Source organism: Mesoplodon bidens (assembly GCF_964165515.1).
Source record: "Mesoplodon bidens genome assembly, chromosome: 14".
NCBI classification, from domain to species: domain Eukaryota; kingdom Metazoa; phylum Chordata; class Mammalia; order Artiodactyla; family Ziphiidae; genus Mesoplodon; species Mesoplodon bidens.
The window spans coordinates 59,116,317-59,188,405 of record NC_138170.1 but is presented as its reverse complement, the minus strand read 5'-3'; the positions used below and the strand labels follow the sequence as shown (position 1 = coordinate 59,188,405).

At 43.8% G+C, this 72,089-nt stretch overlaps 1 protein-coding gene across 2 annotated transcripts; it reads right to left on the bottom strand.

The window, feature by feature from the left end:
* Positions 1-38,135: 38,135 nt before the first annotated feature.
* CDC42EP3 (CDC42 effector protein 3) lies at positions 38,136-61,374 on the bottom strand. 2 transcript variants are annotated; one of them, XM_081253801.1, is made up of 2 exons: positions 61,040-61,374; positions 38,136-40,137 (listed from the first exon to the last, which is right to left on the bottom strand). In XM_081253801.1, exon 2 carries the CDS (start codon positions 39,896-39,898, stop codon positions 39,134-39,136), a length of 765 nt encoding a protein of 254 aa, XP_081109927.1. In that variant the 5' UTR covers positions 39,899-40,137; positions 61,040-61,374; the 3' UTR covers positions 38,136-39,133. The 2 variants fall into 2 exon arrangements, with proteins under 2 accessions (XP_081109927.1, XP_081109928.1); XM_081253802.1 differs by having other exon boundaries at positions 61,080-61,374.
* Positions 61,375-72,089: the final 10,715 nt, after the last annotated feature.

Sequence of the window (72,089 nt, the reverse complement as noted above, 5' to 3'; positions counted from 1 at the left end):
GCCTCCATTCTTTTTCTGAGGTCCTGGATCATCTTCACTATCATTATTCTGAATTCTTTTTCTGGAAGGTTGCCTATCTCCACTTCAATTAGTTGTTTTTCTGGGGTTTTATCTCGTTCTTCCATCTGGTACATAGCCCTCTGCCCTTTGATCTTGTCTATCTTTCTGTGAATGTGGTTTTTGTTCCACAGGCTGCAGGATTGTAGTTCTTCTTGCTTCTGCTGTCTGCCCAATCACAGTTATTTTAAAGTCTGTGTGTGATAACTCTAATATCCGGATTACTTGTAGATCATTTCTGTTGTTCTTTTTTGTCTGTTTTTTCAGTCATTAATCTGATCTTATGGTTTATCTTCTAAGTTTTGTTTGAATGCTAGATGTTACATATGAAAAATTTATAGTGACAATTTGAAGCTTTACATAATGTTTTCTTCTTTTAGAAAGGGTTTAGAATAGAGGCATGGGACTGTTCTGATTTGGAGGTTTTGGTCTTAGTAAGAATGAGTCTGTTTCCAGTTCACCTTTATTCCTAAGGTAAAGCTCTTCAGAGATCTTATCTGAAAGCCTGAGTTTATTGGTTTATCTGGAATACTCTCTCTTGGTGGGCTCTGCAGTTTATTTTTGTCTCCCTGTCCCCTCGAAATGCTGAAAGTTCTGCTTAACTTCTCAGCTTTTCTGTGAATGCCTATAAATTGGCAGCTGTCTTGGAGGAATAGAATCACTGATTGTCTGGCTCACTTCAGTGTCCTTCTCTTCTCTTTAGAATCTTGGCCTTTCAAGTCCTGGCTGCTGCGACAGAAGCTCTCTGATGCCTTCTGGTTGAGGGAAGGCAGAAAAAGGATAAGCACTCCACACTTAATTCTTCAGAGAGGGTGGTAGACTAGGTTTGCCAGATAAAATACATGCAATATTTGGGATATATTGATGGCAAAATTTTTTGATTGCTTATCTGAAATTCAAGTATAAATGGGTATCCTGTGTTTTATTTGCTACATCTGTCAACTCTATGCTAGGTCAAAAGGGTTAAGGTACTAGAGTGTGGGATTTGTGGAGGGTATCTCTATAGATTTATATATAGATGATATAGATATAGATAGCTGGTGAGGAAAGAGTTTGTTATTTAGGGGCTGCATTAATAGACCAGTTTGGTGTGTAGATTTGGCCCAAACTGGATCTTCAGTTGGTGTATTGTAATTTTGACTTTATTTGGGCATCTTACTATCCCTTTTTCATGAATCTATTAAAATTTCCCCCAAGTAATCTTTTTCAGGTTTATGCTAGGAAAGAACATCAGTGTGAGTTCAAAACATGCAAGTGGATTGGTCTTTGCTAGCATAATCTGAAGAGCAAAATTCATTTAATTGGCTCAAGAACCTTTCGTGAAAGTTAATGAATAAATAACTTGGACCAAATTTTTCCCTAGCAAAATAACTATCAGTTAAGTTGGTCTTGAATTGTGTCCATGTCTGTTTTGGAAATAGAGGGCTGGGCAAATCACTCAGTGATTTCTGAAGGGCTTATCACTCACCACAGCTTTCTGGGCAGCAGAATTAACAAAGAAATTCAGAACGGAAGTGTTGATCAGATATTAGAGTGAAAACAAACTAATGTCTTGAAAGATGCTTCTGCCAGTGTCAGGGGCTCTATAAACTATCATCATCACAAAGGCCCAGAGCTTAATTTATGAGTTAGTGCAAATCAGATTTTATTTTTAAGCACACTTTCAAGAAAACTTGCAGGGATTCCTTTGTGAAACAGAGATGCCTTTTGTAATGCAAACCATTCCAAGTTTGGAGAATGCAATGAGAGAGAATTACAATGGTCTGCCAAAATCATGTTAGAATCTGAATTGGGAATTGTGTAGTTGGCCCTTCAGTGAGGGGGCTGACTTGTTAAAAAAAAAAAAAAAAATCAATGACCTGAGTAGAAACATTTACTACTAGAAGGCAGCTTCTAGTATCAGCAGTTAATCTCTGGCCTGGGCTAACTTAATCACCATGTTTGAGTGAGGACCAGGCAATTGATCATTAGCAAATTGATGGTATCTGTAAGTTAAAAGAATTTAGAGCAGAGATTTTCAAACTGTTACTGCACTTTGGAATCACTCATAGACTTTTTAAAAACCTGATGTCCAGGGACTTTTAAAAGCTGTACTAATTAAATCCGAACATTGGAGGCTGGGACCCCAAGCATCAGTAGTTTTGATTATTCCCCAGGTGTCTCTAACATGCAGCCAACCTTCAGAACCAGTGGTTTCAAGCAGAGCTGAATCCCTGCTCTCTCCTGTGATGTCCTTGTTGGTACCTTGAAATCCACTTAAGCTATTGGATCATCAGCTCACTGGCAGGGGTTTCTACCAGAAAGACCAGCCTCCCTGCAGGCCAATTTCTGGGAGGATGCTCTTTCATGGGGAAAAAGTATTAAATATTAGGTAGGTAATTTCGTAGTCTGTAGGGCTTGTTTCCTATTTGTAAGTGATTTTTTAAATGACAACTCAGGGTGGAGATGGGAAGGTGCTAATTCAAGTCACAGGGAGAAGCAGATCAGCTTTCCCTGGCTTTCAGAGAAGGTGGAGGGAAATGCTCTTCTCGGCAGCAGCTGAATCTCATGGAATGAGTAGATGGAGCCATTTTTCATGAAAGCACATTCCCAAAGATTCCCTTGAAGAATGTAAGAGACCAGATGGACTGAAACTGGATTTTTTAGGATCCTAAGGGAAATGTAAAATCCAGCAGCTATTCTGGAATTGATACTTCTAAGGAAAGACAAAATTTGGCTATGATGCTATCTTTGTACTCTTAAGAAGTACTTGAGAAGACACAAATTGACTGTGAGTATTCGTCTGTCTTCCAGAGGGCTCCTGAGGATAGAGACTCTTCCTGGATGCACTCTATTAATCTGCTGAAAGAACCCATTATGGCACCCCTCCCTTTTACAAACTGGATTTTCCTCAGAGCCTAGTTGTTTTTCATGAATTTCAGAGGCATTCCCTATAAGTAATGCTCTCTCTTTCTCTATCACACAGTACTACTTCACAGAACCTAACCTCTATTTATAGCAGGGATATCACTTCCCTGGTCTCTTCCAGCAGAGAGGCCCAGCTCTAGTCTGTTTCAGGGTAAGACTTCTGTAGGGCAGCAGGTGCACACGGACTGGATGCTCCTTGTTTCCTGTGGGAGGAGCTTGGCTGTTCTACCACTTCTGCCCCCTCATGCTCCTCTCCACAGGAGGCGGGGGGACTTATCTGATTGCAGAACTTGGGAGCAACCTCTGAGAATGAGGGGCTCAGCTGCCTCCAATCCCCTTTAGCTTTGGGACCTGCCAGCCTCAGAGACCATGCTTCTCTGCCCCTCGGCTCCTCTGTGCTGGGGTTTACTAGGGCAGACTCCTTCATGGGACATTTGGGGGCTGTCCAGTGCTGCCATGGGTATGTTTAATTTGGGGGTGCAATGCTGGCATGTTCATTTGGTCCTTGTATCTAAGCCACAGTCTCCAACAGCTTTATCAGTAATAAAAGTGATGTCTCCATCTGCCTGACTGCTGTGTTTATCTCTTTCTATTGGTTCTGAATATGAGCAGGTAAGAGAGGGATGTTTGTATTAATTCTCTAAAATTCCAATAATTACTTTTGAAGGAAGGCTTTAGAAAAGCTTGACGCCTTCTCATCTCAGGCACTAGGGGTGGTTAGCAATGCAAGGGTGTCAACTGTGCTGGCAGACAGTCACTAAGCAGGAGATCCTGGGGCAGTGAGGGAACAGAGGTGAAGCAGGTGAAGAACTGGTCACCCCAGCAACCACAGAAGCCATGGCACCTTGCCAACCTGATCTTCCAGCTTGGGCTGCCTTTCCATTCCTCTCTCCTGCCAGACTGACTGGGAGATGCTAACCAAAGATTGCCTCTACCAATGAATGTCTAACCAGTGTATCGAATTAAGTGACATTTGATCTGGAAGGGGAAGAGGAGTATTGGGAAAGTTCTTGCTTGGTGACCCTCATGTGATCTGGTGCTGTCTCCTCTGATAGTGGCTTCTCAAGAGATTCTGCTGCAGGGCCCCACTAACTACAGCTTCTAATCTTTTGGGTCACCATTCCCCTTCCAGAAAGTACTCCTGGTGAGATCATTTTTAAAAATGATCTAAGTCAACATTTCTACCATAAGTTGCACATCTGGGAGTCATACCTGTAGCCTGGCTTTTAACCCAAAGGAGCTTCAGCTAACATCCTCTTATAACCGGTAGCAGAGTGTTGGTGGCCAGGGTGTGAATGCTGGGAGGACAGCCAGAAGAGACTTTGCCCGGGGAGTTGCTTCCAGGGGCTTGGATGAGGACATGGGTGGAAATGTGGGCCTTACCCTCTTTCAGCCTGCAGTGACCTCTCTTTCCTGCTTCTGTTGCCTTGCCGTTGGCTGCCCAGTCTTTTCCTTCACTTCTCACAGGCCTTTACCCTGTCCTTTGCATGGTGACATCATCTGGCCCCTCTCATAGAGTCTTGGTTTCTTGGTGACATCAGCTTTTTTGTAATTTTTTTTTTCTTTTTGGCCCAGCTACATCTACCCCTTTCACGTGCTGTACTGAGAGTGTTTGGACCACTTTGTGAAATGAATTAAGCAGATGTTCCCTGGGCAATCTCTGCATTCAAGGAAGTTCAATGGGACGTCGGGAAGTTTGAGCTGATCTGCAGACAAAAGAAGGGATCTGCTGGGACCACTGAGCAAGGGCAGGAGCACAGATGTCACCAAGGAGATAGGAGGAGGGAGGAGTTGCCCCAGAGAAACACAGGATGGGCCAAGAGCCCAGCAACCTGCCCAGTTGTCATAAGATCAGAGGGAATTACACAGAGGGAGAACTTGGCCACCAGTACATTCTAAACCATTTAAGGATTCCAAGCAAGACAATAAGTGCAGTGAATGTCAATTCAATAATCCCTTCCAGTCCCAGGATTCTGGGAAAACCCTTCACCAATACCCTCTAAAAAGTTTCCAAATCACTCAGAAAACAGGGTGATTTTGCCTGAAAAACATTCAGTCTTTCCTTATCAGCAAGCTTGTGCTGCCAGCAAAGGTAATTCTCTGCTTTCCTCTGAAGATGTGTGGGGTTATGAGCCTTGGAACAGGTGTTTGAGGTTTATGACTATCCCTACTCAAGCCTGATTTCTTTTCAAATAACATCTTTTAGGTGCCTTCTAATATTCACTGACTGCATTTGCTAGCAGCCTCCTTTAATGCAGAGGCTCAACTCCTTCACTAGGTGGTTCCAGGAATGCTTGGATTTTTGTAAAATTCTGGCCTTTGGTTAAGGCTGAACCCGGGCTGACTGCCCGAGTGATGCGTGGGGAGTTAAATCTCCCCGAACCTGGTCTTGGTATGTTTGCTCTGATGAACTCTTCTCATTTCTGGTAAAAAGGCAGTGTGTGTTCTTTCTCTCCTGGGCTGGATTCCTGGAGCTAAATCAGGTTTGCTGAGGTTAGCATTGCATCTTCTTCCCCGTGTAAAAGAAAAACAAGGACAGGTGGTTGCATAAAAGGGCCCAGTGAGTAAATTTAAAGCATCTGTGAAAACTCAAAGTCAGTATTTTCTTTAAAGGAAAAGAGAGTGTACACAATTGTAGGTCATTTGACTCAGTTGCCATAGCAGAGATGACATAGATATCATCAATGACAGGCTTCTTTAGTGGCTCAGTGTGTCCTTAGGGTGCCCTCTGCCAACTTATTGTTAACAAGATATCCCAGCATTTCAAACAAAATTTCTGTGCTTCTATTTCTGCCTCAAGGAAGACAATGATAATATCACTTACACTTTTTAAAGGCTAGCTGTGCTCTTGGCACTGAACTAAATGTTTTATATGAATCATCTTTTTAATCCTCACAATAATCCTATGAGGTAACTACTGTTATATTCATGCTTAGATGATCAAAATGAGACTTAGAGAGGAGAATTAATTTGCCCACAGTTGTACGGTTAGTAATTGACTCAACCTATGTGTGTTCTGACAGTCTTCATCAGCTGAGTGGAACTCATCTTCTAAATTTGTTTTCTTTTTCCTTCCCAGGTGTTTCAGCTATTTATCAGCCACAACTTATTATTTCTTACACAGCTGTGGGCTGCCCTTCTGCTCTCAGTGGTGTTGGCCCCATTCGATGGGAGCTCAGCTGAGGCACCTCAGTTCTCCTCCACATGGCTTCTCTCTACATGTGGTGTCTCACCCATGGCCTCTTCAGGTGGCCTCTTTCCAGCAGGATAGTCTAGACTTTCTCACAACATGGCAACTGGGATCCAACAGGGAGTGTTTGGACAATAACAAACCTCATAGTGTAGGTGCCCATGAAGCCTCTGTTGTGCCACACTTGCTAAAGCCTCACTGGCCAAGTCAAGTCACATGATCAATATCAGCTTCAGTAGGGGAGAGGAGACTTTACAAGGGGGTGAATACCAGGAGGTAGGTGTCCTTCGATGGGGAGGCCACAATGTAACAGCCTACTACACCAGTAATAATAGTAATAGTAATGATATCTGTCATTTATTGAGCACGTACCATGTCCATGTGATCTCCCTTTCATCGTCATAGTAACATAACTTATCAGCTTGGTATCTTTACCATTTTACAAGAGGGGAAGCTGAGACTCAGAGACTCTAAGAAACCTGGTAAGATGACAAGAGTGAATTCAAACACTGGTCATTCTATTTCCAAGGTCCCAGTATAATAAATAGAAGTGTGGTATGCAGAAAAATAATTTTTTTTAAAAAAAGGAAAGAGTCTATTTTTAATGTAACAATGGATCTTGGAATTTGGAAGGAAAAAAGAAACGTTCTAGTCAGTGGGCTTTCATGCAGGATATTATAGTGTTTGGGGCCTTCCTGTCCCAAGACTGACTTTCTTCATTTGCAGTCTTTCTAATTCTGGCATTTTGAATGGAGAACATAGTAAACAAGATTGGGTATAATTAGGCTAATCAAAATGCAAAAAGAATATAATGCAACTTTTCTTTTAATCAGCTCTTGTTTTAATCCTTGGCAAAAAGAGCCAGTCTCTACCCTGGCTATGTTTTCAAAAGCTCTCCCCCGAACCATTTAGGAGGCAGAGAGCAGGAGAAAGAAGGGGAGTGGAGGGAGCTAGACCCTGTAATAATGCAGATTTCAAAACATAGCTTAGATTTTTGGAAAATCCCTACATGAGCATGAAAAGTGCAACAACTTATGTTCAGATGCTTTTGCCAGCTGAAAACCACCATGACACTTGAGCACGGTTTGCAAATGTTCCCTCCTTCCCCACCAGCACCCAGGTCTGTGTTCCAGGCGATGAACACAGTGTTTGGCCTGTCTCAGGACTGAGAGTGTATGAAGCATGGGCATTGTTGGGTGAGCGTGGTTGGGAGAACAGTTCTTAAAAGCAAGGGAATCGTGGAAAGATTAATGGAAACTTATATTAAAATATGATACGTCCAAAAATAATTTCTTGCAAGCAGTAAGAATTAAAGCATTGTGAAACAAACAGAGCTTTCACTATTAACCTTAGGAAAGAAAAAAAACGGTGGCTGGCTCAGTGGAAAATATCGGCTGTGATTTTTTTTTTTTTCTTTTGGCCTTTTCCATGGTAGATGGCACTAATTAATAGAAGGGCTTGGTTGTTTGAGGGGAGGGGTGCCCAGAGTGGAAGGGATAAAATCAGACCATTTTTGGTATATCATGGAGGGGGGTGGTCCCTATTTTATTTTCAGTGTTCTGTTCCATTACTTCACTATTATTTTGGTCTTAGAGGTAATTTTAATTTTAAGTAGATTGCTTGGTTTTTCTGAATGTAGACACTTGGAGGAAAAGCTGACTAACAGGTCTACAAAATCACTGGGGTGGGTGTTGACAGATCTGACTGACATTTGCTTGGCATTTCCCTGTGTCCTTTTTCCTCACCCTGCACCCTAGTGGCAGTAGTTTAATGGCACAAAGATCCCGGAAAAAAGCAGTTCTTAACCAATTTCTTTCAAAATGAAGTCCATAGAGAAAGGAGTCATTTTATCTGAGCAAATAACAAATTCTTACAGAAGCTTGTAATCACTGTCAACTCTCCCTCCCACCCCCCAAAAATAGACCTTGTGGTGTGAAATGAGGACAGCAAGTGATTCATATGTAAGTGAGTTTATAATTCATTTTAGAAATAAAGCTGAGCCTGTAAAGTACAGTCCAGGAAAAATAAGGAAGAATGAATAGCTTTAAGGGTACATCAGACTACTTGGGCCAAAATAAAAATATTTGGTATAACTTAAAATAAGTCTGTATTTATTTTTTGAAAGGTAATGTGCAATTAAAGTTTCCTCTGTCTGTTGAATAGTCACTTAAAAAGTTTTGTAACATTCATAAAGTGACTAGTTTATGAAGGGATTGTACGCTTTGATCTCATCAACAGTTCTGTGAAGAAAGCTTCTCATGTAAAGTTGACAGATGACAAAACAGAGGCTGAAAGATTTTGTCACTTTCCAAAGGTTGCATGGGTTGTAAGTGATAGAACGAGGACTTGAACTTGGGTGTTACAGCTCTGCAGCTCATTAGCTTTCCGTTAGATGGTACAGCACATCCCTCTATAGGGCTTTATAACAATGGTGGCCATGGTTCTGTTCACCTCTGATCTGGGTGGTGGAAAGAGTTTTTATTTAGAATTAGGAGAGGTAACTTGATTAGAGTCTCACCTGATATTACTTAGCTGAGTGACGTTGCCCATCACTAAAACTGCAGGGCTCAATTTTATCGTGTGTAAATGAGGGGAGATATTTACCCACAGGATTGTGAGAACAAAGACCATGCACAAATGTAAAAGTTCTTTGAAGATGGTAAAATGTTCTACAAAGGTATATTATTATTATTTATTAAGCATAGACTATATACCCAGCAATAGGGCAGGAGCTATGATAAATTCAGAAGACTTTTTAATAGTCTGTCCTAACAACCTCTCTTTACTTCTTTCCCATCCATTCTAGAAGCTCCATGCCCTAATCACATTGAACTTTTAAATTTTTCTATGCATAATTTGCCTTTGCATATGCTAGTCTTCCTGCTGGAATGCACTTTCCCTAAAAATTCTCAAGCATCCTGCAGAGACCTTTTCCAGCTCACCTGGGTAGAGTTAATTTTTCCTCTTCTGGGCTCCTGTACACTGTGTTCACATCTCTATTATATCACTTCCCACAGTGTATTGTAATTCATCTGTTTATATATCTGCTTTTGCCCCTTCCTAAGCCACGAGATTCTCAAGGGCAGGTGCTGCCATCTGTATTAAGTGTACCTGGTACAGGGAGACACCCAAAGTCTTGATTAGAGGTGTAGTGATTAGAGGTGTAAGAATTACTGCCCTGATTCACAAATACATTACAATCTAATTGAGGGGCAAGACAGAGACACATGGAAGCTAGACACATGGAAGCTAGCAAAGTGCACAGGATAATAGGTTATATGGTATGGTACATACAGCCCCTTAGCAGTGTGTAAATTCATATGAACAGGAGATCATTGAAAGCTTAAGTAACCAGGAAAAGATCAGTAAGTTGTGTGGTATTAGTTAATGATAGGAATAAGGCGGGGGCAGGGGGCCTGGGGGCCGGGGGAGGCAAGCAATTAAATTCACTAGAATTCCTTTACGGAGGAAATCCCATTGGTTTGGAAGCCCCACTGTAGTACACAAAGTACTGCTAAGTACTCAAGGGATCTGCTTGAGGGCAGAACTGTTCTCCAAGAGGAAGAGGATTTATCTGAAGTCCCAAGGCAATGAAGGATGAGTAAGGGGAGAATGGAGGTGGATTGAGGAACATACCTGAAAACCACAAGCCCAACAGATCTCAGTGAAAGTTGCCTAAATCCTGAAGAGCTTGAACTGAAGAGATTTTTTTTTTTTTTTAATGGAAGCAATGGATGGACTTGAACCAGAGTCATTTCACATGAATCTTAGAGCAGGGAGGCAAAGAGGAAAGCAAGGTGCACGTGTTCCTAGAAAACCTGAGAAGGTCTTCTGAAGGTCCAGAGACATCAGTTTGGGGTTTGGGCTAGGTTTAACCAAATCTCCAAGAAATGGAGCTGGGGCGCTGAGGGATGGGGAAGCTGACATCTGGATGACAATATCCAAATGGAGTGTTCCTCCAAAGCAAATAATTGGCCACGATTCTTCAGGAATCATTCATGGTAAAGTACAGTGATACTTCAGTACTCTTTATAGACATTCCTTTTGCCATGGACCTTTTGACCCATAGTCCATAAATGTCAGTCTGCTGATCATGCTGAGGCTACAGGAAAAGTGTTCACCTGCTTCTGGCTAATTGAGGAAAAGCAGAAATGGGGTGAGTTGTTTATAACACTAAATTCATTTAATTTAAAGGACTATCTTTATCTTAAAATCATGTTTTTGTATATCTTTTTGTTTAAAATGACCTTTCTTTTATGAATTGATGGTTTCTTTTTGATGTCCTTACATGGCAGAATTAAATTGTCCATCTCCTAAATTTCTTGGAAATTTCATTGGTCTATAAACCCCCAAATTCTAGGAACCACCTCTCTTATGTATAATTAAATATGATTTCAATTACCTAGTTTGTCCTGAATGAAATGGAAGGAGATTTATTTTCAGGGGCTAAATCCACTGTTGCTGGTCTTGGTTGGCGTTGTTTAAGGCAGTGCCTTTTGGGTCACATCATTCACAGCCTCTTCAAATTAAAATTTGTAAGTGGAGGAATTGCCATAGTCTCCCTGCCCCCCAACACTACCCCCTCCCCCGCCTGCATATGAACAGGGTTTGGTTCTATAATCAAAATTGACAAAGTAAATCTTGTGCCTAGTAAAAACAATACCTTGCATTGTATTATCACAAGGCAGTGTTTATGTAATGATTACATATTTTCACATATAATTATGAAATGCACAATTGTTATTATGCTGCACAGTAATTGACCACAAATGGCACATATTTCACATAAATTGCTGCAATTCCTGCGACTTTTCGTATCAGGGCCAGCTTCATGGGCATGCAAACTGTGTAGTCCCGCAGGGCCCTATGCTCCAGAGAGCCTGCGCTTGGTTTAATGCTCTGCTGTCACTGTCCTGAAGTTGTTAATAATTTCTAAGCAAGGGGCCCCACATTTTCCCTTTACGCTCAGCCTGTAAATTATATAGTGAGTCCTTTTTTATATCCTTCCACTCTTGTAAGGAATCAGGTCAGGCTGGGAGATAGGGACTGGGCAGAGAGAAGGAGAGAGACCACACTCTGGATGTCTTTAGCCAACTCAGGAGTCCTTGCCTCCAATCCAGCCTGGAGGGCTTCTCCTATTACTTATAAGATCCTGGCCCTTTTCTTTCCCTGGAGGAAGGAGGAAGAGTTAGCTTTTCAGAAAATAAATGTTTTAAGTTAGCTTATTATAAAGGGAGGAGGCTGGGGATGCGTGTGAAGAGGAGGGACCACTGATAGAGAGGATGGAGAAACAGGAAAGATGCATTTGGAGGTCTTAAAACATGAGGTGATGCCAGAAGTCAGTGGCAGCCCCTGAGCCCTTGGACACAGGGTACAGTGGGCGCCTGGGGAAGGAAGTGCTCCAAAGGAAATCTTCCTCAACACTTACCTCCGTCTGGTACTGGCCTTTGCCTTAACCTAGAGGCCAGGCTCAGCTGGCTTTAAGTTTTATTGAGACTACCTGGTGGAAGGATGGGCAGAAGATTCTGGGCTGTCTGATTTTTTTGCAGAAAGATCCCAAATATCTCCCCATGGCCTAAAATCCCATCTGACAGAGACCATTTAGGTTAATGTGGAGCAGTTACCCTGCAAGGATTAAAGGATGGGCTGGGGGCTTCCTCTTCAGTCCCTCCTTCAGCGTAACCCTTGAGCTGGTGGTGCCTACAGCAGGAGCTGGGCTCTGCTGAGAGAGGAACAGAGAGAATAACTCTCAGTGGTCAAGTAGCCAAGGAGGGGTCTTCAGTAAAACAGAAGTACTTAGTGGGGTAAATTGTTGCTGTGAATATGCGATGCAACCTATCTAGCTCTCTCCGACTCTTCTGTAGCATCTTCAGCAAAGATGATATTGCTCCTTATGGTTTTGTGTGAGGGGATTTCTTTGGGAACTCAAAAAAGATACCCATTTCTGAATCCAAGTTGATTCAACCTGAAAATAAAAATTATTCATATGCACTCAGGAACCAGAGGACAGAGGGACAGTGGGCAGTTGGCCTCTGGGTGGTGTGGCCTCAGTGAGAATTTCAATTCTGCCTTGGTTTTCCTGATGAGGTTGTGAGAATGAGTGTCTGTGGCCCCAGACCATGGTGGGGATGGTGGGCACTCCTGTGAGCAGAGTGAAGCCTGTGTAAGCTGTGAACCTGTCAGCTTTGGGATTTGTCATCCTTGCTTGGGCTCTTTATAAAACGTTTGCCCTTGTTAGGTTGGTGTTTTGCTTAACTCGTATAGTAGACTTCAGACATCATGGGAAATAATGGTACTTTTGTCATTAGCTCTGTTGCTTTTAAAATTCTGTTTCAAGTTTCTTAATCTTTTTCTCCTTTGCTCTCTCTCTCTCTTCCTCTTTTCTTTTTATTCCTCCACATTCTTCGTAAGTACACTTAAAGCTTTACCAGTGCTAGGAGGTTAACTTAAGACAGAGGGTGTATTGCCAGCCACAGGCCAGAACACTGGGCAGCCATGTGGGAAAGAAATATTTTGGCAGCAGTAGAGCTTAGGAAGCCAATATTTTTTACCATAAGTTACAATAAATATTTACAAATTCAGTCTCATGTGGGTGTTCAGACTTTGAGTGAAAAGCAGTCTCATGCACTGATATTTACTTTGAATATATTCCCCTCTTTTCAGTAACCATGACTAATTCCCCTTTTCACAGAGAGTAGAGAGCAAGTTGGCTCTCAGTCTAAACACACACAAACACATACACACACACACACCAGTTTACTAGGCACATTCTGGCAGTAGGCATACAGTTAGAATGAAGGAATTAGAAACGAAAGGCAACTCCTAAAATCATAGTACCAATTAATAAATGAACTAAGCATTGTTGCTAAAGAGGCTCAATCACAAGTCCACTGATTCTTACTCTGGCTTTCCATAGGAAGGCAGAGAATCTGCAAACTCTGAGTGTGATGCAGCAAATGAACTGAATCTAGTAGAGACATTTATTGAGTATTGTTGATGCTGTGAGAGATGTGAGGATAATATGACAAGATCCTTGCCTTCAAGGAACTTACATTTATAAAGAAGATACAAAAACAATGCAAAGTTAAGTGATCATAAAAGATGTGAATGACACTTGAAGATATCAATAGAAGAGAGGCAGAGGTGATGAATATATAAATGGAATGTGTGGAGTTGTCTCAGAGAGGTAAGAGATATTTGGGGCTGGCAGGAAAGGAAAATCTCTCTAGAGGAGGTAGATTTGAGTTGAGTATTGAAAAGGGGCACTCCAGGCAGCAGAAGCCACGAGCAGAATCACAGTGGTAGTGAAAGTTTTGTGTGCACAAGAGTGACATGAGTAAGCCAATTTATTTATTTATTTGAGGTACGCGGGCCTCTCACTGCTGTGGCATCTCCCGTGGCGGAGCACAGGCCCCGCGGCCATGGCTCATGGGCCCAGCTGCTCCGCGGCATGTGGGATCCTCCCAGACCGGGGTACAAACCCGTGTCCCCTGCATTGGCAGGTGGACCCTCAACCACTGCGCCACCAGGGAAGCCCAAAGCCAATTTAGCCATAAAGAAGTTTCGGGATAATAATTGTAGATGGCCAGTGTGTTGGACTACAGAGGGCCTGAGCGTTGGGGATAGGAGAGTCACCACGCACCATGAAAGACTTGCTCTGATGTGGCAACCATCTCTGAATCCACTTTACTCTCCAAACCATCTTGGCCTTCTTTCCCTTTCTGGTTTAACCTTGATGCCAAGGGTCCATTCTTATTGGATAGGCCTGCCCTTTCTGCCTCCAGGGGTCCAAGTCTGACACAAGTATAGACATGGCAGGTGAGTTTCAAGGCCATGTAGGAACTCAAATCTCATTACTATTCCAACTTGTTCAGGGCCAGTTTAGAAAATGGAGTGGTGAAGTCTTCTTGCCTCTGAATGTGTGGAAATTCCTTCTATGTGCACTGTAAAAACAGAGAGGGCTTCTCCTATTTTTTATTCTCCTATTATTATCTCCAATACTACCCCGAGGACCCACTCACTTGGCCCCCAACCCAAGGACTCAAGAAATGGATGTAATATTGAGAATTTCTTCAAACGACAAGTATTGCATCAAAATTCATTCTTTTTTTTTTTTTTTTTTTGTCCATGCCATGCAGCTTGTGGGATCTTAGTTCCCTGTCCAGTGATTGAATCTGGGCCACCAGAGTGAAAGTGCTGAGTCCTAACCACTGGACTGCCGGGAATTCCCTCAAGATTCATTTCAATCCCTGAGCAAGGCTTTATGAATACAGACCTGATAATGCATTATTATAAGAACATGGAAAGCACAGACTTTGTGGTGGTGCTTTCAGAGCTGAGTAATTCTGGAGAGTAATTATGAAGCAGGAGAATGATTATACAAACTGCAGACTAAACATATAAGTCCTGTGTAAGGGCCAGCTGACAAGTGAAGGTAATTAATAGGCAGTTACAATGTGGAGGATTCCAGAAAATAGAGTTTTGTCATCTGCAATTCAGTTTCTGACAGAAGAATAGTAGTAGGATGAATGTAGTTGGATCAAGTAATCTTGAGAGGAAGGGCATTTTCAAATCATTTCTGGAAAGAATCCCTGGTGGTGTTTGGTTCCCTCTGTCCCTTTATGAAAGAGTGTTCTTCTTATGTATTACGGTTGGCAAGCATGTGGGTAAAAGAACTGTCACAAGCAGCTGCTACAGCTGTACAAGCAAGCCGCTGGGAGGATCAGACTCTTGTTAGCTTTTATGAAGTTAGGTGTCTGGTCTCTGTTTCTTTGCCTTCCAAAGGCACTTCCTGGCAGAGAGTTACAAACAGTGCCTCATCGAAAACCCCAGGTTGGCAGCATCTGCTCTAGCGGTTGGCAGACTGCAGCTGGCCCTGAGCGTGGCTTGCTAATTTTCTGGGTCAGGTGTGGCTGTGGTAGTGATGGGCCTCAGCCAAATAGGACCCTCTAATCACTGCTCCCTTCTCCTGCCCCAGATGCAAGGACTTAAGAAGGCTGACAGGGATTATTCTTGCCTTCCTTTGGGTCACAGGGGAAAAGAAGGGGAGCATAATGGGCTTTCTGGAAAGCCAGGAGCCCAGTTTCCAGAGCTAACTTTCAGATAACCATGAGACTGACCTTTGATGACCTCCATCTTCTTCTATGTTTTTCTGGTACACTTTCCTCCACACCACTCTTATCCTCACTGCTGACAGATCCCTTTGTCCTACTCTCTAAATGTCCAATTTAATCTTCCTTTGGAATACCACCAAAGTCTTCTTTCCTTTTACTGTATACCCCACCTTCCAAAATGATCCTTTTCCCCACTTTTTCAGAATGTCCATTCCCTCAGGACTAACCCTAGAAGAAGCAAACTGATTAATTCACACAAGTATGTAACTGTTTTGTGCCCTTGGAGGGTTATAAAATTAAGATGGTTATTCATTATAGAAGGCCTTTAAAAGTCGAGTGATCAAGAATATTTTATATCCTGTTCATCCCTGTGCAGCAGATAATCATACTATCTCAGTTTTACAGATTGGGGCTCAATAAACGTAAGCAACGTACTTAATAAATAGTCGAGGCAGGGCTTGAACCCACATCTCTGGCTCCAAGAGGGCTTGTTCATCCCTCACACTCTGCTGCCTGAACGACAGGTGAAAATATTTTTAGATAGTTGATTCTTCTCAACTTTTAGGATAAGGAATAGGTTAATCTCTAAAAGTTAGCAATCTGGTAAGGGGGTGCAATGAACTGAGCTGTGTCTCTACCAGATAAATTCATATGTTGAAGCTCTAACCCCAGTGGGAAAGTATTTGGAGATGAGGCCTTTTGGGGAGATAATTACATATAAATGAAGTCACGAAGATGGGGTCTTTATGATGGGATTAGTGCCTTTACAGGAAGAGACATCAGACAGCTTGCTTTCTCTCTCGGCCATGTGAGGACACAGCAAGAAGGCAAGCCAGCAAGTGTTCTCACCAAAACCTGACTGTGCTGGCACCCTGATCTCAGACTTCCAACCTCCAGAACTGTGAGAAAATAAATTCCTGTTGTTTAAGCCACCTAGTCTGTGGTATTTTGTTATGGCAGCCCAAGCTGACTAATACAGGAGAATGCAAAGAGGACTAGGTCCATTGTGCCAATGTGTAGCCATATCTTTTTACTTACCAAATGCTCACCTGATGAATTCCAAGCAACCAGGAAAGAACTATGGAAAAAGCAAAAGAAACCAAAAAAACCCCCCAAAACCCCAGGAAATTCTGCTGGTGCATATTCTTACTAGGTTTTCTTAAAATTATGTTTTGCTATGAAACCCTGAGTACAAGCCACTTGCTACAAAATAATCCATAATTTCTCTTAACCTAGTGATATCAGCCTGGAGTTTTCCTTTTTTCCCCCCTTCCTAATTGGGTACAATGTTCCCAATTTTATTAGTTATTAAAAAAAAAAAGAAAAGGAAAAAACCCCACAAAAGCCATGCACAGTCATTTAAAATAATTCTCTTCTTGACCTAGTTGTTTCCATCTGGTGTTCTGGATGAAAGAAGTGCCCTCAAATGAGCTTTATTCTCTGCAAGTTACTTTCTCTGATGCCAAAGCCACACATCTGGTGTGTGGCAGACAGGAAAGTTTGCCCCAGGATAGGTCAAGTGGGGATGATTCATATAGCCCAGGAGTGATGTCATAGTCCAAGGTCAACTGAAACTTGCTTAGGCAAAGGAGGAATTCATTGTATCTCATAATCGAACCATGAGAGGACAGGGATGTGGCTGGACTTTAGGGGTAAAGGGGATGAGGACTCAACCATCATAACCCTCCATCCCTCCATCCCTGGCCTCTTCTGTTCTCTCCTTTTTGCTTCCATTCTGCCTGACAATGTCCTCCTGACAGCTGGAAATAAGACCAGCAGAAGCAACCAACCCACGCAGGTCATAGCTTAGGTCCAGTGTTCACACCCAAAACTGGTTGACATTGATGGTAGCTATTTTAAACCACATGAATAGAATGGAGGAAGGGATTAGCTCCCAAAGATAAGAAATGCTATTCATAAAAGAAGTGAGAAATGAGCTGTGTAGATTCCAAATAAATGATACTATAAATGGTTATGGGAATCACACATAAATGGTGGTAAAGCAGGTTATTTATGCATTACATGTATTCCTGAAATATAATTTTCCAAAAAAATTTGATTTGTAGCATCTAAAATTCCCACTGTTTTATATTACTGAAATAGAAATATGAATGAACAGAAATTTTTTATTTTAAATACATAATAAAGCTACACTTAAAGAATTTTGACTCACACATTTTAAAGACTGACAGTTTTCAGATGGCAAATAACTCTAAAAAATAACTTTTGAAAAATAATAGAATTAAATTAAATTAAATTGTAGTCATTTTGTTGGTATAATAACAACTAATATTTACTGAATGTTTATTAAGTGTTGGTAACTGTTAAAAAACTTTTATTGGCATTATCTGAATTAATGCTCAAAACAAGTAGTTGCTAAACTAATGCCTGTGGCCAAATCCAACCTACCATCTGTTTTCGTAGAGAGTTTTATTGGAACACAGCAGCACCCATTCATTTATGCATTGTCTATGGCTACTTTCACACTACAGAGCTGAGTAGTTGCAGCAGACTGTATGGGCTGCCTGAAGAATCTATCAACTGATCTTTTATAGAAAAAGTTGGTGGATTCTTGAAAAACAATCCTAAAAAATATTCAATACTATTATCCCCACTTGATGCCAAGGTCACATACTGGTATTGTCAGAGTGGTGATTCAGACTCAGTTCTGTCTGAATATAAAGTCTATAATCTTTTTAGATATTTTCACAGCAGAGAACACGGGTCCTAAAGTCAGACCGTTTGGGTTCAAATGATACTCCACCACTTAGTAGCTGCATGTTGGACATTTTGCTTAATGTCCCTGTGTCTCAGATTTCTCCACAGCTCTTCCAGCTGGTAACAGGTGTTGCTGGTCATCCTTGACATCAGCAGAGCCCTTGGACCCCAGTGTCTGTCTGCTTTGAAATAACCTCCTCAACATTTTCAAAGTTCCCCTCAGATACCCAGGAAAAACTTGTGTAGCAGTGTTATCTGGGCAGGGTGCTGGGACCAGTATCCTTCTGGACCCTGCTCCTTATTTCTCCTCTTTGGGGTGTTTTTTGATCTCTACTCCCCATCTACCATGTTGGGTCAACCAGATGCCCCAGAGAACTCCAGGCCTCGTATCTATGGGATCATTTTTGGGCCCCTGTCCTGGCCCTGATTTTAGGAGGGTGACCTGAAAAGCAAGACACACTGATTTTTTTTTTTAAGATTTATTTATTATTTATTTTATTTATTTTTGGCTGCATCGGGTCTTAGTTGGGTCACCCAGGATCTTCGGTGAGGCACGCGGGATCTTCCATTGTAGTGCGCGGGCTCTTTGTTGTGGTGTGGGGGCTTCTCTCTAGTTGTGGCATGCAGGTTTTTTTCTCTTTCCTAGTTGTGTGTGGGCTCTTTAGTTGTGGCGCACGGTTCCAGAGTGCATGGGCTCTGTAGTTTGCAGCTCGTAGCCTCTCTAGTTGAGGCACGTGGGATCTTAGTTCCCTGATCGAACTGATGTACCGTGCATTGTAAAGCAGATTCTTTATCACTGGACCACCAGGAAGTCCTGACACACTGATTTTGATGACTCCCACGTAGGAGACACAAGTTCATGGCTCTGGGGTTTCCATGGCCCACTGCCAACCCTTGGGCTGCCACGTGCTGGGTTCATTTGTCAGCTCTCACCCCTCCATGTTCCGATATATGGCAATCTCTGGTCTATGTTCCCCACCCCCCGCCCCTCACCGTCCCCCCAGGGCAGCAATGGTGGAATCATACTTCCTTTACTTTCTGCACCTCCAATCACTGGCACCAGGATGGCCAAACCCCCTCCCTGCCCAGTCCTCCAGAGGTCTTTGACATTCTCTTCAGAGAGCTTTTGAGCTCTTGGCCTGCAATTCCTGTAGACCCTTCTGACTGATGCCCTCATTAGGCTTCAAGTATTTGTCAACATTTGAACTCCATGTTTAAGCCATGTTGGTGAAAGATGGACATTCCTTGCACAAATAGGACCACTCATCTTTGTCTACTCCCAACATCTTCCCCTCTCTTCCCACTGATGGTGGTCTGTGGAAGGCAGAGGTGCTATCAACATTGGAAGAAATCACATTCTAGGAATTCAGTGATTCCCCAAAGGAGTTCAAGAGAAGATATGGTCCAAAAATGTGCTCTTCTATGTTTATTCTAGAAAATTTCAAACAGTGAATTTAACATGATCAGAAAGCAAATTAACACTCACATTTTCCTTTATATTCTGGGTAAGGCTTGCCTTTTTGTGGTCACCATCCACAAAGCCAGTAACAACACTTGAGAGAGTCATTGGAAGCTGGGATACATGGGTGGCAGGATAGGTGACATAATCAGCATTAAATACGTAAATAGTATCAGGGAAATGCAGAGGCAAGCAGATCTATGTTGTTTGAGTCCAAACATGTTCTGAAGAGCCATGCTGTTGTGAGTAATAACAGCATTGTTAGCCTCTTCTCCCGGGGGAAAGGTGAAATTAGCACATCTAACAATAAAGAACACAAAGAGATAGTTCTGGCACTTGTACAGGAAGCGATGGTGCCTAGACACCATGAATAATCTTCACTCACACTACTTGGACAGTAAGCAAATGTGAAAATACCTCTTCTCTACCCAATGTTCTGTATTTCCATAAATAAATCATTATGCTCATGCAGGACCATGAATTTTGTAAAACACTTAAAAAATCAAATTGCAGGGACCCTGGAAAAAATACTTGCTAGGGGACACACACCCTAGGGACCGTCTGCCTGGGGGGTCACCTTATTTTCATTCCTATTAAGGCACTCTTGCTTTTATTTGTAATTTCTCCTATCTTTTTTTTAAAAACATCTTTATTGGAGTATAATTGCTTTACAATGGTGTGTTAGTTTCTGCTGCATAACAAAGTGAATCAGCTAAACATATACATACATCCCCATATCTCCACCCTGTTGCGTCTCCCTCCCTCCCTCCCTATCCCACCCCTCTAGGTGGATACAAAGCACGGAGCTGATCTCCCTGTGCTATGGGGCTGCTTCCCACTAGCTATCTATTTTACATTTGGTAGTGTATCTATGTCCATGCCACTCTCTCACTTCATCCCAGCTTACCCTTCCCCCTCCCCATGTCCTCAAGTCCATTCTCTATGTCCCATGTCCTCAAGTCCATTCTCTATGTCTGCGTCTTTATTCCTGTTCTGCCCCTAGGTTCTTGAGAACTTTTTCTTTTTTTAGGTTCCATATATATGTTAGCATACAGTATTTGTTTTTCTCTTTCTGACTTACTTCACTCTGTATGATAGTCTCTAGGTCCATCCACCTTGCTACAAATAACTCAATTTCATTTCTTTTTATGGCTGAGTAATATTCCATTGTATATATGTGCCACATCTTCTTTATCCATTCATCTGTCAATGAAACCTAAGTTGCTTCCATGTCCTGGCTATTGTAAGTAGAGCTGCAATGAATATTGTGGTACATGACTCTTTTTGAATTATGGTTTTCTCAGGGTATATGCCCAGTAGTGGGATTGCTGGGTCATATGGTAGTTCTATTTGTAGTTTTCTAAGGAACCTCCTTAGTGGCCGTGTCAATGTACATTCCCACCAACAGTGCAAGAGGGTTCCCTTTTCTCCACACCCTCTCCAGCATTTATTGTTTGTAGATTTTTTTTTGAGTTGTAATTTTGTTTTAAACATCTTTATTGGAGTATAATTGCTTTACAATGGTGTGTTAGTTTCTGCTTTATTATTGTTTGTAGATTTTTTGATGATGGCCAGTCTGACTGGTGTGAGGTAATACCTCACTGTAGTTTTGATTTGCATTTCTCAATGATTAGTGATGTTGCGCATCCTTTCATGCGTTTGTTGGCAATCTGTACATCATCTTTGGAGAAATGTCTATTTAGTTCTTCTGACCATTTTTTGATTGGGTTGTTTGTTTTTTTGATATTGAGCTGCAGGAGCTGCTTGTATATTTTTGAGATTAATCCTTTGTCAGTTGCTTCATTTGCAGAAATTTTCTTGCATTCTGAGGGCTGTCTTTTTGTCTTGTTTATGGTTTCCTCTGCTGTGCAAAAGCTTTTAAGTTTCATTAGGTCCCATCTGTTTATTTTTGTTTTTATTTCCATTTCTCTAAGAGGTGGGTCAAAAGGATCTTGCTGTGATTTATGTCATAAAGTGTTCTGCCTATGTTTCCTCTAAGAATTTTATAGTGTCTGGCCTTACATTTTGGTCTTTAATCCGTTTTGAGTTTATTTTTGTGCATGGTGTTAGGGAGTATCCTAATTTCATTCTTTTACATATGGCTGTCCAGTTTTCCGGCACCACTTATTGAAGAGGCTGTCTTTTCTTCATTGTATATTCTTGCCTCCTTTATCAAAGATCAGGTGACCATGTGTGTGTGGGTTTATCTCTGGGCTTTCTATCCTGTTCCATTGATCTATATTTCTGTTTTTGTGCCAGTACCATACTGTCTTGATTACTGTAGCTTTGTAGTATAATCTGAAGTTGGGGAGCCTGATTCCTCCAGCTCCGTTTTTCTTTCTCAAGATTGCTTTGGCAATTCGGGGTCTTTTGTGTTTCCATACAGATTGTGAAATATTTTGTTCTAGTTCTGTAAAAAAGGCCATTGCTAGTTTGATAGGGATTGCACTGAATCTGTAGATTGCTTTGGGTAGTATAGTCATTTTCACAATGCTGATTCTTCCAATCGAAGAACATGGTATATCTCTCCATCTGTTTGTATCCTCTTTAATTTCTTTCATCACTGTCTTATAGTTTCCTGCATACAGGTCTTTTGATTCCTTAGTTAGGTTTATTCCTAAGTATTTTATTCTTTTTGTTGCAATGGTAAATGGGAGTGTTTCCTTAATTTCTCTTTCAGATTTTTCATCATTAGTGCATAAGAATGCAAGAGATTTCTGTACATTAATTTTGTATCCTGCTACTTTACCAAATTCATTGATTAGCTCTAGTAGTTTTCTGGTAGCATCTTTAGGATTCTCTCTATATAGTATCATGTCATCTTCACACAGTGACAAATTTACTTCTCTTTCCCAATTTGGATTCCTTTTATTTCTTTTTCTTCTCTGATTGCTGTGGCTAAAACTTCCACAACTGTGTTGAATAATAGTGGTGAGAGTGGGCAACCTTGTCTTGCTCCTGATCTTAGTGGAAATGGTTTCAGTTTTTCACCATTGAGGACGACATTGGCTGTTGGTTTGTCATATATGGTCTTTATTATGCTGAGGTAAGTTCCCTCTATGCCTACTTTCTGCAGGGTTTTTATCATAAATGGGTGTTGAATTTTGTCAAAAGCTTTTTCTGCATCTATTGAGATGATCATATGGTTTTTCTCCTTCTATTTGTTAATAACGTTTTATCACATTGATTGATGTGTGTATACTGAAGAATCCTTGCATTCCTGGGATAAACCCCGCTTGATCATGGTGTATGATCCTTTTGATGTGCTATTGAATTCTGTTTGCTAGTATTTTGTTGAGAATTTTTGCATCTGTGTTCATCAGTGATACTGGCCTGTAGTTTTCTTTTTTTGTGGCATTTGTCTGGTTTTGGTATCAGGGTGATGGTGGCCTTGTAGAATGAGTTTGGGAGTGTTCCTCCCTCTGCTATATTTTGGAAGAATTTGAGAAGGATATGTGTTAGCTCTTCTCTAAATGTTTGATAGAATTCGCCTGTGAAGCCATCTGGTTGGTCCTGGGTTTTTGTTTGTTGGAAGGTTTTAAATCACAGTTTCAATTTCAGTGCTTGTGATTGGTCTGTTTATATTTTCTTTTTCTTCCTGGTTCAGTCTCAGAAGATTGTGCTTTTCTAAGAATTTGTCCATTTCTTCCAGGTTGTCCATTTTATTGGCATATAGTTGCTTGTAGTAATCTCTCATGAGCCTTTGTATTTCTGCAGTGGCAGTTGTTACTTCTCCTTTTTCATTTCTAATTCTATTGATTTGAGTCTTCTCCCTTTTTTTCTTGTTGAGTCTGGCTAATGGTTTATCAATTTTGTTTATCTTCTCAAAGAACCACCTTTTAGTTTTATTGATCTTTGCTATTGTTTCCTTCATTTCTTTTTCATTTATTTCTGATCTGATCTTTATGACTTCTTTCCTTCTGCTAACTTTGGGTTTTTTTGTTCTTCTTTCTCTAATTGCTTTAGGTGTAAGGTTAGGTTGTTTATTTGAGATGTTTCTTGTTTCTTGAGGTAGGATTGTATTGCTATGTACTTCCCTCTTAGAACTGCTTTTGCTGCATCCCATAGGTTTGGGTCATCGTGTCTTCATTGTCATTTATTTCTAGGTATTTTTTGATTTCCTCCTTGATTTCTTTTTTTTTTTTTTTTTGCGGTACGCGGGCCTCTCACTGCTGTGGCCTCTCCTGTTGTGGAGTACAGGCTCCGGACGCGCAGGCTCATCGGCCATGGCTCACAGGCCCAGCTGCTCCGCGGCACATGGGATCTTCCCAGACCGGGGCACGAACGCATGTCCCCTGCATCGGCAGGCGGACTCTCAGCCACTGCACCACCAGGGAAGCCCTCCTCCTTGATTTCTTCAATGATCTCTTGGTTATTTAGTAGTGTATTGTTTAGCCTCCATGAGTTTCTATTTTTTACAGGTTTTTTCCTGTAATTGATATCTAGTCTCATAGCATTGTGGTCGGGAAAGATTCTTGATACAATTTCAATTTTCTTAAATTTACCAAGGCTTGATTTGTGGCACAAGATATGATCTATCCTGGCAAATATTCCATGAGCCCTTGAGAAGAAAGTGTGTTCTGTTGTGTTTAGATGCAATGTCCTATAAATATCAGTTAAGTCCATCTTGTTTAATGTATCATTTCTGTATCATTTCCACTATTTTATCTTCCAGGTCACTTATCTGTTCTTCTGCCTTAGTTATTCTGCTATTGATTCTGTCTAGAGAATTTTTATTTTCATTTATTGTGTTGTTCATCATTGCTTTTTGCTCTTTAATTCTTCTAGCTCCTCTTTAAGCATTTCTTGTATTTTCTCCATTCTATTTCCAAGATTTTGGATCATCTTTATTATCATTTCTCTGAATTCTTTTTCAGGTAGACTGCCTATTTCCTCTTCATTTGTTTGGTCTGGTGGGTTTTCACCTTGCTTCTTCATCTGCCATGTATTTCTCTGTCTTCTCATTTTGCTTGACTTACTGTGTTTGGGATCTCTGTTTCACAGGCTGAAAGTTCATAGTTCCTGTTCCTTTTGGTCTCTGCCCCCAGTGGCTAAGGTTGTTTCAGTGGGTTGTGTAGGATTCTTGGTGGAGGGGACTTGTACCTGTGTTCTGGTGGTTGAGGCTGGATCTTGTCTTTCTGGTGGGCAGGACCATGTCCAGTGGTGTGTTTTTGGGTGTCTGTGAACTTTTTATGATTTTAGGCAGCCTCTCTGCTAATGGGTGGGTTTGTGTTCCTCTCTTGCTAGTTGTTTGGCATAGGGTGTCCAGCACTGTAGCTTGCTGGTGGTTGAGTGGAGCTGTGTCTTAGTGTTGAGATGGAGATCTCTGGGAGAGCTTTCACTGTTTGATATTACGTGGGGCCGGGAGCTCTCTGGTGGACCAATGTCCTGAACTCTGGTTTCCCCCCTCAGAGGCTCAGGCCTGACACCGGCCAGAGCACCAAGATCCTGTCAGCCACACGGCTCTGAAGAAAAGGGAGAGTAAGAAAGAGAGAAAGAGAGAGAGAGAGAGAGAGAGAGGAATGAAGGAAGGATAAAATAAAGTTATTAAAATAGAAAAATATTATTAAAAATAAAAAATTAAAAAGTAATTTAAAAAAAGAAAGAGAGAAAGAAAGAAGAGGGCAACCAAACCAAGAAACAAATTCTCCAGTGATAACAAGTGCTAAAAACTGTACTACAAAACCCCCAAAAAACAAAAAAACGGACAGTCAGAACCCTAGGACAAATGGCAAAAGCAAAGCTATACAGACAAACTCACACAAAGAAGCATACATGTACACACTCACAAAAAGAGAAAAAGGGAAAAGATATATATATATATATATATATATATATGAAGACAGCAACCAAATCAATAAATCTACCAATGGTAATAAGCTTTAAATACTAAACTAAGATAAACATAAAACCAGAAACAAATTAGATGAAGAAAGCAAACCCCAAGTCTACAGTTGCTGCCAAAGTCCACTGCCTCAATTTTGGGATGATTCGTTGTCTATTCAGGTCTTCCACCAATGCAGGGTACATCAAGTTGATTGTGGCAATTTAATCCTGCAGCTCTTGAGGCTGCACAGACTTATTTCCCTTTCTCTTTTTTGTTCGTACAGCTCCTGGGGTTCAGCTTTGGATGTGGCCCCGCCTCTGCCTGTAGGTCACCTGAGGGCGTCTGTTCCCCACCCAGACAAGGCAGGGTGAAAGGAGCGGCTGATTAGGGGGCTCTGGCTCACTCAGGCCGGGGGAGGGATGGGTATGGAATGCAGGGCGAGCCTGTGGCAGCAGAGTCCAGCGTGACGTTGCAACAGCCTGAGGTGCGCCGTGTGTTCTCCCGGGGAAGTTGTCCCTGGATCACAGGACCCTGGCAGTGGCGGGCTGCACAGGCTCCCGGGAGGGAAGGTGTGGATAGTGACCTGTGCTTGCACACAGGCTTCTTGGTGGCGGCAGCAGCAGCCTTAGTGTTTCATGCACGTGTCTGGGGTCCGTGTTGATAGCCGTGGCTCACGCCTGTGAGCTCATTTAGGTGGTGCTCTGAATCCCCTCTCCTCGTGCACCCTGAAACAATGGTCTCTTGCCTCTTCGGCAGCTCCAGGCTTTTTCCCGGACTCCCCTCCCGGCTAGCTGTGGTGCACTAACCTCTTCAGGCTGTGTTCACGCCGCCAGCCCCAGTCCTCTCCCTGCGCTCTGACTGAAGCCAGAGCCTCAGCTCCCAGCCCTGCCCACCCCGGCGGCCGAGCAGACAAGCCTCTCGGGCTGGTGAATGCCGGTCGGCACCGATCCTATGTGCGGGAATCTCTCCGCTTTGCCCTCCGTGCCCCTGTTGCTGCGCTCTCCTCCGCGGCTCCGAAGCTTACCCCCTCTGCCACCCGTAGTCTCCACCTGCAAAGGGCCTTCCTAGTGTGTGGAAAGGAAACCTTTCCTCCTTCACAGCTCCCTCCCACTGGTGCAGGTCCCATCCCTATTTTTTTTTTTTTTTTTTTTTTTTTTTTTTGTGGTATGCAGGCCTCTCACTGCCGTGGCCTCTCCCGTTGCGGAGCACAGGCTCCGGACGCGCAGGCTCAGCGACCGTGGCTCACGGGCCCAGCCGCTCCGCGGCATGTGGGATCCTCCCAGACCGAGGCACGAGCCAGCGTCCCCTGCATCGGCAGGCGGACTCTCAACCACTGCGCCACCGGGGAAGCCCCCTATTCTTTTGTCTCTCTTTTTCCTTTTTTCTTTTGCCCTACCCAGGTACGTGGGGGAGTTTCTTGCCTTTTGGGAAGTCTGAGGTCTTCTGCCAGCATTCAGTAGGTGTTCTGTAGGAGTTGTTCCACATGTAGATGAAGTTTTGATGTATTTGTGGGGAGGAAGGTGATCTCCACATCTTACTCCTCCGCCATCTTAAAGGCACCCCTCTCCTATCTCTTTTAAGAGTTGTGCTTTCCTGTATGTTTTCTGCTTATTTAGGTTGCTGGCTCTTTCTTGTCTCCTTTTCAAGAATCAACTTATGCTTCATAGTATTGTGTACCCCTCAACTTCTTTTCAAAGAGATAAATATTGCCACCCTTTCTCTTTGTCCCTTTGATCATCTGCCTTAGCCTGTCATTCTCTTTCTTTCTGTGTCACACACACACTCTCTCTCTTTCTCTCTTTTTCTCCACGTATATACCACACGACAAATACGCACACACAACTGATGAACATATTGTTTTAATGTATAGGCAGTATGTTTACATAGAATTTGTCCCTTGCTTTAGGAACTTTGAAACTCACGAAACAAAGAGCCCCATATTTGATACAGGAAAGCGAGTCCAGGATTACTTACCCTCATTCTCAGATCTGGCATCCGGACAATCAGGTCATCGTATGCTGAGAATGCCAAGATGCCCAGGACGGCACAAGTGGGAATTCTTTTAGATGCCCTGTTGTGTACTCCTGTCTGTGGTTAGAACTTAGCTCTTTCAATCATAACTTGCCTGTGGATCAAGTGTCCTGTGACTTGTGACAGCTGTGGTGTTGGATGAGATAATGAGGCATTATGTGTAATAATTCAATGGCTGTGGGTCTACATTTTCAATATAGAAAGCTACTAAACTAAAGTCACCTTTTCTATCATTTAAAAATATTTGGATAGCCTAAGATTCAGTTTTTGCTTTCTACCAGGAGACAATGCAGTCAATTTTTACATGTTGTTCTTCTTGGTTATTATGAATAATTTATGTCTTTATTCCTGACACTATTTGGCTGTTCTAGAAATAGCCAATGCCACCAATTAGGACGCTAAATCAGTTACTGCTGACTTCCTGTCCTTCCTGTGTTCCTGTCCTGCATGTGTTCATACAGCAGCAGGGTAGGGCATTTGAAACGCATTTGCTTGAGCACATTTAGATAATGTATGGTAAAGGTGACAGGATTCTTTTTGTGTGTGTGCCAACTTATACATTAGCGTCTCTTAAGTGGCAGCTTAAAAATTTCATAAAGCAGTAACACTGATTAAAAATGTTTGTTTAGGGGCTTCCCTGGTGGCGCAGTGGTTGAGAGTCCGCCTGCCAATGCAGGGGACACGGGTTTGTGCCCCCGTCTGGGAAGATCCCACATGCCACGGTGCGGCTAGGCCCGTGAGCCATGGCCGCTGAGCCTGTGCATCCAGAGCCTGTGCTCCGCAACGGGAGAGGCCACAACAGTGAGAGGCCTGCGTACCGCAAAAAAAAAAAAAAAAAAAAAAAGTTTGTTTAGGCTTATTCAGGACTCTGAGTGCTTACAGCCCCAAATCACATTCTTGTCCTTTTTAAATCGACAACATGTAAAAGTTTGTTGTAATGGCTCTATCTTATTGTAGCAAACAATAATAAATTTATTTAGAGCTATATTCTTCTATAAGGTAAATAATGAAAATGTGTAAATATGTAAAAGAATCCAGATCCATGGAAACATTTGCAAGTATACATATTTTTAAAATGTTTCAATCGTATTAGTTTCTACAGCCTTTGAATACATTGGAGACATGCATTGTACCTTGTTTTCTTTTCCTCCAAAATGCTTTTTCAGAATTTATGACATTTTTCTCATCCAGCTGAGGCTCCTGAGAAGTCTTAATTTCTTGTGGAATTTATATCTTACGGACTAATAAAAAGAATTCTTCTGGTGAGCTTTAATTTTACTGTCTACTTTTAATGCATTTATTCGTTCTTTCATCTAATAGGATTGAAGCCTTTTAAAAAATCCACCACCAACAAAATGAAACAAAATACATTGGCAGTGGTCATACTGAAGACAGGGAAATCGTTAGGAATCTGTTTCTGTAATAGAAGCGAGGAATGACGAGGATCTGAAAGTTAGCGGCAGTAGGAATGGAGAAGAGAGGTTGGATATGAGGAATATTAAGGGGGTAGAAGCAAAGGGTTGTGGGGTCGGGGAGCAGAGTCAACTCCCAGGTTTTCACCTCAGGCAGCTGGCTGTGGTGTCATTCACTAGGAGAGGAGAAGGAGGATGGAAGCGTATTTATTGGTGATGGTGAGCTGTCTGGAATATGGCGAATTGGAGGTTCCTGCAGGACAAACAAGTAGAGAGGTGCAGTCCTTGGTTACACATTCAGGTATGAAGCCCAGGGGTAGAGTTTAGGCAGGAAACACAGATCTGGAAGTCATCAGTAAGTAGCTGGTAGTTAAAGCTATGCAACCAAACTGAGGGCCAAAGAGAAGGACAGGAATGACCCCGAGTGCTCAGTAGTGACGGGGCACATAGAAGAAGAGAAACCAGGAAAGATCCAGAGTGGGGTGGTCAGAGGGGTAGGAGGGTGTGAGAGAACAAGCAGTGTCCAGTGGAGTCAAAGCCTGCAGAGAAGGAAGGGAGGTGGGATAGGAGATGTCTGTGACTTTAGGAACAGAGTTTATTGGTGACTCTGTTGAGGGCAGCTTCAGTGGCATGGTGGTGGTGGAAGCCAGCGGCTCAGTGAATGTGAGGTGGGGGTCTGGGGACCCGGCTGCCAACTAACCTCTGAAGGTCGTGAGATGGGTCAACAGGTTTGAGATGGGCTGTTTAGTTTCCAGTGGGAGAGACTTGAGTACATTCTCTGCCCCACGTTCTCCAGGAGTCTATGATGCTGATAGACCGTTCTGGCCACGGTTGCTCAGAAGCAGTCTCAGTTCTGCTGCTCTTGTCGGATGGAAGGCTTTGCTGTTTAGGTCTCTTTCCCAACTCACCAGATGTCTCCCGGCCCTCCCAGCCTCCCTGTCCTGGACGTGCTCCCTGTCCACTGTCACAGGCGAGGGGCTCACTGTGCCCCTGCTGCTGCTGCCCCTGCCACCTGGCAGTCAGGCCTCACCTGTGCCATGTTCAGTATCCCCACTAGAACCATATTTCCTCCTCACCCACTTGTGCCCACGTGGGTCTCAGGACTCTGAGTCCCAGGAAGAGCCCAGCATGGTCCCATAAGTAGCCAGGTGACCAGTATGACGACAGGTACTCTGGGGTGGGACTTCCCACAACCCAACTGCTGGGCGTCAGGTGCGTTACAAGGGCGCTGAGGCATTGACTGTGTAGCAGCTGGGGCAGGTGTGGGGAGGCGCTGCCTCAGCCTAGCAGCCCTCTCATTTCCCCAGGGTGTCCTTCAAACCTCTCCATTTCCTTTGTGAGCTGGGTTGTGGGAAGGACTGCCCTGCAGGGCTCCACCTTCAGCACACTGGCTGTCTTTTTGCCAGTCGGCTTCCTGAAGGGTATTTACAACACCCGTCACATCACTCTTGGGTCTCAGTGATGCCTCTGGCTTCTTTGATTTGCCCTCGCATACTGGGAAGGCCTATTTAACCTTGCCTGGCTTTTGTGTGGGAAGGAACCCTTCTGAGGCAAACAGCTACTGAAGAATATCTTCCTAGCAATAACTCAGAGCCCCTCTGCTGTCTTCTCTGCTTCCCTTTTGTTGTTATCTGGATGACAGGGATAATCTGGCCCCTGCCCACATCAAATGCTATCTGGGGCTGGGAACAAGCCTCAAAACATGTTTTAAATCCTTTCTTTCCCTTCATCTCCCCCAAGTCTGCCCACTGTGCACACACTTGACTTGTTTTACACCAGCAGCAATCAATTGTGAGTGACAGTGACCCTCCTGAAGGTAGCCGACTCTGCCCCCATGGGCCAAGACATCACACCTGTGTCTGATTAGACTTCGCATTACCCCGTGTAAACATGCGGTGCGTGAAAGCAGCCTTCTCTTGTGCACTTGCAGGGGAAGCTTTCCAGAACTCTTAATGCGGGGCTCGACTTTGCTCCTGCTGATCTCCTGCCTGGGATGTTTCCCCCTTCCTTGCCACCACTGACTCAGTATAAATCTTGTCTTACAGGGGAGACTGACATCCAGGGGTGGGGGGCATCCTGGCTTTATTTCCTTGAAGAACCTAACTCTTAAAGGGAGTCTTCTTTGTTAACTGCTTGAGCTGCCATAACAAAGTACCACACACTGTATGGCTTAAACCACAGAGATTTATTTTCTCACAGTTCTGAGGGTGCCAGTGAGGCTGGTTTTTCCTGAGGCCTCTCTCCTTGGCTTGCAGATGACACCTTCTTGCTGTGTCCCCACATGGCCTTTTCTGTGCGTGGAGTGAGACAGGTATGGGGAGGGAGGGAGAGAGTTTTCTTTCCCCTCTTCTTATAATCCACAAATCCTACTGGATTAGGGTCTACTTTATGACCTCATTTAACCTTAATTACCTCTTTAAATGTTGCCATCTCCAAATACAGTCACATTGGGGATTAGGGCTTCAGCATACGAATCTTGGGGGAACACAATTCAGTTCATAACATTCTACCTTTAACACACTCTATTTTTCTGCATTCTCTCCAGTACTTGGGTATTGCATTAATTTCCTATGACTGCTTTAACAAATTACTACAAACTTGGCTTAAAACAACAGTAATTTATTCTCTCACAGATTAAGAGGCCAGAAGTCCAAAATCAGTATCACTGGGTTGGAATCAAGCTGTCAGCGGGACCTCACACCCTCTGAAAGCTCTCAACTCTAAGGCAGAATCTGTTTCTTGTTTCTTCCATCTTTTGGTGCCTAATAGCATTCCTTGACTTGTGCCTGCATCACACCAGTCTCTGCCCCTGTAGTCGCTTTGTTTCCTCCTCTTCTGTGTATCAAATTTTCCTTTACCTCTCTCTTAATGAGGACAGCTGAGATTGCATTTAGGGACAACCTGGATAATCAGGGATAACACCCCATCTCAAGATCATTAATTTACTCATCTCTGTAAAGATCCTTATTCCAAATAAGGTAACATTTTCAGGTTCCAGGGACTAGGACCTGATATCTTTGGGGGCCATTATTCAGCCTACCACAGGTATATTGTTCATATACTATCTTTTCATATTTTGGTAGTGGAGTCAATCTGTATAGGGAAGTCTTGTTGGAAGGGCAGGAGACTTAGGGATGTCTTTCTTGGGCATGTCCAAGCAGTCTCACACCCCCAAACCATCCTCCAGGCAGCTGGCTCTGTCCTTTCCCATGGCTTTCTCCTAGGACCTGAAGGATGGTCTGGAGGCTGGGAAGCTGAGGAGTCTCCCTGGAGAGAAAATGCTTGGATGATTAGGGGTGGGAAGAAAGAAGAGCATCTTCTATGCACTCCTACTTCACGGCTGGTTAGAGGGGTGGGCACCTCACTCCTGGAAGCCATTTCATTTGCAATACTTTTACTTCTAGTTAGAGCAGTCTCCAGACTGGGGTCTTGGGTAATAAGACCCTGCTTCCCCTCCTCTTACACAACAGGGTCTGTCCCTCTTCTGGGTTCTCCTGTCATGACACATTTTTTTCCTCTGGATTACTTAAAGCACCTGGTCAATTTTCAATGTGCTTATGAAGTCCAGAGAGGCAACTGTATTGAAAATTAGCAATTTTAATCAACGGTGAAAGCACAACTTTGCTGTTTTTTTTTTTTAAAAAAAAAAAAGGAAGAGGGTTACTGCAAAGTGAATCTTCACAAACAGTGCTTTATTTGGTCACAGGACCCATGGTCCACTACGAGGATGGGAGAACTTTATTGGATGCTAATCTAACATCTAAGATTGTATTCATCTGCTCTTCTTTCGTGCCATTTATGGTGAAAAATCTGAAGCCAGAGCACTGCAAATGTTTTGTTTCTTGTTTCTAGTCCCATCCCAATTTCATCTTCTTGCAATGAGAGGAGGGATTAGAAGATAATTAGCAATGTTCTTCCCTGATATGTCCGAACGTTACCGCTTACTCTGAAAGTAATTTGAATATTGTTTCAGGCTTTTCAAAGTTTCATGTGTTTCTGGGGGCATTGCTAATGGTTTACCTTAGAATGCAGGAAAACTGTTATAAAGGAGACTTCAGAATAAAAGCATAATACGCTCTAGGAAACCACGTCACTAAAATGCCATTGCTAAGGGGTGGCAAGGGAGAGGCAGAGGGAAGGTTAGACAGTGATTTAGAAATATCATTTGGCGTTAAGGCATTAATGCCTCTATGCCTGGGGGCCTGTAGGGCGAATGGAACCATGTCAGTCACTGAAAGCTTTATATTAATGTTCTCTTGCACTATCTAATTTGCATTGATTCAAAATCAGATTTAATTACCATGTTTGCATTTACTCCTCTGGCACCAGGGACATCAGCCAACTATAACCTATATTATCACCTCTGGTGAAGGCCGTATTGGTGACAGGTAAATCTTTTAGAAAAACCTGTTTCCCCACCCCCTCTTTTTTGGGGTCCTGGGCAGAATAATGCATTAAATGACCTCACTCTTCATGCTTTTCCTGGTCTTGCTTAACTCTCCTTGTCTCCCTTGCCCCAGTCCAGTTGCTAGAGGCTTGTGCTCCTAGAATAGACATCTGATAAGTGAGTTCACATCCTGTTGTTGATGGCTTTAAGATGCCGATAGTCCTGGGAGTGTTTTAAGGGGACTCCATGCCTAGCATAATGCTTTATCCAAAGGAACCAATCTCCAGTGGTAGATATTCTGGCTCTGGGGCAGCTACATAGAGGAGAAATTTTTTTGAGCAGTTTTGTCTTTCCAGGGTCACTCAGGTTCTGCCCATTTCACTTACAAACAAGGCTGCTCATGGGTATGGGGACAACATCCTTTGGGGATTTTAATACACATTTCTGGTGACTCCTATTAAAGATGGAATTTTCCATGGAAGCAGTACCTCAAGGGTCTCTTTGTTCAAGACCCAAATGTAATGGAAGGATCTTTCCACTTCTCATTGTGGGCATTTGTGGTGTAAATGCTGGGGACTTCCCGCTGTGCTGAGATGACCATTTTCCTGATGTATCTTGTAGGGTTAAGGGCTTGTGCTAGGAGAGAATTTGATCTTTCCTGAGGGGTACACGGCCCAGAAGTCACCCCTGGGAAGATGCACGTTCTGAGACAGGAAACCAGGGTTTGGAAGTCTGGACTTCCGTCTCTCTGGGCTTCAGTTTCGTGAGTTTGGACTTCAAGGAGCTGGAGAGCACTGCAGGGGCTGTTTGCTTCTACTCCATTTAGTTGGTTTTTCTGCTCAGCCCAGACTCTTCAGTGACATTTGGACTTTCCTTGCTGTTTTCCAAGGCACTTTCTCCCTTAATCTTGGGGTTGCTCAATCAAAAATTACAACCCAGCCTGCAAAAAGATGAGTTGTGAGGGAGTGTGAGGAAACTCCCCAGAGGAACTGCTGGTGGGATAGCTGCCCAAGTGTGTTGAGTCCAGGGGCTGGAATATGAACTTGTTTCACCTGGTGCTGTTTCAGGAGAAACTTAGCTCCTCTCACTTTTTTTTTTTTTTTTCCGGCCACGGCATGTGGGATCCTAGTTCCCCGACCAGGGATCAAACCTGTGCCCCCTGCAGTGAAAGCATGGAGTCTTAACCACTGGGCTGCCAGGGAAGTCCTACCCCTCTCACTTCTTTCATCATAAATGACTTTCCCTGACATCCAACAGCCTCAGTGTCTGCCTTCAGGTTATAGTGCAGGCACTGACTGGCGTGAGCTTTCACAAGATGGTGGCTTATTGGATACAAATTTCTAACCCTGGGAACCACCTGTTCAGCAGTCTTAGATTCCAGTCTTTTCTTAGTCTATGGGGAGAGACTTCTCAGGCATGGACCCAATCCTTTCAAGCCTGGAACTGAGCTTTTTCTGTTTCAATCCCTGTTTCTGAACCATTTTGAGTAGAAACCCTGCTAGGATGTAGTGTATTCTTTTGTTTGCTCAAAACCTTCTTCATCTTGAGTGTGCCCCTCCCCCTAAAAAAAAAAAACTCACCAGTCCCTCAAGGCCCCATTTGGGTCCTGCTTTTCCATGGAGCCATCCCAGGTCCTTCCTCCCCAGAACTCAAAGTTCTGTTTTCCCAGTGATTTGGCAACAAATCACACACATGCCTGATGACTTACTCCAATAATCATTTAACAGTGAGCATGATACCCACTTCACATATTTAGCCTCATTAATTTTGATGTCTGGCAGACATCTCTGTCTTCACGATGAGTCCCTGAAAATATTAACTCTATTCTGCCTAGTGGCTTTGATTTGGGCAGATTTTTTAAATCTATCACCTGTGGCAATCTGCTTCCCATGAAGGAAATTTGGCTGACCTTCAAAGGATGAAGATTATTGACCTCCCTTACAAGCCAATGGAAGTGAATTCACTGTCAGAGTTTTTAAAGTAAAAATGGAAGATAATTAAATGCAGCACAGTAGTTGTAAAACAGATCTCATTGTGTTGTATATCACTTCATAAAATAAGCATATTTCCCATTCTTCAACATGACTTTCTTTGCACCATTTACCACAGAATAATGACTCCCTGGCAACTCAAGTAAGAAGTTTTTAGGCCTACCTTTTAATAAGCACTTGCTCTAAGAATAAGGTGAAAATTAAACATTCTCAGACAGCAGCCTGGCTGGATGAAATGGTGTGCCATCAGAATAAAGCATGCGACGTTCCAGGTATCGTCAGGTGAAACAAACGTGTCTTAAAAATCTACAAGGGTGACCATCTTCTTTAGAAAATAAATGTATTGCTTAGCCAGAACCAACACGTTGAACATGTGAGTATAGTTTTGAGTATTTGTGACGTTCTTGAGTCCCATGCAGTCAAACCAGAAGGCTACCCGTCTGGGTCAGTGGTAGCTTATCACTTGGCATCTGTAAACTTCTTTTATTTTGCTGGATCTGACCCAAAAGTATGGGTGGAGACACAGGGCAGCACCCAATAACCCTATTTATATGACTTACTGACTTGTGTAAGAAAAAAATGAGTTCATTCATTCATATTGTCTGGTGGACTCATTCTAAAGTCTGAGAATTCTCTTTATTAGACCTGCTAAATTTGGGAGTAGGTTGGGAACATAATTTCCAAAGGAGAAACTCTTATTGGAGAGAAACCATCATGTTGACTTGTTCTATTGTGTTGACATATTTCACAGTAAAATTGAGTCTCATCAGGCTCCACATTAAGAGGATCAGAACCATCGCCTAATGTATAATTTTCTTTCCTCTGTTTTACAATATTTATCAAGTTAATTCATGGACTCATGAACTTTCTCCATGCCATGACTTCAAGTGTTTTTGTGGGGACACTTGAGAAAAAATGGTAACTTTCAGTGACATAAAAAAGGAATAGACCATGACTCTGGAAACCTGAGTTCTCTTTTATGTTCAGCCAGTTTAGTCATTTGTTTGTGACTCTTGAGTCACTGAAATGTGGTAACTAATGACATTACACTTATGAAGAGCTGAGTACCTTGATATTTTTATCTTTTTCAGCAGGTAATTTTAGGTAGAAATTATCTATCTTATCCTTTGTTAGGCCTCACTGCAAAGGGAAAAGACTACCCACAAGAACCTTGACTGCTACAACACCAAGAGTCTCTACTTATATAAACGGCATGGTCTCTTTTCTTGTTGTTGGGTCACAGGTGGCTCGCATTCTGAATTTGCAAGTAAAGTGCATCTTGGTAAATTAGGTTAAAAGTGGCAGAATGGTCACAGGCGGAGAACATCAATTCAGCTCTCAGCAGGTGCAAGCCGGAAGAGCCTTTTTGCAGGAGAAAGCTTCCCCCAGCTCTGCATCTGCTCCCTAGAGAAGTAACCGAGTATTAGAAGGGCTGCCACAGGAGAAATGACTCAACAATATTGTTCATAAGCCGGATGTGGCTGTTTCCTTTCTAACAGGGGCATGTTTGTTGCCATCTCAATGATATCTAACCTAATGGGAGGGACTGTATGTGAAAGGGCTCAGAGGAAGTCTAATGGGTAATACCTACAAGGATGCGTTACTGCTTAGATTCTATCAAACAAACCTGATACTGGCAGAGCTGTTCTCCCTACTCGTCACAGAGGGAGCAGAGGAAATGCACAGATGTTCCTCATCATTTCACCTAACAGTTTAATCTTTTCCTTGAGGTCATGCTGCAGATGCAGAGTAAAATGATAATATGATCAACAAAAGTTAAGATGGGGAATGTGTTGAAAGAGTCTGATTAAAAATGATGAGATACATCAGACTCTTCTTCATTCTCAAGATTTAGAAGAGGCTATTTGGAACTGTGAACTGTAAGTGGGTGTCTCGCAGAAAAAGAACACTGGAAAATTGTGGGACAGAAATACAACTGGGGAATTAAGGCAGGAACTCAGTGCTCTAAGGGACCTTGTTGCCTCTTTCTACTTCAAGTCATCCTGAGTTTCATCAGCAGCTCAGATTATTTCAGCTAACCAGATGATGGAATTGCAGCAACTCCAGACATGGTGAGAATATCACTGAAACGTTTGTTGGAGGCAGTCATTTCAGGGATACACTCTTTTTTTTAATATAAATTAATACATATATTTTTGGCTGCGTTGGGTCTTCATTGCTGCGCACGGGCTTTCTCTAGTTGCGGCGAGTGGGGGCTACTCTTGGTTGTGGTGCATGGGCTTCTCATTGCGGTGGCTTCTCTTGTTGCAGAGCATGGGCTCTAGGCACATGGGCTTCAGTAGTTGTGGCAGGCGGGCTCAGTAGTTGTGGCTCACGGGCTCTAGAGCGCAGGCTCAGTAGTTGTGGCGCACAGGCTTAGTTGCTCCGCAGCATGTGGGATGTTCCTGGACCAGGACTCGAACCCGTGTCCCCTGCATTGGCAGGTGGATTCTTAACCACTGCACCACCAGGGAAGTCCCAGGGATATATTTCAAGGAGAAACGAAAGTTTTTGCGTGCAAGTATTTGTCTTTGAGGGGGAAGGGGTGTTGACAACAGGACCGGAATCAGTGTGTACATTTCCTGTTCCTGTTTCCTTAACCAACATCCTCAGGGCATCTCTGTCTTCTTGGGGCAAGGTGCTCTGCTGCCCTCTTTCTTGGCCTCCTTAATCTTGTCTATATGGCACCTGCTGCATGGAAGCATCTGTCCTGTAGGGACGGGGCTGGAGTTACACGAGTTTGCTGTGTTAAAGTAAGTAAGGGAGGAAATTCACAGAAATGAGTTTTTGAGAAGTTGGCATCAGTGCTGACTTAAAAAAAAAATTGTCATCTCACATGTTCATTTTTCCTAAAATTGAGGGGCCTTATTTTTAGAATCTCAAACCTTTGGGCAATAATCAAAATTACTGAGTGGGTGGAAATCACCTCTTAGCTTATTTTAAAGGCTCATGTACACTTTACAGAAGCAATTTTTCTAGCCCTGGACTTGAAGAAAATATAATTACTGTCTTATGTTTTTGTTTATTACTATAACCAAGCAAGTTGATTTTAACATTTACTCTTTATTGTGTTGTATGAAGTACCTATGTAATGCAAGTATGTACTGTACTAAAATACCCATATTTCCAAATAACATTATGTGGTGAAGCCCACAGTCTCTGCAGAAGCATTGTGAGTAACCTGTGCCTTTACACTTTACAATCCATTGTTGGCTGCTGTGAAAAGTATGATAACAGATGAAGAAAAAAAAAATAAAGCTAAGTATGAATACATTTTTCCAAACATACACATACACAGCTTAGAATGGAATCCCAATGGAAAGTCAGATGACCATATTTGATGTAGTACCTATAAAATGTAGACTCTGCAATAAAGAGCCAAAGGCACATAAAAATATATTTTAACTTTAAAAATAACTTAGTTACAGTAATACTTTGTTTGTGTCTTACCAACATGTAGCTGACAGTCAAAATTTCGCAATATAGATATAATATATAGAGATATATAAGAGCTACAAGCAAATCCCCGAAACCCATAAAGTTGTTCAAATGTGAAAACAGAGAAAAGTTTTAACACTGAAGAATTTGCTATGGTGAGCCCAAACGATATAATATAGAAAAGAGTCTAGAAAAAAGGCGTGGGTGTTAAATAAATTGACTTCGTCTTGCTCAGAAAATGCCAGAGTACTGTAAAGGTCCTTAATGTGACTGGCACAGCCCTTCATAAGTAGTGCCAGTCCTGGCCAAGCCAGATTTCTTATGTGTCTGAAAACAAAAAATGTGAGCTGTACATCAGCAATGCCCGCCGAAAATGGGTTCTGACTCACTTCCTCTCTTTGCCAGGATAGGTTTGTTTTTTTTCACTGTTTTTGCAAACAGGGCATACCAGGTAAAAAAATATTTTGTAGGAAAGTTATTTTAGAAAACCCATCACATGACAGCAAGTATAGCCAGCGAAGCTCTTCTCTTTGTGGTTAGTTTTGTTTTGTTCTGTTTTTTTGATACCTTTTACCCCAAAGGAAAAGAGCCGGCGGTGTCCTGTTACTTATTTTTATCCATGACATTCAGCACCTCATCTAGAAATGAGGGCCCAAGATCGAGCTGCAGGGAGAGGAGGGAACCCGTGAGATCAGAGAGGGACTCCTCTGATTTAGTCTTTTCCTTGACGAGCTCGCACGGGGCGGAATGGTCAAACATGTCCTCGGCCGCCCAGTCGGGATACTGTTCGGAGAGGCTGGAGGAGTGGCTGCCCCTGCCCTGGCTGGACTGGGATGCGGACCCGCTGGACCCCCACGAGACGTCCCCCTGGTGGACCGTCCCGTTCTCCAACAGGCTGCTTTCCTCCGGAGCCTTCTCCTCCATGACCGGCTCACAGCTAAGCCGGGGCAGCTTTCCCGGCCCTAAGGACTCCTGTTTGGAACTGAATGTCACCGGTGACAACAAGGGCAACATGAGTGCTTGGGACCCTCCAATGGTTGGGAGGGAGATGGCGTTTTTGAGCACCGGGGAGGGCGTTTCTGTGAACATGGAGTCGGAGGTACTGTTGGCCCGGAAGAACTCGTTATGCCCGGGGAACTGGCCCATGCGCGCTTTCTCCTGGTTTCCAGGTAGAAGCTCATAGTTGCCTTGAAGAAAGGATATGTCTCCAAAGACGTCGTGCTGGCCCTCTTTGCCAATGTGAATGGTGTGGCGGAAGTCTCCAAGGGGAGGGCTGATCATATCCGGAGACAAGATGTCCCTCAGTTTAAATTTCTTTCCTTTCTTGTTATTGGCAGCTTTCAGGTAAATTGGGGTCTTGGCTGGCATTTTGGAGTCTGAGGATGTCGATTTTGCAAAAGGGAAAAAGGGCGACTTTCTTCACAGACGTGTTCTGTGTTTCCCAGTAACCTTTCTGATAGGAACTGTCACATAATTTTTCTCAAGTAGCTTCAGAAGTGGCTCTGTAACAAGATGGAGGTCTAAGAGGCCCTCCTGGACTTACAGCCAAGCAGGGCTTTCTGGAGAGCCGGTTACATCCGCCAGTCCCTTCCACAGCATGGAGAAACCTGGAAGAGAAACCAAAGCAGGTTATAATTAGCTGACCCTTCAGGGATCACTTGGGCCTGACTTTTTCACTTTCCCACTTCTTCAAGAGCCTGTAAATAATGGCAGGACCAGTTCCCATCTGAAGCCAAACTTTATTTTGTTTCTCTCCATTAAGCAGGATAAAAACTTTGATCTTAACAAGGGTCCACTAATCTTAGTCTTACTTCAGGGGAAAAAAGAAAAAAGGGAGAGAAAGAGAGATTAAAAAACCCAAACGTATGACATCAGCACTTTTTAAACATGGTCATGGACACAATTTTCTGGATATGTCTGAGATTTTAGTCCTTTTCCTCTGTTATAAGAACTGCTCTCAGCACATGAGCAGAGTGATTTCAGCTCCTTAGACACAACTGAATTTGTTTTCAACTATGTTTTCTCTCTTGCTTTGGCGTTCACACTAGCAAAACGAAGAATATTTTGTTGTTGATTGACTTCTTTATGTAAATAAAAATGCAATACAATGAAGTCCTATAAGGAAAGGAACTGGAAATATCATTTACTAAGTGACAGTGAAGCTAGTGTCCAACAAAATCTCAGTGAAAATGCATTCTTACAGTTGAGAAAACTGAGATTCGGAAGTCAAAAAAAAAGGAACACCCTTTCTCAGTAACATAAAGCCATTATGGAAGTTGGAACTGGAATCAAGTTGTGGCAGAGAGAACGGGGCTGTCAAAAATTTCAGGATTTTAACCTAAATGGGAAAAGAATTTGAAAAAGAATAGATACATATATATGTATAACTGAATCACTTTGCTGTACACCTGAAACTAACACAACACTGTTAATCAACTATATGCCAATATAAAAAAAAAAGATTGTGAAAAGCAAAAAATAAAATTCAGGATTTGGCGACATTCTGAAATGGAAGGAAAAGAACAAAACTGCTTCTTTTTCAAAGAAAAAAGTGTGATCATACATTATAGGTTGGGTCTTCACTTGAGAATACTTTTGAAACATTTGCTGATAAGCTTGTATCCTTTCCCTGTGGTAGGCAGGGTTCCAAGTAAGTGGCCGCCTGGTGTTAATGCCTTTGTGGGTGGAACCTGCGAGTTGCTTCTAAGCAAGGTGATGAGATGTCACAGCCCTGATTAGGTTACATTATAAAAGATTCCGTCTTAGCAGACTGGAGGGAGGCTCCCTTTACTGGTTTTGAAAAAGTAAGCCACTGAAAGAGGGCATATGGAAATGAATTCTGCCAGCAACCTGGGGGAACCTGGAAGTGGATCTTTTCCCAGTTGAGCCTCCGATGAGACCGTAACTCTGACACCTAGTTTACAGCCTGATGAGACTATGCATCTAAGCCCTGCCTGGACCTCTGACCTGCAGACACTGTGAGACAACACAGGTAGGGCTGTAAGCCACTACGTTTGTAATTTGTTACCCGAGTAGAAAGCTAACACACTCTCCCTGCACATGCTGTATGACACAGTTAGAAGTGATGGGCTACAAGAAGGTTTGGGGCTCTCGTCTTACAGATGAGAACCTCTTCATCTCTTGAAAATAATCCTCCAACTCTTCAGTCACATCAGCTGACATGGAGAAGCTAAAACCATCGCCACTGTGGGAATTCCTAAAATGGCTCTGCTGTGACCTCTCCCATTGGACTCTCCTCGCCCTGGCCGCAGAGCAAATAAATAAGTAAATACTCCGAGGGCTGGGTTAGATGGTGGCTTGAGAGCCACATTTGCTTTGTAGCAGCTGGAGGCTGTCTACATCTGCCCCATATTTCTTTCCTTTCAGCAAGAGTTTTAAATTCATTTGCCTGTGGCAGATGGCGAGGACTCTGCTCCAGCCAGGTAACAAGTAGCTCTGTTTGGGAAGTGGCAGGCACCCAGGCCTGAGGAGGCAGAGAAGGATGAGCTGGAGAGACCACCCTACCCTGGCTCTGGGAGTGGGGAGGAGGCCAAGGTGGCATGAGGGTTTGCACCCGGAGCAGGCTACCCTGGAAGTTGCCAGATAAGACCACACACTCCCCGGGGGTGCCTGGTGGGTCAGCCTCCCCACTTCAGATTAGGAAGGCACAGAGATACCATGTTACTAAAAGAGACACTTGATACCAAGTGAGTAGATGGGGAACCATAGCATGGGAAGACATGCTTGTGAGTCTGACATTCTCATATTTTTAACTCTAATTTGGGTCTTGTAATAGTAACAGAAGTGGAAGCCCTGGGTCTTCGTGCTAAAACATCAATGTCCTTCCCCTCTAAGTGCACAACAGCCCAGGGCCCCTGCCACCCAGGGTGCCTGGTGTCGCCTCCCTGCCCCTCTAGGCACCGTTTGATGACTGCCTGCAGAAGCAGCTAGGGCGCTGGGCCTGCAGAAGGTGGGGGGCAGCCCCGAGGAACAGCTGCCCACTGGAGCCGTGTCCTCAGCGCACAAGGCCAGGAGGGCAGCTGCCATGGAAAGATACAGTGTGTCCACTGCAACTCCAAGGCATGTGAGGGCTGCATGTGGTCAGCTGGTGGAGCCAGGGTTATGCAAGGCCAGAACCAAGGCATGGCATTCATTTCAGATTCTTTAGAAAAACAAAAATAGCATGAAGATGCAGCCAGAGTGCTTCTGTGCTCCTCTGACTGGATCACTCACATTCACCCTTTACCTGTACAGTGACTGGGGATATTGGGGAGCAAAAGTGAGGAGAAAAGGTAGAGGGTGTGCCTGCTACACTTGGAAGGCCCAGTCCTCAGTCCCTGCCTGGCCACAGCCATGGCCACGGGCCCTGCAGGCCCCTCGGCAGAGGCTTGCTCGACCTGGCAGAAGCTGGGTTTTATGTCAGTGGAGTGGATGCAAAGGTGGGAGACAAGCAACAAAAAAACAAAGAAAAAAGTAAGAAAAGGGTTGGTGAGCAGAGGCTAGATAAGCTGCAGGCAGTAGATTCTCAGGAGTGGGAAAAGAAAGGAGATACCTTAAAAGGCATTTTTCTTTCTTTCTACAAATATTTACATAGTATTTACTGCATGACAGGGATGGAGGCTTCTAGGAGTTTGGAAACAATTATTTGTATTGAATTTCTATTGTGTGCCAGGGCTAAGAGCCCTCCAATTCATTGGAAGTTTAAGGAAAAAAACAAAACGGGAATTTGGTGCAAAAATGTCAGTTTTACAACTTTAGACAAGTTGATGTTTGTGATACGGTGCTGGGGAAATATCTGAGAGCTCTGACCCATCCATCTATCTTATCTTATCTTTCCTCCTCCAGCTCAGGGGCAACCATGCTTGATCCTGGGAGAGACAATCCAATACCCTGACTGCTTCCTCCCCTCCTTTCTGCTTTCTGAATGTTCTGGGCTCCTTGGCTTATCAGTCAGTGGACAGCCATGCCCCAGGCTGACTGTTCAACAACTTCTCTGCTGTTGCTAAAGCAGGAAACTGCAGGGCGGTTTCTTCACTGGGAACAAAGTGCCTGGTGCTGGAGAGGGTATGTGTGCATCTCCTGGGAACCACCAACATGTCATATGACAAGAAATATTTATTGAGAACGTCTCTATGTGCTAGGCACTGTTCCAACCTTCGGTGTGTTCTAGCTCACTCACAAGAACCCATGTTAACACCCCCATTTAACTGACGAAGCATCGAGGCACAGGCTTTGCCAAGGCCGCACGGCTACTAGGCACTAAGCCAAGTGGCTGGGCATGGGCTCCAGACATTGGGGCCTTGCCATTTAAGGAGCACACTCCCCGGGAAGTCAGTCAGCTCCCAAATGATGAAGGGGGTTCCTTCCAAAGCCTCTTTAAGATACAAATATGTGATAACACGATGGGCTGATAAGGGTGGGGAAGCATGCACAGGTCCAACCTCAGTGGAAGGCAGTATCTATGAAAACTACAAATCACATTCCTTAGGCCCCAGAATTCCACTTACAGAGATTTATCCAATTTACGTATATGGGAAATAAGGAAATAACACATATACAGTGTTGTCAGTCCAGCATAGTTTATAACAGCCAAGAGTTGGAAACAACTGAGAATTCCCTGGTGGTCCAGTGGTTAGGACATGGAGCTTTCACTGCTGGGGGCCCGGGTTCAATCCCTGGTCGGGGAACTAAGATTCCACAAGCTACGCAGTGCGGCCAAAAAAAAAAAAAAAACCAGGAAACCACCTAACTGTCCACCTTTAGAGGACTGGTTATACAAATTAAGGTGCATCTGTACAAATGAATATTACACAGGCCTAGAAAAGGATGAAGCAGCTATCTTTATATGCTGATGTAGAAAGAGCTTCAAAGACATATATCTTCAAAGGAAATAAAAAAGAGGTGCAAAAGTGTGTAGATAACATCTGTACTGGCCTGTATGTAGATAAGCTTTCTCTGGAAGCATAAGCAGGAAGTAATGGTGAGGTGCCCACGGGGAGAGGAAGTAGATGGAAGGGGATAAGGGTGGAAGAGAAACTTTTCACTGTACATCCTTTCATGATTTTGGATTTCTGAACCACGTGAATGAATTAGCTATTTAAAAAAAATAAGTACGAGGGTTGTTTCGGGCTCAGATTGCACTTTCCTGCAGAGACAATTTTATACGTAGGTCCTAAAAAGTCTACCGAACCCATGAGTCACTGATCATAATGCAAACAATATTATGGGAAAGTGGGTTCAAAAGCCAAAATCTTAAGGTGGAAGGCCTCACGAGAGGGCTGAGCCTCATCTCACCTGAGCTTGTCAAAGGGACAGATTATTCCTTTCTGTGGTGATCAGGCCTTCACCAAAGAGGCTCCACCAGTCTGTATTTGTAGGATGGAAAAGGTCTCAGAAGAGAAGGTTTTTCGTCAGAAGGAAATGAGAAGAGGGAAGAGACTCAGGATGCTGGGGAAAGTGTGGGTGGCAGGGTACCCATGTGGAGGGAAGCACAGGCAGGTGGAGGTACTGGGGCTCAGGGGTGTAGCTCCTTCTCTGAGAGGTGGTGGTGATGCGGACGAGCAGCATTTTATGAGGGAAGGGTCCTAAAGGCCACAACATGAAAGCCCGTCCCTCCTCACCATTTTCTGAAAAGGAGACTTGGGCTCCTGGAGGCTGCTGGTGGCTGACCCATGTGGTAGCAGACAGAGCAAGGGATGAATCAGAGGGACAGCCTGAGTCAGGTGGACACCCAGGAAGAGGAAGCAGGAGAAGAAGACAGGAAGAGCTAAACCAAAAGGGCTTACAGGCCTGACTAGAACTGGAGAGCCAGCCCTCCTGGGTGTTCCATGATCCAAATGAAGAGCATTTCCAGCCTTTGCATATCGGTCAGGACTCCACCACCATCAATGACTCTCCACACTTGGGACTCTCCTGCTCTCCAGCTTTCCTACATTGCCATCATTCCTCCACTCCCACCGTCTTGGAAAGAGAGGAAGGAAGAAGGGGAGGAAGGGATGGAGGACTGGAGGGAGAAAGGAAAGAAAGAGAAAGAGAGAGACAAACCGTCCTATGTGTAGACCTTTCTCAAAACCCTGCCCTTGACCCTGAAATCTGAACTCTCCAAGGTTGCTGATCCCGTTCTCCGGAAGTTCTTAGATCACTGTTTGCTCCTCTTCCCCTGCTTAGATGACATTTGAGGTAATACTCATCTTGGAAATTATAGATTCCTCTGAAAACAAAGGTTCCAGCTCCTGGGCACCGGAGAGGAGAGACTGGCCAACAAAAGGGTTCAACTCCCCAGTCAGTCGCCTGTCACCGTCTATCAAGGTTAGAGAGGATGTCCGGCAGATGTGTGGGCGAGAAGTCCAGCTGCAAAGGCACAGACCCCCACTCACAGGAACTTGTGAGAAGCTCAAGGGTTCCAAGACACAAAAGGACTCAGGAGGAAGTTGAAGGCATGGTTTTGATAAGAAAGGCAGTGTCACGTGGTCATTCCTGTACCAGGCTAGACAATTCCAGTTTCTTACGTGTGACTGCTTTAAGCATAAGTGACAGTGTTAACAAGAGAAATCAACACAGCAATAATAATTGAATGAAGAAAAAAAGTGAAGTGGCCACCCTTCCCTTCATTTCCTTATCATCCTTTTGGTAAAGAGAATGATGCTGAAAAGACCAAAACAGGGCAGCAGCCAGGAGATGGGGGAGAAAAGCAAAGGGTTATGAAAAAGTCACACACTGAAAAATCAGTCCCTGGGTGACCAGAGTTGACAGTACTGGCAATAGGGCTCTGAAAAGAACAAAGGGGTTGAGATGTTTTAAAATTCCATTTATTTTAAGAAAGGAATGTTTGGTTTGTCTACTAATGGTTTTTAGATTAATTCTTAGGGGACAGAGAGGGTAAAAAAGTCCTTGCATCCTGCACAATAGGTTGCAATGTTAATCTAAAGCACGCATGCATAAAAACAGGGCAGGTGGGAGGGAGGCATGTGTGCGTGTGGCTGTCCTGGGGGACCTGTGGGCCTTTTCCTTTCTTCAACTTGCAGGAAGTGAGTCTGCACTGGACTTCCCCTTTCTTGCTTAGTTGTCACATCCTTCCAAGACCCCCTAACTTCCTATCACTTTTCGCTTTGTCTCAGCGTTGAATCAGCACGCCCTTCTTCCTAGCACCCAGATGCAGCACCGCTGCACCATCTGGGCCCCAAGCAAAAATACTTGGTTATTCCTCCTTTGTGCCTGAGGCAACAGTCCCAGGGAAGGATGGTAGCGTGGCCAAGAACCCGCCACCCCTTACACCCACAGCCATCTCTGGGGTATTGCTCTCCGTTGCCAACATAGGGGAGACAATTCCACTGCGATGAGCCCTGGAAAAGTGTATTTCACCCTGGGCTTCACACTTTAAAGGAATAAAGGTGACCTGGAACATGTTCCTACAGGTTCCCAGGAGTCCAACAGGGAGACAAAGGGACGCCGTCAGGACACGTGAGAAAGTGAGGCGGAGCAGCTTAAAGAAAACTCAAATACTGAGGGAAAATGAATCTTTAGGGATCTGAAGGATTCACTGAACTGCAATGGAAAAGGGATTAACTTGTTCAGTACGAGAGGCCCTAGGGCTACAAAAGCAGAAGCTACAGGGAAACAGCTTTTGGATCCTCTAAGGGAGAACCCAGGGTTCTGGCAAGATGGAATGGGTTGCTGTGGGAAGGGGGCAGTGTACCGGGCATGCACGGAGGATGTCACCGGGCAGCGGCCTTTGCCTCTGAGCGTCTGAGATGTGCACAGTGGGTGGGGTCTCGTCCCTATTCATTTTGAGTCTCCCACAGGGGAAAACTATCGCTGCTGATTTCCTTATGGCTCCACATCACACTCACCCATAAAAAACACTCACAGACGTTTCCTAGAAGACTTTCCATTTGAAGACAGCAGTTATTACTAATATAGGGATGACCAGACAACCTTCTGTATCAGAAATACTAAAATATTATGACGAAGAGGGCACTCATGCCAATCCTTCTGCAAACCTCTGTAGGAGTGCGCCTCTAGATCAAAGTATTTTAAAATTCAAGGGAAAAAAATCATACTACTAGAGATTCAACATTGAACTTACATGAAAATCTAAGACAGAAATAAATGTAACCAGAGAATACCCTGGTAAATGGCATCCTGAAGGGATGCTTTTCATATTTTTAGTCTGTTTTACTCCACCCACGAGAAGATAAAAAGATGCCTTTTCTATTTTTAGATTCTTATCCTCTCCCCATATTATCTGAACTGAGGACATAGCTATATGCTGCAAGGCTATAAAACGCCATTAGCTTAGTTCCCAGCCGCCTGGCTGTCATGCAAATGAACTTATAGCCAGACTGAGCAGACTATTTTATAGACCCACTCAGAAAGTCTATGCTACATCTCAACCCTCAATTATTTATAAAGGGACTTCTCGTTTATGATTCAGCTACAGCTTGTATTTATTTTTCTTTTACAACCCTGATTATATAGAGACCCACAAATACCATATGGGAGACTCACTGCTAATGTGCACACACTCCTCACATTTATAGGAACTAATTGTACTGTTTGAAAGGGTTTTTAGAAGCAAAATTGGAAGACAGAACATCCACCTCAAAGTACCAACCCTGCACTTTTGAAGAGAGGCCATTTCAACCTTTCTCCCTATTAAAATGAGTTATTGAGGAGGACTCAAGACGGATGTGGAGCCCTGGCAGTTATAACGAGGCAGGAAAAGGGCCTGGTTCATTTACCATGACGAGTTTTACAAGGGACTCAGCCTCAGGGCTGGGCAGAAGGACCAAGGCAGAGGCTCTAGCTGGTGGATATGAATCAAATAAGACCATTCCTGTGAACTGCTCCCATGCTTCTAGAACTAATGGATCTGACTTGGTTTGTGAAGCTGCAAGGACAATATCAATATAGGATGAGAATCTCACCCTGAAGGTGTCAGCAACATTCAGCCGGGAATTAGCTCAAATCTGAAAACTCAGCTCAAATCCAATAACTTGTAAAGTTGCTTAGCTGCTCACCAAAAAAATAGAAAGAAAAAACCCCCTAATATTTAAGTCAGTAACTATTCTATGAAAACTCCAACTATGGCAATAGGAATATCAAATGATCCAAACAGGTTTGACAGGTGTCCAGAAATTCAGACTATGGTCACTTGACTCATACTACATATGGTATGGTGTTCTTCGTCCTTTGTCTTCAGAGCACATCTAATGTAGGTCTCTTGACTACTCTTCCTTCCCTAACAGGATGAAGGGACAGATAGGGATTTCCATGCTGTCCTCCCATCCTGCTAGGGCCCTTGACAATCGTCCACACTCGTTGCAGGGGCTCCTCTGCGTCACACCAACACTGGGTATGTTTGGAACCTGGCAGTGGCCAGTGCATTCTCTACCTACTTCCACGGCAAACCCCCCTGTGTTATTTGTACATAAATATCTGTACACAAATATTTGTTGAATGCATGAATGAGTATCCCTTCTGACTAGGCTGAGAGCTTTTCTGTGAGTATAAGCTGGGTCTTGTTTATCTTTTTTGTCAGCCATAACACGTGGCACACAGTGAACAAATTAAGAAGTGTTATTTAAATCCCTAACCCCTGCTAGACCTCTGCTAGACCTTCCATCATGAGAGATGAGTTGCTTTGCTCTCAGGAACCCTCCCCCAGTCCAAGTCTACAAGGGATGCCTCTAGAAAGTAGCAAATTTGAAATGACGAGTTCTCTAAAGAATTTATATATGTGAATGGCGATGGCTAGAGTGCGTGCTGTGGGCCAGACAGGTGAGTATTAGAACACACCTCTTAGGAACCAGTCTTAGATTAAGCCCATGTCTGAGACCCATCAGCCAAAACATGGAGGAGCCAGGATTTCAGCTATGGCTGGACTCCACAGTCTGTGCTTTTAACCACTGCTGATTTGATAACTAACGTGACGACTGCCATGGAAGTGGGTTGAGAATGGGAATGTCTATACCAGGCTATCTGTCCTGAAGTCTGACAGCACCAAGAGGAAATGATACACTATGATCTCAACATCAGTGAGAGGCAGAGATGATGACTGGACCTTGTCATTAACTAAGAATGAATAAAATGGTCCCAGATACCAGCCTCTCCAACTCACTAGGAATTTTCAGTATTTTTGCCCTTGTCAAAGAATTTCAAAAGGGATTTGACTTCATGTGAAATAAAAGCCACGAGATTAAAATTTTGAGGTAATAAAAGCCCCTGAGTCTCAGGGAGAAAAAAAAAATATCCTGTTCTTAGAAAAAAGCGTTAAGTGCTGTTAATTATTTTCCCAGAGGAAACACGTGCATCGTGGCCATGCATCAGGGCGCCTTGTACACCCACAAGGCTTTTGCCGGGACAATGGCTCCGTTCCCTTGCTATTGACACGTGACTTCCCTCCTGACTTTCTGAAACTAAGAAACCTGTGTTCCTTACGTGAATTGTCCTCCCACCTCTTTACCATCAACCACTATTCATAACATCCTCCAAGACCTGCTTCAGTCACTTCCTTCCTGGAGAAATTCTCAAACTCACCTCACGCAATCCAGGCTCATTACTGCCTTGCTTGGAGGTTTTCTTAGGGCTCCTAAAGAGCTTATATTTGTTTTCTTTCCTGTTCTTTTGTGATTTTGTGTCTGATATTTCTGGTAGGTAGTAAGCTCAATAAGAATAAGGTAGGCAAAGGTGCTATAAAAAAGGAGCCGCTGTTGTTAACAGTCTCTTCTTTATGCTGGATCACTTACAGAGCCTCCTCTTGGGCTGCGAACACAAGAGGCCCTTACATTTTATTGAATAAGCCCTTTTACTTTTCCCTATGCCCATCCCTTAGATCAAGGGCCTGCAAATTATGGTAGGTGGGTCAAATCCAACCCCGTGTCTGTTTTTGTAAATAAAGTTTTACTGGAACACACCAGTGCTCACTTTTTTATGTACCACCTTCAGCTCAGTAGTTCTCAACTGAGGGTGATTCTGTCCCATCCCCCACCCCCACCCCCGCAGGTGACATTTGGCAATGTCTAGACATATTTTTGATTCTCATGACTGGGGGTGGTGGCATCTACTGGCATCTAGTAGACAGAGGTCAGAGGCACGGCTAAATGAACATTCTACGATGCACAGGACACTGCCCCCACAACAAAGAATTTTCCGGCCCCCGTTCCCTGTAGTGCTGAGGGCTGGAAACTGGTAGAGCTGCTTTGAAATGACAAGGTCAGAGTTGAGTCGCTGTGACAGGCTGTATGTGGCCATCGAAACCTAAAACACTAAACTGACGCTTAACGGGAAAAGTCTGAACCCCTGCCTTAGACGCTGGCATTTTCACGGGGCTGGATGGTGGTTGTCCATGGCCCAGCCCTCAGCAGTCTCCCAGCAATCACACCCCTGTCCTTGGCCTCAACTACCTCTAATGTTAACTTCCAAATCTGTGTCTTCAGCCTGTACATACCTTAGTCTAGACCAGTGCTACTCAAAGTGGATCTATGGACTAGGCCAGTCCATGATGAGATAAGGAAAGAAATTGAAAGTAAGCTTCTAGAAACTTTATGACATAATCAAGCATGCGGATCTGTGGATTCTTCTCATTGGTCAGACTCTTGGCAAGCTTGGGAGCCGTGTATGATCAGGTCTGCGTGGAAACTGGGTGTGGCCCAAGCAGCTACTCACTGTGCCAGGTGTCCTATACAGTCCATGGGAAATTGAAACAAAGAAACAAAACACTAAAAAACACTGGTCCTTCACAGAAAGAAGCACTGGACTTTTCTCCCCTAGTCTTTCATACCTTTCTCCGTTGCTTCCTTGAGGTACTTCCCATTCAACTTACCCCTGATAGAATTTGCCATCTTTCCTCCTCTTGCCAGCCCTCAGCATAGGCCTCCTGTACTTTTCCCTCTCGGTAAATGGCAGGAAGTCACCCAAATCCGAAACCCGGCTGTCACCCCCCACCCCTCGCCCTGCCTCATCCTCCACATCAAGTCCTATTATTTGTCTCCTCTTGTCCATCCTCCTGCCTCATGCCTCAGCCTCACTTGTAGCTTTCACAACCTCTTGCACAAGGGCATTTGCCTTCCCACCTGTCTCCTTGCCTTCAACCTCATCTTCCACTTTATGTTCCAATCTCTATCAGAAGGCACCATCTAGAATGCCCCCTTAATCTTGAGTGGCAGGCCCACCCTTACAGCCTGGAGATAAGATAGCCTGTGAGGCCCACTTTAGCAATCAGGGTCTTGCCCAACCCTGCAGCTACATGTCCAGCCAGTCCTCAAGGCCTATACTACTGTTTTATACCTCAAACCCACCAACTCTCACACTACACTGCAATTACTAATGTCTACTCCACTAGGCTGCCTTCTCTTGGGGACAGACTATATTTAATTCATGGCTGGTACTGAACAAATGTTTGTTAAATGAACAAATGAGAAAGTTTGAGATTGCCTTGACATCTTTCCTCTTCAACCCTGCCTGCCCTGCTGAAAATGCAATCTGAGTCTTTCTGTGACTCCTACAGGAAAATAAATTAAAAAAATCATCTAGCAAGGAGCTGTCGTCTATTTTCTTGTGGCAAAGGTTTTCTTTCTTTTCCTTTCTCTATCCGTGCAGGGTAAGAATTTAACAGCTTATCAATGTGAGCCACAGTAATTCTACAGACTCATACAGATCGTTGAGATTAAGGCAAAAAATATTTGTTGACATGCTATTTCAAAGGAAAAAGACTTACATCCATGACTGCCATGTGCAAATAGAGTCTTAGAGAGACAGGCAAGACTCTAGAAAGATCTGACAATACATTTCCCGGAATGCAGACTTACTAGTTACATTTAAGCCAATCTTAAAGAATGAGGCCCAGGAGAAACAATGAGCTTGCTCACCTGACCTCTCCTTTCAAAAGGAAATGGATTAAGGGGAAACTTGGATTATTTAGCCCAAGATATACAAGGGAACCTGCAAGAAACTGTATAATGGACATTCTACAGAAAAAGAGTGTTGTAATATCAGTGTATAACTAGCACAGATCAAGTACTTAAAAAAAAAAAACCTATTAAATGAATGAACACATGGGCAAGCAAAACAGTAGATAGAGCTCTCACTGCTATTCTAGGCCTTAGGGGAGGAAAGAACTGGGTGAAACGTTGAGCCAGCCCTATAGGATTCTTTTACAACTCCAGACCATATGGGGGCCAGTTACCTCCTGTGTAAATGGGATAATCACCCCAAACCCGTCTATCTCTCAGGTGATTATAAGAGCTGAGTGTGAAACTCTTCATAGAGTGCTATGAAAGCACAAAGCATCTTTATCCCAAATGAAAAAGCAGAACATCGACTGAAATACAATGCTAAGGAGGGGAACCATTCTAACTGCCAGAATAACCGTATCCATTTTCTCCTTAAAATGTCTCTGGCAGTCACCAATATATGATTGCAGATGGGGCTAAACTAATTTGTGTCTGCCCTGTGAACAACTGGGATTCTTACCTCCAGCTTAATTAGAGAATAATTCTGTCAACAGGACATGGAGCTAACTTCTTTACATATACATGTATCCTTTATCTCCAAGGGCAATCCCTCCAACCTTGAGAACAAATGGGACTCCTTTGAGTTAGGAAAATTACAGCCAATGATTGGTCAGATGAAGAAAAATGTAAGGGCATACAGTTATTTTCTTTAGATATTTGGTGAGCTGTCAGGTGAGAGGGAATCAGTACCATTCAAAGAAAAGAATTAGGTGTGTGATTAAGGTTCAAGAAGAGGCCAGGTGGGGCTGGATGGGAAGACGTCTAACCAACTTGAGTTAGTCAGCTTAAAGAATGGGAAAGGCCCATCAAAGGAAGTTTTCTAGCTGAGCCTGAGACTGTGTTAGGAATTCCAGAGGGGAGGGAGAGCATTCCTGCACTGGGAGAGGAGTTTGGGGAGATACCCGCTAGTCTGTGTTCCTCATTTCAAGTAGCAGCCCCAGGTATGTGCATGTAAGCTTCATGTACACACAGACAGGTAACAGAATCATAGATATGTGTTTGAGGTTTATTTATACTTAATAAAGAAAACGGATGTTAGGGTTCTAGCTTCTAGGGAATTTTAAGAAAAAAACATAATGCTTTTTAGTGAAGTTAAGACTATCCTTAGAATCAAAATACTTTTTACTAGCTTATAAAATTTTCATTATCTTTTCTCACCTTTCCTGATATTAAATTAAGGGTACAAAGCAATGCCAATGACTTTCTCTGAGAGCCTCAGCTTGCTCATCTGTAGAGTGGAGACAGTAACACTGTCTTCTTAGCAGGAGACAACACATACAAAGTAGAAATAGTTGCTAGTGTACAGCAAATTCAGGTTTGCTTTTGGAACTTTTATTTCCCCCCAATGTTTCTGATCTGCTGTTGGCTGAGTCTGCAGATGCAGAACCCACGGATACAGATAGCCAACTGTATAATTCCTTATTCTGCGAAAAAACTGGAATTGGGAAGAAGTCACCGTTTTACTCCCCATGCTGCCCCTGAGATATGTCGGCAGTGGCACTACCTGCCCTGTCAGGTGAGCCCACAGCTTAAGGGCTTAAGAGGAATACAGAACAAAATCCACCCACGAGCATAAACTTCTACTAAAACTTATGTAAGGCCAAAAATCAGCATTAGTTTGGAAAACATTTCACTCTGAAGTCATCTGAGAGCAGGAAGAGTTTCCAGTTTGGTGCTATGCCGTGCACAGTGGGACATGTGGCTTGAGCTGATTCATTCAGCGAGCAGCAGGCTTTGGAGAGAGCCTTCCGTATGACTTCATCCAGTCCCTGGCTAGTCATTCACCTTCCACAATGTCCATTCAACAACAAACATCTAATAAGGACCTACTGCGTGCCAGGCACTATTCTAGGAACCGAGGCTACAGCAATGACGTGCTCACAGAGCCTATGTCCCAGCATGGAGACAGATGATCAGTAAGCACACCAATGATGAATGGCTCATGCAGGCATGGCTGAGAGGTCTAGGTGAGCATTAGAAAACAACAACGCTCATCCTTCCAGCACGGGGACTGCCCAGTATGTGCTGTAAGTGGACACATGGTACCGAGCCACCACAGTCACACCTGGGCAGGAGAAAGCTTCAGTGGAGGTTGCAACAGCCCGGCCGAGAAGACTTTGAGGAAGTTCTGGTGGTGGCCTGATTTTCAGAGTACCTTGGATGATCATTATCACCAAAACCAAAGGATTGGAGGTACCTCCTTTTGAATTTGAACATTTGGTAGCCTGGGAAGGAATAATTTTACTATGGTCAGACTTAAGCTTGGGTAACTGAAAAGGATTTCTGGCTTAACAATGCTAAGAGAAGATAACACAGGTAGGACTAGATTGTCCATTTTTTCATTAAGCCCTATTGTAAAAAAGATGAATGCCAAGCTAAACTAGGTTCAGTCCCTACTCTCAAAAGAGCCAGTAGTCTAGGCAGCCACAAGGGTCAACAAATGATCATTTAAACACAATCAGTGTTAAAATAGGAGAAGGTACAAGACACTATGGAAAATGCCTCAGATACAAGGAAAAACCAAACACAAAAAGACAGAATCACAGCTGTTTAGAGCCAGGAGAGAGCTTGGAGAACTTCCACCAGCTTGCTCTGTACCCCCATCCTTCCCCTTCCACATCTTCACAGACAGAACCTACCCAGAGATGGGCAAGGATTCGCTTTGTGACATAGCTGGCCAGTCAAGGGCTTAGAACCCTGTCTCCTGCTGTGTTAAAAATCAATGTTACATGTCTGAACTGATCCTTGGCCAAAAAAAAAGTTAAAAAAATAAATAAAAAGGGGAAGAATTCACATATATTCTGAAATGGCAAAGCCACATATGACCTAAAAATGACTTTGCTTGTTTAAAAAGTTGTGTGTAGCCTAAATGATTATAATGGATTTGAACAGAACGGGTCTTTTCCAACTAAACACACAGTCATCTATCATTGGCATGATGCGTCTACAAATATGACCTTCAAGTTGTCACCAGAACATGACAGATTCCCAAATGTGTAAGCTGTCTAAATAGAGGCCTGACTTTGAAGTTCTCTGCCCTCCACGCTGGCTTGGGCTGCCCTGCCCGGATTTGCACTAGGTCTGTTTTTCAACGCAGGGTTTTACATATTAGTATAGTAGTAAGACTGCTATGCTAATAGGTGTCACTGATCCTGGCTCACTGGATTCTAGAGCTAGAGATGATCTGAAATCATCTAGAACCAAAAGCTTCATCTTAGAGATGAGAATAGGACCCCAAGAGGTCACAGTTCCACAACCTGGGTCAGAGCTAAGACCAGAACCTATGTTTTCTGATCTCCAATCCCTCTGTGATTGTCTCCACTTAATTCTGCATGAGTTTTATCAAATAGAATGGCGGGGTGTTTGCTAGCATCTTCTAGTGCGTTCCTGTGTCTCTGGCCCTGTACACCCTGTGGTTCTCTAAAAGGTTCTTGAGTTCCTTCAGCTCTGTAGGGCAGGCTACAGCGGGTGGTGTCTGCCTCTGGCTTGATGGTTCCCAAAGTGTTTCTTGCTAGACTAGTCCTGGCAGCTGCTCTGTGGGCAAAATGATTTGATAGATACTATCTCCCTGTGGAGATTCACTGTACCAGCGACATTCAATGCTCTGAAAAGTCCTGCAGGGAGGGACCTTCATCAGACTGGTTTCCCAAAGAATCCTCTTCTGATGCTATTCCTGTCTCAGAGTTCACATGAGGTGGTGCTGTATTAGCTAACTGCAGGTGTGTGATCTCTGTAACACTCTTAACAAAGAATCAAAGGCTAGAAGGTAAATGATGACTTTCTCAAATATGCAAATAAAACCCAAACCACTGAAAATCCAGGTTTTAAAAAATTTAACATTTGAGGTTCAAGGATTCTACTATTAATTCATGACTTGATCAAGAAAATACTAATTTGAACTCATCAGCCCTTAAACTCATCAGTTTTCTTGGCTATTCAGAAATAGCAAACTTTCTAATATCAGTATGATTTGTATTATAAAACTGTATGCTTTAATTTAAAAAACTGCTCTTCCACCAGAGGTGCTGTCAAACTCAGTCATCACTATGAGACTGGGTGAGCCCGGGCACTCAAGAAGTACATGAAGGCCAAGGAAGGCATCTTTTTCTAAAGGAAAGAACATACCTGACCGTTGCTGTAGAACTGTTTGGCTACTGATATTATTTATTCTGGTTTGTGGGATGCTGTTTTGGTTTGTAACCTTGAAAGGATGGGGGCAGGAAAAGGGGAGATTCCAAATGGAGGTGAACAGTCCTAACGCTATTGCCCTCGGTTTTGAGACAACTTGGGTTATTTCAAGCCAAGACATCCTTTCCAGAACCCCTACTTCAATCTGAGCAGCCTCCCACAGCTCATCACAAACCCACAGTATCAAAGGCAGTGGAGGCCAGGCAGGCCCCTTGGGTTATCCGGGGCACCCCTCTTGGCTTCAAAGGCCTCCTTGCTCTCTTTCACACCAGAAGGTTATCTGGCAGGGTCTGGGGCATGTGCAGAACTTAGAACTGTAATGAGGCCCGACTTCTGCCAAGGACAGAACCTTCCTGCACACCTTGCTCGTGGTTCCTGCATCTTGCTTTAGCTCCTCTTGGGGCAACATCATGAGTGCCAGAGACTGCAGGGCCAGGCACCATGGATGTGGTCACCAGTCTCAAGGAGGTGACCATCCAGATCGGTTACTGGACCCTGCAACCCCCTGACCTCTAGAACTTCAAAGTAAGGATGTGTTCCACACACTAAACTCCACTTCATGTTTGGGTCCTGATATTCCTAGTAAATCTCTTTGTTTATGGTATAAATTAAACTGCTCAGGTTACCGCTAGCAGTTTGATGCTGGATCCACTGCAGATGACTACTGGCCATACTTGTGAGTTGAACTATCTTCAATAAATAAAATAATGCACATGGTATTCCCAAAGGCTGGCAATTACTGTCATCTTCCTTTGGGCGGTGGTACTGTGAGATACAATGTACTGCGAAATGAGTTCTCTGTTCAGAGGCCAAAAACCCTTAAAAGAGTCAGATTTAATAGCTTCCCTGGCCTTCCTCCCTGTTGGTGAGGGTGGGGTATTTATTTAGCATAAGGTCAAACAGACCTGAGTTCAAACCTGATTCTGCTACTTAGCTGTGTGACCATGGCCAAGTTACTAAACCTTTCTGAGCCTGTGTTCTCATCTGGAAAATAAGAACAATACTATCTACCTCAAAGAGCAGTTGTGAATATTAAATGAGACAACTAGTATTAAGCACCTAGGGAAACAACAAAAGCAATAATGAAAGCATCAGCTTTTTATTGGGTCTACTCTGGACCTGGCCTGTTCTGAGTGTGTTCTTTTTTAACTCATTTAATCCTCAGAGTAAGATTATCCTTATTTTGTAATTGATAAACTGAGGTACACAGGCTAAGTAATTTGCCCCATGTCACACAAGTATTAAGTGCCAGGGCCAAGATATGAACCCAGACAGCCTGCCTCAGAGGCTCTTAACCTCAGGGTTTTTTCCCCATCTCCTTAAGCAGAAGATGCTGATCTTTGTGGAAAATTAGCCATTCATTCATGCGCATACTGGGTTGCTAAATTGCATATGCATGTTTAGGTATGTTCCATACTGTGTAATTTGGGGCAAATTATGTAAGAGGTCTTTCCACACCTGTAAAATGGGGATATTAACAATGCCTTCTTCATAGAGTGATTATTAGAAATAAATTAGTTACTCAAGGTAAAGGGCTAAGAACAGGGCTTGGCACTTAGGGCAGGCTCCATGTAGGAAGTACCTTTGACATACAAATTCACGGAACAGTGGGACATATTAGGAGAATTCTTTGGCTTCGGTGCTTGGTAAAGATTTTGTGGCTGGCTTAATCTAGTAGTTTCAAATGACTATACTGTCCTTGCTCTCTGGCAAACATACTGCATTTAAAAATAGATTTAGGGGCTTCCCTGGTGGCGCAGTGGTTGAGAGTCCGCCTGCCGATGCACAGGGGACACGGGTTCGTGCCCCGGTCCGGGAAGATCCCACATGCCGCGGAGCGGCTAGGCCTGTGAGCCATGGCCGCTGAGCCTGCGCGTCCGGAGCCTGTGCTCCGCAACGGGAGAGGCCACAACAGTGAGAGGCCCGCATACCGCAAAAAAAAAAAAAAAAAAAGATTTAAGTGTTTATTCCATCAGTGAATAAACAGGTACACAGGATTCTGGTTAGAAATTAGGCCCAGCTTAAATAAAATCAGACTGAAAGCAAGAATTTTCATAATTAAAAAAAAATTAGAGCAGTCTTTCTAGAGGTTTTTCAGGTTATGAATTGGAAGTCCACTCTCTGGATAAATGTTATGGCTACTGGGCAAAGAGCTTGTGAAAAATTTATGGCCTGGTAAAAGTCTTTTGGTGATGTAGGTTAAAACAACTTTATCCCCAATGCTGTTGAACACCACAAATTTTAGAAGGGAGAAAGGGCAGCTTTTGTGAACATGTTGGACATAAAACACCACTTTAAAGGAAAAGCTGGACAGCAGGTAGGACAAACCAGCTCATGTGAACAGTTCTGCAATGATTTTTATGACATTGTATTTATTCATATTGCACCACGTTTAAATTTACAATAAAAAGCAAAAAAATGTGCAACACTTATTACTCTGGCTGTCTTTACATGTTCCATTGAGATACAAAACAGAATTTCACTGCTCAGACCTTAAGGGAAGGGGGAGCTCATCTTATTTCATGTCTGTAGCTGCTGCCACAGTCATAGCACCATGTTCCAATCATGGAATTCATAATGTAAATCTCTTGCAGATGATAACCACTGGAAAACAGGAACTGCCATGGATCCAGAAAGGCTTCCAAATTTCTCCTCTAATGTTCTTATCTGTGAGCCCAGAGGCTGGTACTGAGTGTTTTATTCAATGAGTGATGCCTGTTGGGAAACCTACATTCTTTAAGAGACTTAATGAAGAACTCTCAACCATTCCTTGGTTCTTTGACTATTAGTCTTTATCATTAATTTCACATGTGACAATGCCAAACATTTCACAACTGCCCTAACTTATCTCTGAGTGTTTCAACCTAATCTGAAAACATACCTGTGTAGCTTATTCTTAACTGTCACAAGAGCTCATAACAGATCTTAGCTGGTATCAAAAAGAGAATCTCTGGAACTGTCCAGAAAAGAAGCTGCATTTCCTGGTCGTTAGACGAAAGATCTTTTCGAAGTTAGAAGGTTATAGGAAGGTTACAGAAGGTTATAGTCTTTTAAATTGCCTTAGGGATACCCCTGGGGCATCATCAGGGCTTCTAGGTGAGCCTTTTGTCTCCCCGTGCTTCCCTGGGAAGTCCCCAAGAAAGGCTTTCCTATTCAAAATCTGCTGCTCTCCTGATTTGTGTTCTTTTTTAAAGGCAGCACCCCCAAGAAACTCTAGGATACTACTGTGAAGCCTAAGAGCTGGGGGGTGGGGAGGAAACCTTTGTCTCCCTAACACACTCATAAATTCCCTCCCCTTAGCCAGCACCTCCCACCCCACCACCTAGCACGCATCAGCGGCGACTCCCCCAAATACACCAGGTCTGGAAAGATTCATGTTGCAATACCCTTCTGACATTCCTATTCCCGCCCTCATTTTAATTCACTCACTTTTTTTTTTTTTAAACAAAATGTAATTACTTGACTGTCAGCTTGGGCTGCACTCTGGGGCTTTTACTCCTTTCAACACAGCTGCGCTCCCGGCTTTGATGCTGCTGTCCACGCAGCTTGTCCCAGCCACAGCCTGGCTCTCGGTAATGTAACATTCAAGTGCATATTTATTTTTAAACTGACCTCTCAGACTGTACAGTATAAAGGAGGTCCTGCCAAAAAATATGCTACTTTCTATTTATAAGATGAAACACATGCCTCCCGAAGTCGAGAGGGGGATGGAGTATAATAATCCATAACGAAAAAATGGCCAGATCCATTCGTCCTCACATGTCCGATACTTGTCAAGACACTTAGTTTCAAGAAGAAAGGGGAAAAAAATATTGAAAACACTTCAGTTGTTCAGAAACCACCGTCCAAAAAAAAAAAAAATCGACTGCCAGATCTGCAGGTTGGAGCCCCAGGCACAATGCCCCTCGTCAAGTGAGGGGAGGGCACCCAGAGGGTATTGCCACCTCAGATCTGCACCGTGCACCCTGTGCAGCCCTGATGCCAATCCACGGTGGGAGGGGAGCGGTAGCCATGTGCGGCTTGTTCTCAGATGGAAAAATGCAGTACGCGCCCAGAATGGCTGTCAATAGCTCGGAGGGTGCAGTGTAGCCGCGCAGCCTCACCCTGAAAAGTGGTGGGCACAAACGGTGGAGCTCTGCGATCTGGTCGTGCCGCTCGCACCCCTCCCAGTATGCTTTATGTCCCCTTTGATCCGTTGGACACCAGCTGGAAGGGGATGCCCTAGGTATCCCCGCTCCCTGTGCATTTCCAAGCCTAGCCCCCCGCGCACGCCGGAAGCGGCCACGGCCGCGGGTTTGGACATACTCACACACGCGCAGAGAAGGAGCCGTGGGTAGGCAGCAACTCACCAGCGGCGCCAAGGATCCCAGCCGCTGACCCCGGGGCCGGGCGCCGCAGTTCCCGAAGGCGCACGCAGTCCCTGCCCGCCACGCGCAGATCCAGCCGGGTCGGCCGGCGCGGCGCCTGCTCACAGCATTATGCGCTCGGAGACGGCGTGAAGGCGCCCAAGGCCGGGGTCTCCGGACTCGCCCCTAGCTCGGGCCCCACCGCTGCGCTCTCCGCCGTCTCGGGCCGCGGCCGGGAGAGAAGGTGCAAGCTAGACTGAGCGTTCCGCAGCCGCACTCCCAGACTGAACCTGCGAAGGGCGGGGCGGGGCGGGGCCGGCGGCGCGCGGGGCGGGTCAGGGCGGGGCGGAGGGCGGGGGCCGCAGGCAGACCCTTCTAGCCGCTGTACCTGAGCCCCGGCCCGGAGCGGGCGGACCGGGTTCACCCGCGGCTCGGCCTGCGGGCCCCCAAAGGACAATGGATTTTCATCGTTACCGCCCCAGCGCCACCCCCATGGATGCGGCTTTCCTGCGAGAGGCTGCGTTCGGCTCCCTCGGCACAAAGAAAGGTCTCGGGTCGAAGCGGGACCCGGGGTGCTAGGTCCAGGGTGCCCGAGGACAAAGGGACTCCGCCCGCACCCCGGACACCTGTACTAAACCTTGTGCGCCCACCTCTCTTCGTCCCAACGATCCGATCTAGCCCGGCAAGGCTCCGGCGCGGCGGCCGGCGCGCCCTCGGGGAAGAGAAGCCACCTGACCGCGCCTCCCCGGCCCGGCCTCGGGCCCCCGGGCCACTCGAAGCCCCGGTTTGCGGGGGAGGGTCGTGTTCTGACAGTTTCCAGCCTGATCCCCTTGGAGCTGCCGCCAAAACCCGGAGAGTGGATTTGGCGCACTGGAGACACCAGGGGCTGCTGGCTGAACAGGGGCAAGCGAACAGCCGACGCTGCAGGTTTTTCTAGTACAGGGGGAGGCGTTTCCTCTCCCGTGGGGTCCCTAAAAGAGATGTGCCTAAAGCTGGGGCAAGCGGGTTGCGGCCGCCCCCGGACGAGCGACGGGGCGCAAGTGGCGCAGTGGCTGGCCCTGGAGCGTAAAATTCAGCCCTGGGCGGCACCTGCGCCCGCTGCGCACCCAGCCCCTTCGCCCGGAGGCCGAACGTGGACCCGGTTAATTAATTTTCTTAATCCGTCTCCGTCTCTTCCTCCTCGAGTCTTCGGCCTGGGGAATGAGTAGGCGACAGGAAAGGGCGGTGTTTTCCGGTCGTAAGGTCCCAGCCCGCACGTTCGGCCTGGGGAGGGGACTGGAACCCTGGAGAGTCGGGCTCTCAGGGCCCGACCCCAGCACCGGGACTCTCAGGTTGAATGGAAATCCTGGCACAAAGAGCGATCCTCCAGGGGACCTTGACTTTCCAGAGCGGTATCAGCTTCAGGTCATCACAGCGACGCCCCTGGGTCTGTCTGCAACCTTAAAGGATGCACATTAAGCTTATGTTGTAAACCTCGTCTGATGTTAAGGTGAAGTGAAAAGGAAACGGACACAACTGTTCTGGAAAGCAAAATACTTGGGTGGAGTGTTAAAAGCCTCAAAGAAAATAATAGTTGGCAGGTCAAATGGCCATGAAGTTGGAAGTCAAATACAAAATTCAGCTGAAGTGATGTTAGAAATCTGACAAGCAAAACAGTCCATGAAGATAAGAGACCCAGCATCGTTTCTTTTCTTCAAATGACAACTACTCCGAAGTTTCCTTTGGCAGATACCTGAATTTTACTCCAGATTCCTAAGAGTTTTACTAGGGGTTCATATTTCAAAATATATGTTCCATTTGGCACTAATGTATATATTTTATGTATGAATTTATTGAAAAATATTAAATGTTACTGGCCTACTTAGATAAAGTTATTTTATAAATATTTATGCATAGCTTTCATTGCACATAGTATTTTTATAAGTACAAATAATATGTATATATATTTATTAAGTACCACATGAAAAAGTCCTTTCGCACACATTCTTTACACGTGTGTCTTGCGTGTAAAAAATGTTTTTTCATTTGCTGTGTCATTAGATGCTGTTAAAAACACTTTATTTCCACATGACTAAGTAACTTGTTTTACAGCTTATGCAAATATAGAGTGGCAAGGTTTTTGAGGTAGCAATTTTATTCCCAAACCCCATTTTCACTTTTCTACACCGTTCCTTAACTTCTAGAGACTTTCCTTCTCTGCCCTTTTTTTTTTTTTTTTTTTTTTTTTTGCGGTACGCAGGCCTCTCACTGTTGTGGCCTCTCCCGTTGCGGAGCACAGGCTCCGGACGCGCAGGCTCAGCGGCCATGGCTCACGGGCCTAGCTGCTCCACGGCATGTGGGATCTTCCCGGACCGGGGCACAAACCTGTGTCCCCTGCATCTGCAGGCGGACTCTCAACCACTGCGCCACCAGGGAAGCCCTGCCCTTTCTTTATGAGACTTCACTTCTGGGCTCTAAACAGTTTATCCAGAACCTACCCCTTCAAGGGCCTAGTGGTGGTGATTTGATTTATCCTGGCTTCTTTGATGTTCCACATTATTTATTTGCACTGAACATCTTGGTACTGAACATCTCCAGTGAGGGAGAATGCCCTTATATAGTGGATCATCCTTCCAAACGAGGCATTTCCTGTACCATGATGTCTTTTAGGTTTGGTGGATTTTTATTTCAATATGGAAGAGAGAGAAAAACTTTGCTTTAGGAAGATTTTAGGAGTTCTGAGATTCTGCTCTGGGTTACAGAAAAGTTCAGCACCTTGAAAAACAGGTGGTTACCTTAGAAAACTAAGTGAGACTAAGAAAGTGAACATAGAGAAGCTATTTTAATTAGTTGCAATTAATGTACTTATATCTGTAGAGCAAGCATCTGTCAGGTCCAACGATGGGCTATTTTTCTAGTCCCTGCTGTGGTAGAAGAGCCAAGAAGTTTTAGCAGAAACCTGCAATCTACTTAGGAGGCAGAGAGCAACAAGCCAGTGTATGCAGACAAGTGCAGAATAAAATATTCTAGCCTCTTGCCGTTAAGTATGGTCCCGGGACCAACAGCACCAAGCCTCACTCCAGAGCTGCTGAACTGGAATCTTCATTTTAATGAAATGTAGATGGTTCATGTGCATGGTTCATGTGCACATTTGATGTGTGAGAAGCACTGGTCAAAAGGAGTGGATCTCAATCTTTTAAGTCACAGACTCATTTTAAAATCCCATGGGACTTATGAACACTCTTGTGAAAACGCGCACGGAGAATTACACAAACTCTTTCACATTCAATTTCAGGGTTCCCCTGAACACCAATCTATTGATGGTGAGGAAGTCCTAAGTAAAACCTCCAGTCACAGTGTCAGAAGAGCTGCTGAGTGTCATCCAGAAGAGTTAGGGAAGGATTCTTACAGGAGGCAGAGCTTAAATTAAGTTTTGAAATATGGGAGAGACTGAACAGGCAGAGGAGTCAAGAAGGGTGTTTCAGATGGGAGAAATGCATGGGTAAATGGGTCCAGAAGAGAAAACAACAGATACCAATTTTTATACGGAGTAAGGTGAAGCTTAATGAGGAGATTGGAGATTGATAGCACAGTCTCCTTGCAATTCATTATCACTGTTTGGACCTCCAAAAAATGAAACTGGACTGTGGGTTCAGTGGTTCTTCCACTTTGGGGGCAACCAGGAACCCTCTGACATATGGTTCTATGAAAGACCTCATTTCCAATGACCAGCTCTCCCTCTCGCTCACTTTGCCCTGACCACATGGCCTCCAGGCTTTTCCAGGAACTCCAGGAGTGCCTGGGGCACTCTGTATGCCTGGGTACTTCTTTCCCCCAGACCAAAATGATCCTTTAAGGTCTTTATTCAAATGAGACTTCAGAGGAGAGGCTATTCCTCTAGAATAGCAGCACCACCCATATTCCGTTTCCCTGCTTAAAGCAGGAAGAATTTCTTCATTACCTGACATTATGTTATATTTACTTATATATTCATTTATGGCCTCCTTCCTCTAATTTGTGGACTTTCTTTGCTGTTGTATCTTGCATACCCAAAGTGGGGGCTGGCACATAGTAGGTACTCAATAAATACGTATTGAATAAGTGACCCCTTGACTACAACTAGTGATGAATGTAAAAGCCATGTTCACAAACTCCATAGCTCCAGAAATAGTAACATATTAAACATTCCTGAAATATACTATACGTATGCTGAGACTGAATTTTTAACCACTTTTCTTTAGTCTAGCTGAACAAGAAATACTAAACACATGGAACATTTTAAGTCCTGAAATTCAAACATTTAAAAGTAAGGTTTACAAAAAATGTCTTTATAGTCCATGTACAATGCATAACTATTTCTCTTGTAGCAAACCTGAAACACACTGGTGTGTACTCAGCTGGGGTTTTCCTCCAAAATGCCCCATTCAGACTGAATTCTTGTGTGTATGTTCGCGATTATCCGCCCCCCCCCCACCGGCCCCGTCCGCCAAGTTAGATTTAAGGAAAAATGTAAGAGAAACTGGAAGTTTAGAACATTTTGAACAAGAATGTCCTTATAGCTGGAGGATTCCCCTCCTTGCTACCCAAATAGAATTGCACCAGTCCTGGAAATAAAGTTAACGTGTGCTAATGAATTTGGCTGAACAGTTGCCAAAAGCTGAGGAATTTTCTAACCAGTGATTTCCCTGTAAATAAAGAACGTCAGGTCACATCTCGGTTAGGAGATTTCACTTTCGCCTAATCAAATGCAGCAGGAAATAGTATATATGAGATGGTGTGAGCATGCAGACTACAGGCCTAGCATATAGTTCTGAGCAGGTTAGACAGTGAACCACCAAATCCTAGGAGGACTCTTGGCATTTGAATTGGCTTTTGAACTCAGACAGCACCAATTTTACTTGTGGATAAGACCTTCAAATATAGTTGCATACTTGGTCTTGATTTTTGACTGGAAACCAGTGACTAATAACATTACCTAATATCAATATTTAAATAGCCTTCCAGGCTTAAAAAACCCTTTGACATTCATCTCATTCTTCCTCATCTTAGGTTGTTTGTCCATGTTGGCTAGGTGAGGCCCTTAGGATTGATTTACAGTTTGTCTCTTTCCAGAAGGGATTTAAGGCAACTTAAAAGGCTTTTGTGTATAGTGAGGAGTCATTCCTATTATATTCTTTGTGATGTGCTCTTTCTCCAGAGAGCTGTATATCTCTCTCCTTAGATTCTTTCAAGTCTTTGCTTAAATGTTAGCTCCCCAGAGGCTTTGAACACATCCTATATGTCGGCCTTGCACCTCCACACATTCTGCATCTGCAGATTCAACTAACTATGGATTGAAAATACTCCCCCCCACACAAAATTCCAGAAAGTTCCAAAAAGCAAAACTTGAATTTGCCACACACTGGCAACTATTTACATAGCATTTATATTGTATTAGGTATAACAAGTAATCCAGAGATGATTTAAAGTATACAGGAGGATGTATGTAGGTTATATGCAAATACTATGCTATTTTATATAAGGAACTTGAGTGTCCTGGGATTTTGTTATCTTTAGGTCATCCTGGAACCAATACCTAGGACTGACTGTATAAAATTTCACTCCTCGTCCTTTTTTTCTCTTTACCCCCCTTTATTCATAGCACTTACCATTCAACATATTGTATATTTATTTGTTTATTTTCTCCTCTACCCCACATCACTAGAATGTAAGCTCCATGAGGGCAAAAACTTTGCTTGTTTTATTCACAGCTGCATCCCAATAACTTGATCAGTGCTTGGCACATAGTAGGGACTTAATGAATATTTGTTGAGTGAGTAAATGAACATGTTCTCAGAGCTTAGTACAGATACCTGGCACATGATAAACATTTTTGAATCAAAGAATGCTTTATTGAATGAACTAGAGCAAGGTGTGTAATTCATTCAAGGTCATGCAGACAGTGAAAACTTGGTTTGTATAGATTTCAATCCCTGCTAATTCTTTGATGTGTCTTCATTTGTATACCTGGTATCAAATCCAGACTGTTGCATTGTCAAAGTTTCTTTATTCATCCAATTTGGTACCTGCCAAAAAGAACATTATAGAACTACGACAGTGATTATAAGATGAGCAGGAAGTAAAATTTTATCTGTTAATGTTCTGGGCTAGTGAGAAACAAAATGAAAAAAGAGAGGGGAAGAGAGAGGTCTGCAATGATACCCTCATTTCTCCTGCTCTCCTACATGCATTTATGCACTTACATGGAAGGACAGGTACCCATATACCTCCCCCCAACACAGGCACCAGACATACTCCTACCCTGCAGGTACATAATGTCTTCACCATCTCTGCCTTTCTTGTGTCACCTTTCTTGTTTTACCAAGTGTCAGAAGTTCCTGTGCACAAAGAACAGACCATCTTCTGACGGGCTTGTTGCAGGTCGCTTCATTTGGACTTGCACGCAGAAAACCAGGAAATGTGCAGTGGGGGACATCCAGGACAGTCCTTACATTTACTTCACAGAGAACATTTTATAGGGATGTTTGAAAACCACATCTGACAATAATCTTCTGTTAGGGTCCCAAGGTCAGTTAGGCTCAGGCTCAGGACCCTTTGCTGCAGCTCACTCTGCTGATGGACCAGACTCATCAGCACGCCTCTCCCACCTGGCATTGTGGATGCTCTGAAGCCCACTTGTTAGCCTTTGTCCTCAATGCTGTAGAAACAATGGTTGTGGTATTTTCCTCGAGGAGGATAATACATAGGTAGACGTGTGCCCTTGAGAGTGCTTTGAGCTGCCTGACTGCTGACTGAACTGGAGCAGAGGGAAGGGGAGTCATTTCACACATTCAACATGAACTTATTGGGGGCCCACACGGTGCCAAGGAATTGGGCCAGTAATGTTGGCACTGCTCTCGGGCTGACCTATGTTTCTCTCATCTTTCCAAACCTACTTGACTCAGTATGAAAGCTGTGTTCCAGAGGCCTTCATCTTAACCTTCCAGGGACATCTAGAGGCTCCTGGCTGTGGTCCAGTCACTTGTCTGAGCAGAAGGACATGTTATGCAAATTAGGCACCCACACAAGAATCAGCACATGGTAACCCTATGCTTTGTACCTAAGCCCAGAAATGCTGTGAGATTTATCAAGTGAACACTGAGTGCTGAGCTTTTTCAAAGGTAGCTGTCTCCTTTGTGGCCCTATATTAAATTCTCTGTTCCTAGAGTGGTCTAAGACTCCTTTTTAGTTTGTAAAGTCCTATCTTTAAATTGTTTCTAATTGTGGATCTGTCTAGAAAGCAAAGATAAAATTGTGCGCATTCGTTCCATTATGCTGTACCTCTCAGGACCTGCTGCATAAATCTGCTTGATAGTGAATGCGACCTAACATTCTTATTGTTATGCAACATATACATGTTGAACACCAGAGTATAAGGCACTGTGACAGGTACTCTAAAGGATGCAAAGAAGAATATGCTGCCTACACTTGGGCAGTTTATAATTTGTTGAGGTGATAAAGCAAGCATACGAGTAACTATAATCCAAGACACTATGTGATAAATGTCATCAGCTCCATGATATTTTACAAATGCCAAATAGGGACACATGTTCTGATATGTTATCTGACAATGGGACAACATGTATCTAAATTGAGACCATCTGGATTATCTAGGATGGATGGTCCAGTAATACTGCTATTTCACTGTACTTTAGTGGTTTTAAAGTTTTTTCCTTTTTAAATGGAATTGTAAGAAGGACCTTGGTATATGTTATAGGCAAAAGTGCAGCTGTTCTGGTTGAGCTGTAGTGGGGAGCCCTTCCCCTCCTAGCCCTCTACCCTTTCACTAAGGAGTTTCTTGAAACTTCCTTCTCTCATGGGCTCCAAGAAACACAGTTGAAACTATGGCAAGATGATTAATAAGTGGAGAGATTGCTTCCAGTTGGAGTGATCAGGGTGGCCTGATGGAGGAGGTGGCATTTGAAGTGAGTCTTAGTGTAGGGTGATCGTTGGACTTTACATTGTACAGGGCTGAAGCATGTGGTCTAAGTGTACCTACACTAGGCACAGATCTTCACAACCTGGTAAATGGTCTCCATAGAGGGTGTCAGGGAGGATCCAGCACTTGGTCCCCTCCCAGTCACGTGGACTTCTCCCCCCACATGCTGAATTTCATGGTGGTGAAGGATCTGAGGTTCATCTCCGGCCTCCTCTGACCTTCTCTCCCTTGCCCCTCCTCCTCCTCCTCTCTGTCCCACTATAAGGAACTTTCTGCTGTCCCTGTGTCTGCTCAAAGGCCCAGCTTCTCTGGATATTTGTCCTTTGCCAGCAGCTACACTTACAGTGGATTCTGACATTTATTTCTTTAGCATTAGACCCCAGAAGCAGACACCCAGGTCACGGCAACAATGAGTAAACACTACTCATTGTTTCCGCAGAGAATGCTGTGCTTTCTTCCAAGGATGCCAGGCTTGGGAGGGAGGACCCACTCAGGAGCCATAGAACCAGTGAACTAGAACTCTGGTCCTTTAATGTAGCTAATTCTGGCTAATCAAGGTTTTACAGCACCTTGGAGTATAGTTAACATTCACTGGGACGTGGGCTGCCTACTCTGAGGTTCATGCTGTCTTGCAATACCCAAATATTAGGATTTTAGATGGAGGAATGAGCAAATCTCAGACACTATTCTCTTTCTTAATTGCTTTATTATCCCTTGTCAGGCTAAAGACCTAGTTAGCTATAAAAGAAAACAGGGTTTCCACAGAAAGATGAAAGTCATACCCAGACTTACAGATATGTGAGGGCTGTGCAGAAAATTCAATTTGATTAAAAAATATATTTGTTGAGGTTTTTTCTTTATTGTTTAAAGCAGTCTTAGGTTCACAGCAAAATCACGTAGAAAGTGCATAGAGTTTCCATATACCTTCTGCTCCCACACTCATACAGCCTCCCCCTGTATCAACATCCTGCAGCAGAGTGGTACATTTATTACAGTCAATGAACCTGAATTGACACATCTTTATCAGCAGTCCACAGTTTGTGTTAGAGTTCACTCTTGGTGTTGTACATTCTGTGGGTATGGACAAATATATAACAACCTGAATCCACCATTATAGTATCATACAGAATAGTTTTACTGCCTTAAAAATCAGCTGTACTTCACCTATTCATCCATCCCTTCCCCCTTATTCCTGGCAACAACTGACCTTTTTACTCTCTCCGTAGTTTTGCCTTTTCCAGAATGTTATATAGTTGGAATTGTACAGTATGTAGCCTTTTCAGATTGGCCTCTTTCACTTAGTAATATACATTTAAGTTTTCTCCATGTCTTTTCATGGCTTGATAGCTCATGTCCTTTTAGCGCTAAATAACATTCCATTGTCTGGATGTACCACAGTTTATCAATTCTCCTACTGAATATTTGTTGAGTTTTTACTCTGAAGAAAGCATTAAACTATATGCAATTAGGGGATATAATAACATAAGACATAGTTTATAAAACAAGACATTGTTCTGTTGTTCAAGGAGCTTACACTGCACTAGGGCCTTTTGTTAAGGGGTGGACTGGAGCAAAGTCGTTACAAGGAAGGAGAGGTTCCAACTGGTTAAATTCCAGGCTTCATGAAGAGAAAACACATGAGGAGAGATGAGAAGAATGGGTAGGATTCCAGCGTTGTTATGGGCTGAATTGTGTCACCTCAAAATCCATATTTGAAGTCCTAATCCCCAATACCTCAGAATGTGTCAATACTTGGAGCTGGGGCCTTTAAAGAGGTAATTAAGGCTAAATGAGGTCTTATGGGTGGACCCTAAGCCAATATGACTGGTGCACTTATCAGAAAAGGAAAAGACATCAGGGATCATGCACAGAGAAAAGGCCCTCTGATGATACAGCAGGGAAGCAGCCATCTGCAAAACAAGGAGAGAGGCCTTAGGAGAAAGCAACCCTGCCTGCATCTTGATCTTGGACTTCCAGCCTCTAAAATGTGAGAAAACAGTTGCATGTTGTTTAAGCCACCAGGTTTTTTTATAGCAGCCCTAACAAACTAATACAAACGTGAAGATGGGAAGGTGGGTAATTCGACAGTGAGAATGGCATGAGGAATGTGCAGAGGCTGGGAAACATGGCTGAACTCAAGAACACGACAGAGCCGAGGTTGGCTGGTCGTTGGGGCCATGTTACCAGGCTGTGGTTGGCCTTGGGGTAGCCAGCAGAGGGGAGTTCATGAAGGTGCCACGGTGGGATGGGTCCTGGGATTTCCCTTGTGAGTTGAGCCACCATGGCGGAAGTGCCTTGGTCTTAGTAGGTGTTTGTATTCTACAAATGTCTTTAAAATGCATTGGCTTGCTTCTATTTTACCCTTGGTGCCAGCACACAATGGTTTTAATAGGCTGAATCTGCAACACTAAAAAACATGTTTTGACAGAGAAACACTAGCTAAGAAGATTCTGTGGTGTTTCTTGTCACCGGGCAAGCACCAGGCCTTTCCTGGCTTTCCTTCTCAATCTCAAAGCAAACAGTTCTCCAAAATGGTGCTGCAGACATGTCTGATTGATTAAAAGAACATCAGAGCTTAATGGGACCTTAGAAGTCACTAATTCTGCCTCCCCCATTTTACAGCAGAGGAAATGGAAGCCTAGAAAAAGTTAGTGACTTTCTCAAGATCATCCAGTTAGTTAGTGGCAAAGGCTTCTAAGTCTAGAAAGTTGTTATTATTACTTTTTGCTGAATAATTTTGATTTTATTTGGAAAAAGAGGCTCATCCCTGCAAGGATTAGGATGGGAAAGTGCTACGAATAATGTCTCTGGAGAGACCAATGGCATCAAGGTGAAAATTGTGTACTCTGGAGTCAGACACCAGGGTTCAAACCCCAGCTCTCCATTGGCTAGTTGTGTGACCTTGGGGTTCCTGCTTAAGCTCTCTAAGACTTAGTGCTTTATCTGTAAGAATGGTGTTGTTGGGCTTCCCTGGTGGTGCAGTGGTTGAGAGTCCACCTGCCGATTCAGGGGACGCGGGTTCGTGCCCCGATCCGGGAAGATCCCACATGCCGCGG

Coding starts and splice junctions, on each gene's coding strand:
- CDC42EP3 (XM_081253801.1), bottom strand. CDS start 39,898: ATGCCAGCCAAGACCCCAATTTACCTGAAAGCTGCCAATAACAAGAAA.